The sequence below is a fragment of the Solea senegalensis genome, linkage group LG18 (assembly GCF_019176455.1).
Source record: "Solea senegalensis isolate Sse05_10M linkage group LG18, IFAPA_SoseM_1, whole genome shotgun sequence".
In the NCBI taxonomy this organism is placed as follows: Eukaryota; Metazoa; Chordata; class Actinopteri; order Pleuronectiformes; family Soleidae; genus Solea; species Solea senegalensis.
The window spans coordinates 8,473,301-8,538,041 of NC_058041.1; the positions used below are offsets into that span (position 1 = coordinate 8,473,301).

At 42.6% G+C, this 64,741-nt stretch overlaps 5 protein-coding genes and 1 non-coding gene across 9 annotated transcripts; 2 read left to right on the forward strand and 4 right to left on the reverse strand.

The window, feature by feature from the left end:
- Positions 1–5,587: 5,587 nt before the first annotated feature.
- On the reverse strand, positions 5,588–11,126 carry fbxw10 (F-box and WD repeat domain containing 10). The gene is made up of 12 exons (XM_044014372.1): positions 10,482–11,126; positions 9,854–10,015; positions 9,511–9,641; positions 9,297–9,404; positions 9,083–9,189; positions 8,770–8,973; positions 8,554–8,675; positions 7,878–8,032; positions 7,657–7,799; positions 7,295–7,453; positions 6,900–7,171; positions 5,588–6,386 (listed from the first exon to the last, which is right to left on the reverse strand). The coding sequence occupies exons 1-12, from the start codon at positions 11,014–11,016 to the stop codon at positions 5,896–5,898; spliced, it is 2,589 nt and encodes an 862-aa protein (XP_043870307.1). The 5' UTR covers positions 11,017–11,126; the 3' UTR covers positions 5,588–5,895.
- A 439-nt stretch (positions 11,127–11,565) lies between these two features.
- trnag-ccc lies at positions 11,566–11,636 on the reverse strand. Its single transcript has one exon. It is a non-coding gene; the product is annotated as a tRNA-Gly (tRNA).
- Positions 11,637–13,043: 1,407 nt separating this feature from the next.
- prdm9 (PR domain containing 9) lies at positions 13,044–17,995 on the forward strand. Its single transcript, XM_044013684.1, has 7 exons — positions 13,044–13,181; positions 13,529–13,636; positions 13,734–13,817; positions 14,549–14,826; positions 14,946–15,013; positions 15,331–15,521; positions 15,653–17,995. The coding sequence occupies exons 2-7, from the start codon at positions 13,540–13,542 to the stop codon at positions 17,749–17,751; spliced, it is 2,817 nt and encodes a 938-aa protein (XP_043869619.1). The 5' UTR covers positions 13,044–13,181; positions 13,529–13,539; the 3' UTR covers positions 17,752–17,995.
- Positions 17,985–35,969, reverse strand: ppp1r9bb (protein phosphatase 1, regulatory subunit 9Bb). 2 transcript variants are annotated; one of them, XM_044013687.1, is made up of 11 exons: positions 35,871–35,969; positions 34,073–35,629; positions 25,477–25,609; positions 23,866–23,986; positions 23,632–23,736; positions 21,913–22,045; positions 20,759–20,911; positions 20,603–20,656; positions 20,280–20,509; positions 20,099–20,195; positions 17,985–19,457 (listed from the first exon to the last, which is right to left on the reverse strand). In XM_044013687.1, exons 2-11 carry the CDS (start codon positions 35,522–35,524, stop codon positions 19,407–19,409), a joined length of 2,529 nt encoding a protein of 842 aa, XP_043869622.1. In that variant the 5' UTR covers positions 35,525–35,629; positions 35,871–35,969; the 3' UTR covers positions 17,985–19,406. The 2 variants fall into 2 exon arrangements, with proteins under 2 accessions (XP_043869622.1, XP_043869621.1); XM_044013686.1 differs by having other exon boundaries at positions 20,090–20,195.
- sgca (sarcoglycan, alpha) lies at positions 25,556–42,344 on the forward strand. 3 transcript variants are annotated; one of them, XM_044013690.1, is made up of 12 exons: positions 25,556–25,634; positions 32,681–32,824; positions 38,442–38,570; positions 38,672–38,823; positions 39,405–39,471; positions 39,568–39,766; positions 39,849–40,017; positions 40,503–40,711; positions 40,860–40,886; positions 41,469–41,648; positions 41,777–41,803; positions 41,937–42,344. In XM_044013690.1, exons 2-12 carry the CDS (start codon positions 32,818–32,820, stop codon positions 41,941–41,943), a joined length of 1,173 nt encoding a protein of 390 aa, XP_043869625.1. In that variant the 5' UTR covers positions 25,556–25,634; positions 32,681–32,817; the 3' UTR covers positions 41,944–42,344. The 3 variants fall into 3 exon arrangements, with proteins under 3 accessions (XP_043869625.1, XP_043869624.1, XP_043869623.1); XM_044013689.1 differs by lacking the exon at positions 25,556–25,634 and adding an exon at positions 31,626–31,842; XM_044013688.1 differs by lacking the exons at positions 25,556–25,634; positions 32,681–32,824 and adding an exon at positions 37,766–38,197.
- Positions 42,345–43,719: 1,375 nt separating this feature from the next.
- Positions 43,720–59,397, reverse strand: col1a1b (collagen, type I, alpha 1b). The gene is made up of 51 exons (XM_044013683.1): positions 59,171–59,397; positions 57,650–57,844; positions 57,096–57,124; positions 56,831–56,866; positions 56,046–56,138; positions 55,567–55,635; positions 55,407–55,451; positions 55,204–55,257; positions 54,879–54,932; positions 54,616–54,669; positions 54,421–54,474; positions 54,255–54,308; positions 54,093–54,137; positions 53,915–53,968; positions 53,758–53,802; positions 53,611–53,664; positions 52,821–52,919; positions 52,656–52,700; positions 52,469–52,567; positions 52,306–52,359; positions 52,092–52,199; positions 51,790–51,843; positions 51,497–51,595; positions 51,333–51,386; positions 51,150–51,248; positions 50,895–50,948; positions 50,748–50,801; positions 50,581–50,634; positions 50,413–50,466; positions 50,163–50,207; positions 49,962–50,060; positions 48,946–49,053; positions 48,704–48,811; positions 48,314–48,367; positions 48,153–48,206; positions 47,769–47,876; positions 47,437–47,490; positions 47,274–47,327; positions 47,009–47,170; positions 46,789–46,896; positions 46,528–46,635; positions 46,367–46,420; positions 46,154–46,261; positions 45,998–46,051; positions 45,764–45,871; positions 45,629–45,682; positions 45,372–45,479; positions 45,006–45,288; positions 44,725–44,909; positions 44,392–44,634; positions 43,720–44,278 (listed from the first exon to the last, which is right to left on the reverse strand). Exons 1-51 carry the CDS (start codon positions 59,250–59,252, stop codon positions 44,132–44,134), a joined length of 4,350 nt encoding a protein of 1,449 aa, XP_043869618.1. The 5' UTR covers positions 59,253–59,397; the 3' UTR covers positions 43,720–44,131.
- Positions 59,398–64,741: the final 5,344 nt, after the last annotated feature.

Consider the following 64,741-nt stretch of genomic DNA (forward strand, 5'->3'; position numbering starts at 1 on the left):
ACAAATCAATCAATTTCTGACTTTATGAAGTGCATATCAAACCTTTGAGCCAGGACCAAACAGATTTATCACAGTGAAATTGCAATATTTTCCGAAATGTGAAACATGGCAGATCCAAGTCTGACTGTCATTCACAAATAAATAGTACTTTTGCTTTTGTCAGGCTTTATTTGTTTTATTGCACTAAACTGACTGGTAATCACCTGATAATAAGGCAGCTCTTCAGGCAAGGATCTGTCTAAATGTCAGAAGGCACAAAGGAATGTCAGTAGTCAGAAAATACTTGCCGTTTGTACCGCAACCATTTTCAATTCTTGACTCATCCAGCTCGGCACATTAAAGTAACAGCCTGCACACTGAAACAATTATGGGAATCATAAGGGGTGTTTTAACAGCTGCCGACGAGGGGAAGGGCAGGGTGAGAAGCTCGCAGGACCCGATGTATTGTGTAACGACAGGAGAGGAGACACCTATCACAATAGTTACCACCATCCAAGTCACCAATGACAAGGAAAATAACGGAGTCCGCAATGAAAAACCCGCCGGATTCGGAGACAAGAGGAGGCTTCAGTGTGACGTGTTCAGCTGTGGTGTTTGATTCAGACACTGACACATATTTGGCACAGTGGTCTTGAGATACAGTACACAGTGAACATAGCAGGTTCAACAACAAGCTAAAGTACTGTGCAGACGAACAATGAGTATTTATGACTTAAACAGCAAAAACCTACGAAGCAAGCTGTTTTTACACAATTAACACCATTCTTAATCAAAGCATTAATGTTTGTTGTTCCACTATTGAGATTACAATGCTTTTCAGACACAGATTTCATAGTAAAGGAATATTTTTTTTTTTACTTTTCCACCTCCAGGTTGTCGTAACTGGTCCAGATGTTTAAAGTACCTATACTTTTCCCTCAGCCGTTAACTTCTCTCACCACATGATCCCCTGGGAAAGGCAGCGGAGACGCTCCACTCCATGACCTACAACGTCTGCTGCTAATATGGGTCAGTTTTATCCCCAGATTCCCCCCACCCCCGCCCAAAAAAGAAATCTGTACATGATGACTAAATGAAAAACACAAAAGGCATGAATCAACCAAGCTGTGTGTGATTTCCCAGCACTTGTGTCAACATGCCTGGGAGCCTGCTGAGCTGTGAAATATCTAAGCTAGGACACCCGTTGGTCCTCATCGACTCCAAAAAAAAAGGCTCTTCTTGGGCCAGGGTCAAGCAAGGAGAGAGTATGAACCCCACAGAGTATTTACTGTTCAAATAGCCTTCGAGTTAGCGTGTCTGGAAAGTGGTATTTGTTGTGACTGTAGTTTATAGATGGTGAGTTCAGCGGCAGCAAAAAAAAACAACAAAAAAAACCAAAATGCACATTCACTCACTGTCTGAGTTCCCTGGAATATTCTATCCGAAATCTTAAGAAATGAGGTGAGGCAGGAAGTTTTTGCATTAAATGGTGGCTTCCCACCTGAGGGGAAACTGAGGATGTCCATCAGAATTTCCACTCACTCTGGTTAAAGGTCTGGTCAGTAATTTGGTAAACAAGTTAGTCTGACTAAAATCGAGCTAGTCTTATTTAGACTAACATACCTGGATAATGTGATTCATAGTCCGATTACTCCTGCATGTATATGCTTATTCGCACTGGAGTCAGTCTTGGCGATTGGAGTACGCCCCTATGGGTGGAGTCAAATGTACATGGCCATTTCAGTTTACTCAGAGTCGGCAAGTTGTCCAGTTGCCGGTCTTAGTCAGACTATGACCTTAGCTCAATTAAACTGTGTGTGTAAATGTACTGACTGTCATACAGAGGCAGCAGCAATTCATCTCATTCAATAACTACATTTTTAACAGGAAAATGCAACATCACCCATTTCAGAATCCCAGTCCAGAGATAAAGCCCACTTCACCTAAAAGTGAAATGCGCGTCAACTGTGTTTATGTGTTTTGACTGCAAACTGTGCGCACCCTTGCTTATCACGTACCGTGACCTCGCCGAGCAGTGAGAGCTCTGCTGATATCACGATTCAGAGGAGCACAAACATCTGTGCCTGACATGAGCGAGAGGATTGTTTGTCAGGCAGTGATTAAGTGCATGAGTCAAACTATGAGCACAGCTCTGATAAAGACATCCATTAGCTGTCCCCGAACTGTCCTACTCTGTGTCAGTGATTTGTGCTGACTTTTTTGCTTTATATAGAAGCACTTGTGTGTGTGTGTGTGTGTGTGTGTGTGTGTGTGTGTGTGTGTGTGTGTGACAGAGGCTGCTGTTAAAGCAACATTTCTGTAACTTCTGTGGACTTTCAACTATATTGAACTTTAGTGAGTGACAGTCACTCACTGTCATTAAGTTGCAAACTTTTGGGTGTTCCAACCTGCTCACCAGAGTTACATCATAGACAGAAGTTCAGGGAGCGAGTGGGAATGAAAGAGGCGCCTTTCTTCCTAGTCATTAGCTCATCGAAATGATTGTGAAGTTGCTATACAGGGTTTCTTAGCAGATAGGAAGCCGCCTGTAACCTTAGAATAAACCTTCGATTAGTGCTTCAGACAAGGGCCTTACTGTACAGAGGCTGCCATCTTTCTATGGCAGCTCAAATGGACAAACCAGCCAGGGCGTGCATTTTGCATTTCGAAACAGAAGCAAACAGAGACAAGTGGAAACCTCTCTGACATGTGAAGGTCGCTGTAGTTCCTTGAGATGTTTGGTAAAGAGTCCTTCGTTGGTTACAGTCCGCACTCTCACCATTAATTGTCACTAAGTCTCGCATATTGAACCTTTAATAGACCTAATATGGTAGTGCCAACGTTCTCAAACGATGACTCCTCAGCTTTTGTTCTTCTGCGGTGCTGCCTGAAGACCTTTGGAGTCAGTCGTTCCAATATATTTTCTGCTCATTTTGTGGCAGGAAGTCGGGTCACGTGGCGTTTTTGCGGGCTAACTTTTCCTTTGTGAATTGCCTTCTTGTTTAAAAAGCACCGCTCTCCCCCCCCTGCCCTCAGATGCTATGAGCCCACTGACCTTCCCTTAAATAGGGAAGTTTTATGCCGTTGACCTCTGACTTTTTACGTCTCCGTATTTATGTCTGAGAAAATAGTGAAATTATGACACTTAACGCTGTCGCCTGCATGCGTCTGGAGTTGCTCTGTGAAGACTGGGGGCCATTGAGAGCCCAGGGCAACACATGACACCCTCCTCCCCTGTTTAATAGTGATACATTGAGAGCACACTCACACTGCTGCACCATGAAAACCTAACCTTAAATGGACTGTAAAGCCTAGTATTAAAGTAGTTTCACATTGCTTATAAATTCTCCTCTTGTTTCTTTTATGAGCATTTCATTGCAATAATATAAAGGACAGTTAAGTGTAATCTTAAGGCATGCTCTTAACAAAAACCCAGAGGGATGTCAGACAAAAATCACACAGGGATGAAACTCAAAAGTGGTTGAAACTTTCAGGACAATAAGCAGTTAAAGTGCGCCCCCCAGAGGACTAAGAGTAAAACTCAGTGCTGCCTAGGAAAAATGACAATGACATGCCACAGCCTCTGGTGTTGAAACATCCCTGTTTTTAATTTTCTATTTGTTTCTTTTTTTTGTATTGTTTTCAGACATAATTCGATGTCTTCATCATTATCAGAAGACATTCCAGATGTCATGCTGTAAAAACAGATGGTGTCGCTGTAGAATCAGATCATTCTTAAGTGAAAAAAGTTTAATGGTAGCAAAAGAAAAAAACACAAACAAAATTGACGCAAATGCAGAGGAAAAGTCTTGATAACTTTTCATCGACCTCAGCTGATTTCGGTGGCACCCCTCAGTGCTTTCCTGACATGTGTTTGCTGAGTCGTGTGAGGAACAGTTTTCCTCAGTCATCTGTTGGGGGTTAGTCTTATACTTGAAGAGCCAAAGACCAGCATCAGTCTCTCTGATCAACCTCCCAATCTGTGGTCACAGTGGTTTGACTCCACTTTTTTTGGCTTAATCAAGGCCCTTGAGCACAACAAAGGTCCAACTCCAGAAAACAAGAAGCTGCCTTCTACAGAGCCCCGATCAATGAGCAATCACGATCAACGATTCCCTCTTATCTATTTGGCCTGGTTGGACATGGGTGTTAATCAGTCCCATATCTCAGTAATGGTGTTTCTGTTAATTGCCTCCCTTCAATGTGGCTGTGTTCCCTGGCGCTTCTGATCTCTATCTGCATATGAGGTCAGAAATTCACATGAACCTTTGAGCTGAACGCTAACGGAGGAAAGCGTGTGCTGACTGTGTGGTGTCTGGAGTTTAAAGCCACGTGTCGGTCAATTCTTGAAGTTTGATCATGAGCACGAGTTCTCCACAAAGTGGCCGTCCTGAGTGAGTTTTTTTTCCTGAGACTTTGTCACTGCTCTTATCGTGACTCATGGTTACCCCTTGAGAATGGAGGGATTTGCATATTCACTAAGCCTTTGCATCTGATGGCCATCTCGTTAGACCTGGTAATGGTGCGATATGTGCACAGCTTCAGGGCGAGTCGGCCGCACCGTCTGAGTGGCATGCAAATAGAAAAAAAAAAAAGAGAACGCAGATTGAGATTTGGTTAATCACATTCTGCACCATGACTGGCCTGGTGTTGTGAAGGCCAAGTTGAGAGTTCAAGCCGGCTGATGACATAGCATGACAAAAATTGAAAAATGAATTTGACAAATGAACTATGATGCAAATGCACACCTTTGAAGAGAAGGAGATCCATGTATAGATCGAGGGTCAGCCGGGTCACACTGAAAATGCCCTATTGTCACTCTCTCTCCCCAACCTTTCACTGTGAGGCGGGTTAACCGTCCTTTCTTTCAAGCTTCTCCTCATGCAGAAATAAACCTGTCACCTCCTCCTTGACTGACCCATGGGCTTGGTCCAGGGACGCGAAGGTCTAAGAGTAATTCTCCAGGAGGACATTCCCTTTTCTAACTTAGCTTCATGTCTATGCTCATTATCCTCCTGCAGTTCATTCAGCCTGTCCTGGACGAGACTCTGCAGCCTGATGAATCTACGCTTTGGGGTGGCAGCATTGTGTCACTACGTCACACTGCCACAAGAAGAAGAAAAGTGGGGGAGACACCATTATCCCCTTTTTTCCTACAGACCAAATCGAATTAGCAGCAGAGCAACCCTGAACGCAAACGATCTCCAAAATGGGACGTCTTGCTCAGTCACTTCTCCTCATAATCTTTTGTTATTCAGAGTTGCCCAGCTGTTGTATCGACACTGCCGTCTTTCCTGCCTCGAAATTCAACCTCCTTGCCCCTAATGATGCCCTGAGGGCTCTGGGGCTAGAGGGCAGGTGGCAGAGGTTGCTCAGAACAGGACTCCCTCTGATCGTTTCCCTAATCTTTTTTTGAAGTATGGCACAACTAAAATAACAAAAAATAAAAAAAATACAGAGATTTGATGTTGCTGGTGAAGAATAAGCTATCAAATGCAATTATAATATGCTGTTCCACTGGCATATGTAATTTGTTCTGGAATTATTTATTTGTGTGTGTTGTTAAATTTGTGTTTAAATTTAATAAACATTTGAATTAGAAAAAAAAAAGGGATAATCAAACTTTTTATTACCCATTCAAATGAACTGAATAGACAGTTTAAATGGAAATTCATGGGACTTAAGAGAAATACACAAAAAGATACTCAAAGATGTAATAAAACTACCTTAAATTCAAATTTAAAGCAAAACAAAACAAATTGCATACTGCTTAACTGCTATAACAAAAGCTCAAGTCTCTGCCACAGCCATGACATTGTTCATACAACACTGACCTCTGGTGGGGATTTATTGAAACACCACATTCAAAACTTCACTTGCATTATTCTCCTATCTAAGTGTCAACCTCCTGAGTGTTCACGCAGAAGGTTTTGGCTGCTTTTTGGCACTTCCTGTGAAGGCACCAACTCTCCCCTTTGGCTTCTGCACATCAGCACTGGGAGGTTGTACTTTTCCAGAAAATACACCGCGGTGTTGTCTCCTCGTGGCGACGTCTGCGTCTGACACATTTGGACTGGCACCTCTCTCCAGACGTTGGACGCGGCTCTTTGTCTTCCTCGACTGACCGCCGCACGTGTTCTGCAGTGAAGAAGCGCGAGACTGCTTGCTCGTTGGCAGAGCCTGGGAGTCGGAGGGCAGGGAATCCTGTGGCGTGTAACTAGCCCAGGAATCTGTGTTGTTGCTGTCGTCGAGGCACTCGGTGCTGTCATTAGCTTCGACGTCGTACGCGCCCTGCCGTGCATTCTGACTGGTGTTGCCTCTGAGTGGCCTCTTTTTTGTTTGCTCACATGTTTTTACCTTTTTACTCCGACTCACAGATTGTGGAGCGGTCTTACAGCGTTCTCGGACTGTGAATGGAAAAACAAAAAAAATCACAAGAACGGACTATCATAGAATATTCCCTCTAGTAATTGTCTACTTTCCACTTTTTGGTAATTTTCGGTCTCAATCATGGGTTTCAAGTCTTCTTCAATAGCACATGTATAGCAATTTTGTAAAGTATGTTCCAGTTTAGAGAAAATAGATGTGGCCCATGTGAGTAGAAAACAGTGTGATTGACAGCTGGTATTGTCCAATGGACGCCTGGTTGCAGGTGACACCTCTGAAACTCCGATAACAAAATGTCAACATAGCGCTTACTTCACCGGGGAGTCACCAGGGGCGACTGCATCACAACTCACGTTAGATGACACATAAGAGTGGACACCAGTGTGATTGACAGCTGGTATCGTCCAATAGGTGCATAGTTGCAGGTGAAATTGTCATGGATCATGAATCTCGAGGCTTCAAAGGTGAATATGGCTGCATCCATCTTTATATACTGTATATTATGGATGTGAGACACACATCTGCGTGCATACCTTGAGTCTGACATTTAGAGGGAGTCACCGGGACGTGCGTGTGTTGAAGCAGCTCAGCTATCTCTGGCTTCTTGTAGTCACTGGTGTGTATCCTTGGGCTGGGTGGGGTCTCCTGTGCCGTGCCATCGTTGAAGGTAACCTTTCTGAGGGATGCTGGAGATTCCTCCTGAGTCAGCACCACACTCTGGCTCTCTTCTGCTGAGTCGGGGTAATCCCAGAACACTTTGGCAAAGTGGTAAACTTTCACACAGGATATCGTGTTTATCAATATGCTGATTGGAGGTAGAGAGCGGAGAAAGGAGAACAAGAGAGATACATATATGAACGTGCATTGATATATTATCTGAACACCTCAGTAATCAATTAAATAGAAATAAACAGTGCATGTGATTCACCTGCTGTCAAGGAAGTGCAGGGACAGGATACAACCTGCCTTAGGCTCCACTGTGATGGCTCTCAAGCAATCACCGGTGAGGAAATTAAAAATACGAATCTTTCCGTCCACACAGCCAGTGACAACACGCAGGTAGATGAGTGCCAGCGATTTGACCTCTCTGCAGAAAAGTCAAGAATAAGGATTTGAAAATTCGCTCTGGAATACTGCAATGGCAGGCAAAGACATTTTAAATATAGTTTCTGGGATGTTTTTTATTCATATATATATACATATATATATATATATATATATATATATATATATATATATATATATATATATATATAAACATATATATATCTGCTCCAATGACTTGCTTACTTTGGGTGGCTGAAGGTCATGAGACACTCTTTAACCTGACAGTTGGTGCTCCACACCATGACTTGACCATTAACGTCCCCAGATAGAAGATGCCATTCATCAAAGAATAAGCACCTGACTGGGCTCCTGTGGGCGTCAATCACCTGAAGGAATGGGTGTATGACATGTAAACATAAGCCAGACAGACAGACAGACAGACAGACAGGTGGACATATTCTCACCCTAAGTACTGATGCCTTCTCCAAGTTCCATATCTTGACGAGGCCTCGGGCACAGCTGCTGAACACTTTGGTTGTGTTGATCTTCACACATTGGATGGAGTTCGGGTGTTTGAAATTTAAACCCTGAAGATGCTTCCCTGTTTCCAGATTCCACACTGTTGGAAGAATTGGCATTATGCAGTAAGTGATTGCAGAGACACGTGCTCTCACAGCGCTTTCTGTGGTGGTCTTTGTAAACAGAAACAATGAAACAATCAGATGTGAATAAGGATATGTTTGTGTGTATACAGTAGCAGCACAGGGGCTGGCGTGCACAAGAAAGACCATGTCAACTATACTTTGTACTAGATTTATAACATCAGTACACATTTTCCTGAGGAGTAAATGGTCTCAATTGCTAGATACAGGTCTTCTCCAGTAGCACATGATGTCAGTATTGTAAATGATGTTCTTATTTAGAGGAAAACAGACAATAAAGTACTGCACATAGTGTGACTGACAGCTGGCATCATCCAATCGGAGCCTGGTTTGCTTCCAAAATGGGAATTTACTTTATGATCGGTTGCCAATTGGTTGGAATATCCTTAAACTCAGATACCAAATATTGTTACTCTGACACTATATTCTGTATTCATTCATCTGAAACTTCATAGGCATCATATTAAAGCCTGTTTACCTTTCACGGTGCAGTCTTTCGACCCTGAGACAAGTCTATCAGCATGGACATCCAGACAGTTGACGGTGCCGGTGTGACCATACAGCACAATCTCACACAAGTCTGTCTTCAAATTCCAGCACCTTAAGGCATGATCAAACACCAGTCAAGCAGTGGAACTACCAAAAGGAGGAGGAATGCATCGTCATTGTGTACACTCCTTCATCTCCTCCTCACCTGATACTGGCGTCACAGCTCGCAGTTATCACCAGGTTTCTGTCCTCACAGAGCAGCACCGCCCGGATGGTGCCAACGTGGCCCTTCATCACCGACACCATCTTTGCTTCTGATGAAACGTAATACAGATGCGCGGCGCAGTCCTTGGAGGCGGTGGCCATATACGCTCTGCCTCTGTAGTCCAACACTCGATGGGGGTCTTCTCTGTCAAATCCAGCCACACCGTATTTGTCAGTTCTCTCAAATCACGTGCAAGTGCAGGGTTAAGATACGCACAATGAACCTAACCATGGATTGCATACTGTAAACTTACTTCATCAGCACGACTTTGGCAAAATGTGCACCACAATACACATTCCGCTCCTCCATTTGGACAAACTTGGTTTTGATTTTGGCATAAGCAGCTTCAAATGGCTGTAACTGTGAAATCAATCCAACCAGAAAAAAAGAAAAATAATCAGTATACTGAGAACAGATTTGTTATTCTCAAACTGAGATGAATGTGGGTTAAGTTTTAATTTGTTAACCCTCTGGTAACTTGAGTGAATATCTGCTTCTTCTTCCTCATGTGTGGGCACGTGGACTTCAACAATGTTTGCGTAAGTGGGACTGACCAGATCCATGCCTTTGTACTTCTGGAACAGGAAAAAAAACAATGTTTGTTTTAGTTAAACATGCATCAGTAAAATCAAACAAACATATTTTGTCCTCTGAAGACATTAAAATAAACACATGTCCTACATTCATAGTTGCCTGAGTTTGGTCCTGGAACTGTCTTCTGAACTTCTTGTCCTCCATGGTTTCTTTTACGAGGGGCTGCCAGCGACGACAAACCTTCTGGCAGCTTTTTAAAGATGCTTCTTCTAACAGACCTGTTGGGAGACATGAATCTAAAGTCGGGCCTACTAGCACCAGCGGTCAGAGAGCAACTTTGTTTTTTCAAAAATAAGGTTAATTAACCATATGATTCTAAGCACAGAACGGCGAAATAACATGAGACTGCATGTTATTTAATCAAAAATCATACTAAGGATATTGAGCTGTGTTCCTCAAGGTGGCAAAAGGTAGTGAGCAAATTATTTACCTAGTATCCTCTTCGACAAATTAACAGGCAGGCAGCCTACAAAGTCTCGGTATCGGCTCACTCCAGACATGGATCTGGAGGAACCAGGATCCACCATGACAGCAGGATCCTCCAAGTCTTCGTCTTTGCACTGTTCAGACACACTGGTGTTGCAGCCACTCACTGGAAATGGTATATATCGATTGGATTATATGATGAGTGAAAAAAATTGCAAAGCTCATTATGTCACAGAACCAACATCTCTTTTTTTATTATTATTATTTAATTAATTCATGCATTCAGTAGACTAAATGAAAAGTCATGTAGGAACGGCTTCTCTGGTCAAACTGATGCTACAGTAAATAGCACTCCCCTGTTGTGAAATTATTATTATTATTATTGTTATTATTAGAAGAAGCTAGTTTTATAGTGGCAGTCAGAGGAGACAGCCAAATCAAACCAGCCATTTAGTAAGGGAGTGCTGTTTGGCCCTTCACTTACACCATGTTTTAAATTGGGGTCCCTTTTGTGATTGAGTTTCAAAGGCAATCATTTGTGTGCAAGTACACAAATGTGTGGCATATTCAATTTCTGCCAAAATGCCTGCCTAAATCTCACACACTGGACCTTTAACAGCCCCTCAACTCACGTTTGCGTTGCTTCACCGCTCTCAGTGTTGCCAAAAGGACGTTGGTTAGGTTGGCAAACACGCGCAAAAGTTCCGAGTCACAGAGTAAAAAAAGACGACAAAGATAAAGTGATTTAATCCAGTCTGGACTGCTGCTGAACCAGTCCCAGATCTCCTCCATATCCACGTCCGGTGGCTCCTCCAGGAACGCCGGGTTTGTGATGTGGTCGGTAAAAGGTCGAGATGGGACTCTCGCCCGACCATAGATGAACAAAGTCCACGATGTTACACTCAGCATATTCTGGATGCTTTCGAGCAGTAGGGTGCTTTTGCAGCGTAGAAGCAGCTCCACCACGAACCTCCTCCTGTGTCCATCCGTCACCTTCCACAGGCACTGAGTACGCCCCGCAGGTTTGGGGGCAAAAGCGCACGCGGGACACAAGCCGCACATCTTTGCGCATCCCACCTTGGATTTATAGTCAAACTTAACGCACTTCATCTTCTTTGGTGCTTCACGATTGTTCACATCCACGTTGTCCATGTTGCCTTCGCGCATTCATTATTTTCCTTTCCTTACTTAACGCCGAAAAGGCCACTTTTTGGCGTGAGTGATTAAAAAATGAAGATAAAAGGAACGGATGACGGTTTGTGTCCGCGTACACCAGCGCCAGGCTCTGTCGTTGCCTAGGCAACGGCTGCACGCACACAGTTTACGGGGCATTGTCTGTTGCCCGGTGAACTTTTGAGGGAACGTAACCAAGTAACCCATTTTAAAAAGGATAAAAAGAAACCTTAAGTCATATCACTTTCTATTAGAAATGATCTCAAATAGACCATTTTGATATTGAGCTCATTTATGATACATTAAATTACTCCATACGAATCATTTGTTATATTATTATTTTCTTTGATGCGTGCAGAAAACCATAAATGAATAATAATCTTTCACATCATCGGCTCAACAACAAATCATTGGGCTCTTTGAAGAATTTTAATTAAAAGAGTTTAAAAAACTGTTGTCATAAATAGGTATCTTGATTACGTCGACTACATGCCATTTAAATGTATGATAATCTTAAAGTCATATCAAACTATTAAAGAATCGTGCGCCGCCCGGGAATCGAACCCGGGTCGCAAGAATGGGAATCTTGCATGATACCACTACACCAGCGGCGCCGTTGATGTAGCTGGTGCCGACACTCACCATAAAGCATGTGGAAGGTGATGATGGGTTCGTGGGGTGTTTGTGGTGAATAATGTTTGTGATTTCACTCACTGTCTGGATGTTGGCTGTTCGTTGTAAAATTATTATCGTATGTGCAGCCCAGATTATTCTAATGTCACCACTTTAATTTGAAGGACGACAGGAAATGTAACCTTTATGCTGAAAGGGAATTGTATTTACTTCCGGGGGAACTATTGCGTACGCCAACAGCATGTTGATATGGTCCTTAGATGTGTGGCTATCTGGCCCCTTAGACTGGGGGTCTGATAGAGAAACAGTGATGAAGATCTACAGAGCAATGATAAGATCATCTATCGATTATGGTTGTATGGTTTATGGATCAGCAGCTGCATCAGTGATCAGTAAACTTGACATAGTCCAAGCAAAGGCCCTAAGACTGTGTTGTGGAGCATTCAGGACAACTCCAATATCAGCCTTATTAATAGAAATGGGGGAGATGCCGTTAGAATTCAGGAGATACAAACTTGGCTTGAGATATTTAATGAAGCTTAAAGGACAAAAAGAAATGTTACCAACAAAAAACCTTCTGACCCAACATTGGGAGTTTATGGGAATGTCAAAAAAGACTCAAATTCATTTAGCAGAAAAATTCAAATCTGTGGTGCAGGAAATTGGAATTATGGATATTAGTGTTTGTCCGCCATTATGCCAACCAGTTGTTCCATCATGGTTGATTCCAGATCCCGTTGTTGACCTAAAGTTCTTGACTGAAAGTAAATCAAGGCTGTCAGAGTGTATAGTAAAGGAGGTAAAAGTCTGGCTGCAACTAAATTAGGGATATTACCTACAAATTTATACAGATGGGTCAAAGGATTATGAGTGGGAAAGTGGCAGTTGGTATTAGCATTCCTGAAATCGGATACAAAAAGGAATCAGAATTTCAGATCATATGTCAGTCTTCACAGCAGAAATGGTGGCAGTTCTGTGGGCGTTAAGATGGGTTGAGGACAATAAACAAGGAAATTCAATCATTTGCAGTGACTCAGCAGCAGCTTTAACTACAATAAAAGAAGCTAAATCCAAGTCCAGACCTGATTTAGTAGTAGTAATTTAACAGACCTTGTTCAGAATACACAACGAAGGGTATGAGGTGGGGTTTCTTTGGGCTCCAGCGCATATGGGTGTGGAAGGGAATGAGGAGGCAGATGAGATGGCAAAGAAGGCGGTAAAGGAGGAAAGAGTGCACATTAATTTGCAATATGGGGTACCAGAGTATTCAGAAAGTATAATCAGATATCTAAAAGAAAAGTTGCAAGAATCTTTTGTACAAAAGGATTTAATGTAGGTCTCAATAACAACCAGTAGGGGCAGCAATACGCCATAGCTGCGTCTAGCCTGCCATACTAAAGAAGAAGAAGAAGAGAACGCCAACAATTTCTTGTGACGACATAAGACCATCATGTGAACGAGTAAATCATCGGTCTTTTTGCTTGTTGGCAACAACTATCCCGAGACACAAAGCCGCGGTGACTAAAGTAGGTCCTGTTTTATTTGTAGGAATGTAGAAAATGTCAGTAGGTGTAGAACAATGATAGTTAATGTTGCTAATGCGTAGCAGTAGCCACATAGCATCCACGAACCAACTATAGCATATCAAAGCTAAAGTTGCGCTATTATTAACCAAATAGATTCACGACAGGGGATTTTTCACAAGACTATGGTCCTTTATGGTCTGTATTGTTAGCCAGCTACACTACTTTTTGGGTTGGGTTAACGTGCTATCGTTAGCTGGTAGGTGTTTTGTCGATGTGGGTGTATTTGAATGTGACAACTGTACATATTGCTCTAATAGTTAAATAGTTAATAGTAAAGTACTGCACAGGGTCTGCACTCATGTCGGCCGGGAGTGACGTGGTGGCGTGGGTTGAGACAACCGAAGAGGTTGTCGTAACAGAGGAGTCACCACCATCTGATGACAACGCTCCTCCAGGTACAATATCCATGTTGGGGTGTAGTTTATTATGTCTAGAGAGTTGATTTTAGTCAATATATATGTTTCTAAAAGAGTGTTTGTGTTGTGAATTAAGTTTTAGAGCCAGCAGAAGCAACCGTTCAGAAGTTACTAGATACTTTGGGGAAGGGAGAAAACCCAGAGGCTAACGATGGCTTTCGTAAGCATGTTTATTTACTCCTCGAACACACAGACGGGTTTATATACCACCATAATCTGATATTGTTTTCCTTGGACCATAACCTACACCTGAAAATGTCATGAGAATGTTTACTTTTTGAGATATGCTGCTCACAAACAGACTGACCTAACCTCCTTAGCTGAGGTGGTAGTACAATAAAAGCAAATTACCTTCTCAAATGATCAGACAGTTCAATTAATACATATACTACAGCTTCAATACGAGCTGAGCTTTATAACTTTTAGGAAAATGTGGTTGCTGTGTTTAAATTACACATCTGAGAGATAAGTCCCTGGTCTGGTTTTATGGTCCTACTCTGGTACAGTGTTCATTCCATCTACATTTGATTGGATGTGGAGCAAAATATAATAATTTGAAACTGAAACTGAACTGTGAGAATGAATTAGGGACCTGGATTTTTCAACTGATGGAAATACAATGTAATCTTGACAAAATTATTTTTGGGATTAAATTATTAAATTTCAGTTTTTAGGGGCACAGAATTCTTTCCAATGTCATTTTTCTACCAATGACATTGCCTAGTATACGATGGTATATTGAACCAGCGATTTAAAAAGAAGCTATTGTTTGTGTATTATGCTTAAATGTGTCAATGGTATAACACCATGGTTATTATTGTAGTACTATATGGATAATGATAAAAAATATTTACTGTATTCCTCCGCTTTCCTCCTCTTTATATTTCCCAGATTGTGAGGAGTGTCTGACTCTCTTCCAGGAGCACAGTGATCCTACCAACATTAATGGCCCATCTTTTGTCCTTGACTTTCCAATGAGCACTGGTGTCCCGCAGCGAGCTCTTCTCACTCTCCCCTATGGACTGATGATAGGCAGATCTAGCATTCCCAGAGCAGGTATTGGGGTCATAAATCATGGTCCAACTGTGTGTCCGGGAATGCATTTTGGACCGTATGAGGGGGAAGTGACAACAAGAGAAAATGCCATGTCAAGTGACTTCTCCTGGGAGGTGAGTGAAAATTAAGTGACAATGAATTTTCGACTTGCAGACTCGTTCTTACAACTTAACAACATATCGTTGTCATATTGGTATGAGTGTCTTAATAGAAATATCAAAATTTTCTGCAGATTAATAAAGGAGAGCCTGATTATGAATACATTGATGCTGCCAGAGAATCACACTCAAACTGGATGAGGTAAATTATTTTTTATGATTTTTATGTTGCCTGAAATAAAAGGTGTCCTTGTCGTGCTGATTTTGGTCACAAAAGTTCACAAAAAGGAGAATTATTGTAAATCACTGCATTTGGGTGCCTTAAAATTAGAAGGTAAACAAGCACACGAGATTGTTTCACAAGGTTGAGCACTCAATAAGACAGACCATTAGTGAAAGCAGTTAAAGTAGCCTTTTACCGATGTGTACATGTAGAGAACAGCTGCATAAATCGGTCTTTGTTCGTATTGAAACTCCGTTCTTCCACGTAACATTTCTAATGTCTTCGCTCATTCACAGGTATGTCAACTGTGCTCGTAATAAAGACGAGTCAAATCTGCTGGCAGTCCAGTTCAAAGGCAGCATCCTCTTTCACTGCTGTCGCACCATACATCCTGGAGATGAGCTCATGGTGTGGCCCAGTGACAAACTCCTTGCCAATTTCAGTGAATCTTGGAGCCAGCTGTGGTTTATGAAGTTGAAATCTGAAGGTACTTACCGAACTACATACTACTGTAATTTAACTGCATAATGCCCTTGACACCAGAGGATTCTTGCAGTTCAATATTCCTATATTATGTCAAATGAAGTGAGACAGTAATGTTTTCCCTCTTTATTGCAGAGAGTAATGCAACAGTAGCATCTCAGGTCTTCTTGTGCTCCCAGTGTCAGCTTTCCTTCACTACAGAGGCTTTTCTCCAGCGACATATCGAACACTTCCACACGCAGCCCACAGGGGACTGTGCAACACCTGATGCTCAGGGAGCGGAACTTGAAAATCCCACCCCAAGTGAGGACTCGGGAACTGTAGAATCACTGGTGGTGTTATCACCCGTTGACCCTTTTGACTCCAAAACATGTGGAGATTGCGGGAAAACTTTCAAGCAAATGCCACACCTCAGAAGGCACAAACTTTGTGTCCACTCAAACAGGCGCCCCTACTGCTGCCCAAAGTGCAGGCGAACTTTTAGCCAGGCATGTGGTCTAATCAGACACCAGCTTGTTCACCGGAAGCACACTGTGCCGAAGGTTGCCAATCAAAGCAAAAATGTCAGTGAAAACACAGAAATCTCCACACAAAGCTCAGAACTTTTTGTAGCTGCTGATTCAGGCATAATTGATGAAGCAAAAGAAACGGACGTAAATGAGAATCAACAAGAGGCGATGGATGTAACTGAAACGCAGAATGCATCTACAGGAGAAGCAGAAACATCTCAATTTAACTGTTCAGACTGCGTGAAGAGCTTCATAAATGAGGCCTCCCTTAAAAAGCACAGGGTGATTGTCCATGAGAAGTTACGCCCCTATGTCTGCACTGTGTGTCAGAGATGCTTTGGTCAGTACAATGACCTGACCAGGCACCTGCAGGTTCACAGAAAAGAAAAGAAAGGTAAAGAACAACTAAATGAGGCTCCGGAGGAACCAAACGCCTTGTCTTTTAGCTGTGCCGACTGTTCACTGGCTTTTCCTTCAGAGGATACCCTTCAGCAACACACCAATGAGCATAACTCAGGGGATACCACAGTGAAGGAGGGTCATCCATTGCCTGTCAACAGTGATCAAATTAATGATCCTGATTTCGTTCCACAAACCTCTGTGGCTGGAACGGATGTATCGGTCCAAAACGCTTCCTCTCAGCGGCCTCGGAGACTTGGTGCTAGATCTCGAATTTCGGCCATTACCAAGCTCATAGCTCCAAAACAAAGAAGAGGCGTCTGCAAGAAACTAGCCAGCTCCACTCCGACTGATCTGAGCTGCACTCAACCAGTAGCCTCTACTGTCAGAAATGTCAAGTTCACAAAATACAAATGGTTTAGTTGTGAGAGATGTAAACGGACATATGGAAACCCGAGTGAGCTCAAATCCCACAAATGTGCTTGGAAACAGCACAAGTGTGGTCAGTGTGGGGCGTCTTTCAGTAAGTCTGGGTTTCTGAAGAGACACGAGCAGCGGGTACACACAAATGCAAAGTCCTACAGATGTGACCACTGTGATAAAGTCTTCACCACCGCTTGTAACCTGAAACAGCATCAGAAGAGCAACACTTGTATGAAGTATCACTGCACGTCTGAGCTTTTCTCATGCTCCTTCTGTCAGTTTTCCTTCACCATGAAGAGCTACCTTATCAAACACATCAAGAGGCACCACCCCGTGGAGTATCTATCGATCTGTGAATCCGATAGCCTGATGGATCAGCTGCAGGAAGAGCAGACGGAGAAGGAGCGTGTGTGCCCGCATTGTGGGAAAAGCTGTGCAAGTGCCAAAGCTTTCAAAAGTCACACTTGCTTCCAGCAGGTGAAGGTTCTGTACTTGTGCACAGACTGTGGAAAGGGCTTCACAAACCACTATGGTCTGAAGCAGCATCAGCGCATTCACACGGGGGAGAAGCCACACCGCTGCCCTCACTGCAGTAAAAGCTTCTCGTACACAGGCCAGCTCAACGTGCACCTCCGAACTCACACTGGTGAGAAGCCGTACCTGTGCACCCACTGTGGAGAGAGCTTTCGGCAGTCGGGAGACCTGAAGCGGCACGAGAGGAAGCACACAGGGGTGAAGCCCTACACCTGCCCCGAGTGCTGTAAAAGCTTTAGTCGTCCACACAGTCTCAAAGCTCACCAGATGCTTCACATGGGACAGAAAATGTTCAATTGCAACCAGTGTGGAAAGAGCTTTTCAAGAAACTACCATCTCAGGAGGCACCATCAGAAGATGCACTTGTAGTCTCAGTACATAATGTGAGTAGTTTTGTTTTTTTTTGTCATCGTTCTGTACATAGCAGTATTTAAACCCACGCTTAATTTTGTTGAGAGATGTATCATTTCTTATCCTAAAAAGTAGGAACTTTCTTTTTTTATTTCTTTTCTGCTATGTAAGAGGTATCTCTGAATAAAAACATGTTAATTTTCTGCAAAAGAAAAGGTTCACATTCATGTAAACAAGAAAATAAAACACCATTTTGACCATTGTTACTGTTGACCATTTATTCCACAAAACATACAATGCAAAGCATGTGCACTGTACAAGCCTTAATATTATGAAAATACTCATAACCATGCCTTTTTTTCAATTCATTAATCTTTGTTTTTGTAGTCACTCTGATCTACTACTTTTTTTTTTTTTCAACATGACACAGTATAATGTCTATGATCACTTCTTGCATTGCTTTTGTCAGATTTGTCCTTGTTAGCTCTCAGTTTTCCACCTCGACTATGTTATAAATATTACATAAAATATTTTAGTCTCACCTGAACTATACAAACATACTGGTATATAGACAGTTGACACAATTAGACTAAATTTAATTTTTAAACTGTGCGTTAAGTTGAAACAGGTAGAAACCTGGCAGTGTTTTCATGTGTGCTACACAGCGGTGTCAAGAGCAGCTGCTGGTTAGAGAAGGGCTCTTAAAATCTGTCACTTTGCTGCTGGTTACTGCTTCTTAAACATCCAAGTCCTGCAATCTTTCTTACATCAGTAGTCCTAACTAATACCGGTTACACAAAGTCCTTGACAACATCCACTTTGACAGGGTAAGAAAAGGTCCATTTTCATTTGTGGCACAGCAGTTTTGGAGACTTGTCTCCGTCTTCCTTCTTAAAGAACAACGGGTTGAAACTGGAGGTTTGGTAGCTCGTGAGTTGAGTCTTAATGTGTAAAAAAATACACAAACACTTCTGAAAGGTAGGCAGCAGGTGGTTTTCAAGGTTGAGTGACAACACCCCGAAGAAGGTTGGGTTATTGTTTGTACAACTTCTCACCTCCGTTTAGTCCTCCACTCCAGTGAAGCACCTTGCGTAATGTCTTCTTCAGTGCAATCTTAGTCCAATTTACACAACTTCAGCACGTAAAATATACAACAACCCTCAATCTCATTTTGTTTTTATATTATGTTAAATGTTATACACATCATAAAAATTTTTACAAACCAAATTGATTGTTAAACCACACAGTATCACATCTGTACACACTCAAAGAAAAAGGTCACAAAACTAGGCAAAAGAAAGAGAGGAGATTTTTTTGGCAATTAAAAGTAACAGCTTGGTCTTGCACAAAACCACAAATTATGGGATTAAATACTGAATTTTGAAAATAAAAAATAAAAAAAGGAACAGTACATCTAGAGCTCCAGTCTATATTTGTGATGATAAAAAATGTTCTCCATGTTCCCATAAATGTTCAACAGAAAAACGTTGTCTGAAGGGGGGTTAGGTGGTTGAAATACAAAGCCTGGGGACACACATACAGTACGTGACCAGAGACCAAGCTCAGGTTGGAGACGAGAAATACCCTGCAGTTTATCGCAAGTACAACAACACTATCATCTCTTCCATCTGGTGAGGCTCTGCTTTCAGAGACACGTGATGGAGAAAGGGTTCTTATAAAGGTTCAGATTTCAGCTCCTCGACCCTGCACTCCAGGTCAGCCACCTAGGAGAGAAGAAAAGGCAGACGGTCCATAATGGGCCCGTAGCACGGCAGCCATTTTGACGATTCACAGTAGAAACATCACACATGTAAATAATCAAATTAATGACGGCTGTGTTCCATTTTGCAGGAAGAAATGTCCTACCAATCAATTATTTTAAAATTCCACTTCAGTCTCTATGTTTTTATTTGATAGTAGTCCAGACATATAGTAGCAAACTTCAGTTCGGGTGTTCGGGAACCACTCGGGTTTTTTTGCTTAACTTTTTAACGTGTAAACAAAACATTTCTGCTGAACAAAGCCAATGCTAATGTGCTAAATCGTGTAGAGTGGCTGCAGTGCGAAGAGCCCATTGGGTTACAGTTGATTATGACGTCAAATCTAAAGCTACGACATATTTACAGTGACACAGATGTAAATTTTGTTCAACTGATGAAAACCTTCATCATTACTCTTGCAAAGACATTTGACATCTAATATGCTGCTAATGCTCAAACTAAAAACACCAAATGAACTCTAAGACCTATGTTTTCTGGGAGGTTTACAGTGTTAGGTCACGTGAATTACTCACAGTGCTGTCCACTGGTTAAATGTGAGTGTAAAGCACTAGTGAAGTAGCCTTAATCTCAGTTACCTCCTGTACCTGTTCTTGGAGCTGTCCAGACTCCTCCTCCAGAAGGGAGGCCTCGGCCCCGACTTGTGCACAACGCTGCGTCTCCTTCTTCAGGTACTCAATCTCCCTGTGGAAGAGAGCAGACCACAGTGTCAGATGATCACACACCACACGCGTCTTTTCACACATATCTGTGCAGTCTGTGTCTTACTTCTGCTGATACTCCTTGATCAGGCGTTTGGCTTTGCTGTACTTGCGCTCCAGTGCTTGATACTGGGACTGTGTCTCCTTCAGGTGCTCGTCCACCGCCTGGCACAAGCTCTGAGCCTCCATCCAGTAGCCCTCCAGCTTCTCCATACGCTCCTTGTTCTCCTGCAGGGTATGCTCCAGCTGAGCCTTATCCATACGCCAGCGCTGCTTGTCCTGCTCAGCATGGTGCAGCTGAAAACACGGTAAACAGAAATGTTAATCTTTATAATAATGATATACTTATTATTCCTATTCTTATTACCTTTTATTATCTTGAAGCCTTACCTTTCTTTTCAGCTGTTGGATCTCAGCCTGGGTCACAGCATGCTTTATTTGAAGCTTCACAGCAGAGAGAGACAGATGACAGTTTTAAATACACGTGTTAAAATTAGATACATCAGAGGAGGATACACTGTGATCACACGTGAGACGATTGCTCACCTCTTTGTATTTGTGGGCCAGTTTCTCAGGGTCAGTCTCCAAAGGTGACATGTCCTCATTCTCCGCCAAGTCGAACACCTCAATGGCACTGGGATACGACGGACTGACCTCCTCATCCTCGTCCTCTTCTTCATCCGTGCCATATTCAGCACCCTGCGTTGATAAGGTAACAGAGACGATTGTTAATCTAAATGCAGTGGGAACATCATGTGTGAAATCTGTTTTTACACACTACTGGTTTCTAGGTTCCATTGTTTATTTCCCAGAAAACATGAGAAGAAAAGGGAAACGGGCATTATTGACAGCACTGATTTCTGTTCTCTGACGCTACACTAAAACTCAACACTAGAGGGCGCCAATCTCAAAAGCTTCAACCAACTGCTTTTCAAGAACCACCCACCACCGTCACCCTTTCAAGAATGGGGAAACTTCCCTTGTTTTATTGTAATGAAACTCTGGGCAGTGCCCGCACTCAGAACTCTAAAACGTTCAGATTATCAAAGCAAACGACATCCTGCGTCACAAAATGTGAGTCATCCCCATTTGTCCCCATTTTGGAGCTTAGCTTTATCGTTTAATCAGAGTGATGCGACAAGCTGGACAGACAACAGCGTGGCTTTGTGCCAGAAGCACACAAAACACAGCCACAGCAGAGAGAGTGGCTTCTGTCGATATTGGTCTGAGACAACCTTCTTGACCCTGAAACTACGGACATATATCATTAAAGGATGATTGCAAAAAAACAGCCTTGGAAAGGTTTTATAAATGCTAAAGCTCTGTTGTCTTTGTTCTATTGTCAAGAAGATTAGTGTAAGAGTGTTTTTCAGCTCCCTTTTTTTATTATTTTTTGTCAGATAACTGGATTAGAACGACTGGAAATGATTAAGGATAACTTAGCTGTAAAAATCGCATCACCTTTTTTTTAACATTTAGGTTAGAAATCTAGAAATGACAATTGAATTGTGGGAAATCAGTTTTTCTTATCGCAGTGAAATGTGCCTGTGCATGCAAGTGGTGGGGGAGGGGGCAGAGGAAAATGGATTAGCGAGCAGTGCACACTCACTTCTGCAGCATGCGTGTGCAGACTCTATGAGAGAGAAAACCCCCCCCTAGTCTTCCAAGTCTTTTAATCAGCCCTAACTGTCAACACTGACCTCTTGTTCATCCATGTACTGGTTGTAGCGCTGCTCCATCATCTCCCTCTGCCAGCGTTCCTGCTCCAGCGTCTGCTGGATGAGCTGGGCCACTTCACTCTGTTCACCAGGTTTCTCTCGCCCGATCACAAACCTGGATTTTGACAATCCACAGACCAGTTAAAAACAAGCCAGTTGAACACAGTTGTGCTTTACATGCCAAGCTGAACTTAAACAGTCCATCTGATGTGGTATAATATTATATATGCATGCTAAATAATGCACGATGGCCCTTTCCCCCTCCCCTGACCACTGAGGAGCATTTGCATATAGAGTGTAATACAGTGTGGTATAGCTTAATGTATTGACGCGGTACCGAATGTGCTACAGAAAACTGCTTCCTGTTTAGAGGTAAACAAAGGCCGTCACATGTTGTGATGAAAATCAAAACCCTCAGCTCAGTTGTGTTCACAGCGCAGTCCATCATAGAGACTATGTCCCCCCCCTCCCAGATTGTGGCTCACAAATCTTTGTCCAATTATAGACGTTAAACTGGGAGAAGTACAGTGAATCATGATGAAGCCACAGACGTTATTAAGCCAGCAGCGGCAGCCTTTCAACTTCTGCAGCGCTAACGTGTAATTAAATGTGCACAAACACACTTCCTGCTCCAGTCTATTTGTCTCCCCGATGTTTTCTTTTTTTTTTTTTTATGAATAGGCCCGAGCTCAATAGTACCTTTAGCCGTCACTGCAGCAAATCCATAATGCATGAGCTATCTATGCAGGTCTCTGATCTTTACAAGTCACACAAAAGTAATAATTAACCCCAGCATCACTGACCACTAAAACCCTAAATTATGAATGAGCTTCTATGACAAAAAGAAGCACAAAGGGAGCAGCCAGTTACAAGGCTACAAATAAACCTCTGGCATTTCCAAACGATGCTTTTGATGTGAACCATATTTGTTCCCGATAACACAGATTTCCGGGGCTCCAGTGCATCTTAGGGCCGTCTTCAGAATGTCCCTCAAAGCAGCGTTTCACTGCAGGGTATAATCACGACCCTGTGAGACTTGAGATATAAATCTACAGTCTGGTTAGCGGAACGAGTAGGATGTGGTAGAAGTCAGCGTGTAAGAGTGGATAAAGAGGAAACTATCTCTCTAAGCAAGACTGACTCACTGTGCTCTGTTGCAAACCCAGTGACTTTCTCGTTGTAGCTCAGGGTTACGGAGAGCACACGAGACGATAATGTCCATGTACGAACAGCAACTTTTAAAAATGCCATGCTAATATGCCCATGTTTACAAAATAATATGATTTTTTTTTGTTTAGAAGGTAATATTTACTGTGTTTTAGCATTTGCTAAAACTGGGGCTAATATGAGTGCAATAAAGGCACAGTATGTACTTTCTACCACTAAGAATCGGTCTCTCACAATCAAAACAATAACAAAAAACCTAGTTTGATAGCAGTGACGAGCAGAGTGCGATCATGAGCTCACTTTCTATTATTCTTGTCATTTTTTTATGATTTTATTAGATATTTTAATGCAGAAATGTTACACATTATACATTCAAGAGGCTGCAAGCCATCCTCAACATCGATATCTGTACCAAACTCCATGGTAATCCATTTGTTGTAATGCTAGAATGTATCTAGAATCGATCTAAGTAAAAGCTATTGAAATATTCAGCATATAGTAAAATATCCCCTGGTGTGTATGCGTGACTCTTACTTGACAGTTCCTGAAGTGTTCCTGAGTACAGTGGCGGCAAAGGTCTGAGTGACTCCCACCAAACTGGTCCCGTCCACCTCCACGATCAGATCGTTCACCAGGATCCTGGAGCGGACATTAAAGGGAGGCGTTTCATATTGAAAGCAACAGATCAGGTGTGTAAAAACCAAACTCCAAGCCAAACTCCGGCTTGTGCATGTGACACGCCATGTAGCATGAGTAACCATAACCAACCTGCCGTCCCTTTGAGCTGCTCCTCCATCTGTGACTGTCTTGACAAAGATTCCCAGCTTCTCCAGACCCATGTCTGCTCCGGCACCCATCCCAATGATACTGATGCCCAGGCCATCGCTATCTGAAAGACAGTGAGGAGAACCAGACTAGCTGTTATCTCTGTGGTTATCCTGGTTTTGGTTGAGGTTTTCTTTGACTGTAATGTCCTTATGTGTGTGACATTCTTTCGGCCATAATGCCCCAAACGACCACTGACCAGTGGTTGAAAACCCGGCTTATCGATTGGCCAGGACTGAAAACGTTGTCTTGTTCACCACAAAAACAAACAAATTCATGCAGTTTTGGGGTTTCTGTTTGGTGATCTTTGGTGATCAAACGTAATTGTTTTTTCACCAGGCAACTTTCACTTTCAACCGAACAGAAAATCAAATTTTTAGGCAGACCAGAGTTCGCTTGTTTAGTCCTCATCAGAGTTCGGATGAGTTTTCACACCTGTCCAATCGAAGCAGACTATCCGAGGAAACAAACTCCGGTCCGTTTAAAGTGGACCAAACTGCTCTGGTGTGAAAGCACCCTGCAAGTTCACTCCCTGCACCATCACAATACATTAAGGAAACGATCAATCAGGACTTCCCCCATTTCTCCTCACCACAAATGAGGAATAGATTAGAGGTTATGGACCTTTTTAAATGTACTTGTAAACAAGCATGTTTTATTTAAATGAATTTCCCCTTAATAATACATGTGTCCTTGAGCCCTGACGGTGCACTGCTCCCCCATAAAACATTTACGAAGCCAGTTATTTTTTAACAAATTAATTTTCATTTTTATTGTATAATGCTAAATCTTAAAGCAAGCCTATGTTGGCACAGCTGGGGATCATGTTTTAAAAGCATAGAGGTCAGAAACTCCCCATTACACCACTTGATTCTATTGGTAACACAACATGCAATCTATTTAACGGATCTCATTGCATTGCTGTTCTCAGACCCAGTGGGAGAGTCTGTTTCTGGGTTTGGATCAGCTTCACAGCAGGTCTTATTCTGGTTTGTTTTGTTATGGTAAGGGCCAAAGAGGGTTGCAGATAAGACTGGGGTCTAGCTAGCAAGAATACGGAGCATGTTCCTGCAGCTTATTAACCACATATTCAGGGCTGCATCTATTAAAAATATATATATGTAAAATAGTAGCATGTTCTAAAAATAATCCAAAAAACTAAACTGAGACTATGTGAAGGGCTTGTCAGATTTAACAAAGGCAGTATTCAGTAAAAGCTGCATCTGAATTACAGTTGTATTAACTGCATGAATAAGAATCTATGCATCTTGAGTTAAAATATGTGACTTGAGCGATGGCTGGCATCAGCGATAACACCTGTATTTCCTGTCTGAGGTGTAACTGGTGTTTCCTCTCCTGACTAAATCGATGCAGCCAGAGTACTCAGCAGCAAATCACTGAAATGTAGATAAAACATGGTCATATAACTGCCCAGTACACAATTCTAAATATAGTCTCCTACACATATACTGTACGTATATATGCACCATGATGTTGAAGGGATGTTGGCAGTGTGGTTATTTGGTTAAAAAGAAAGTCTTGCTGTTCCCGTACCTTTCTCCAGCTCCACGGGGAACAGGTCCAGCCTCTCCACCCTCTTTTCCAGCTCGTACTCTGCAGATGCTGCCATGGGATCCACGTCTTCATTGCGCCGGTCGTAATCCTCATTGGAGTAGGTGGCAAACACCTGCAGGAAGACGGAGAGACACCAGGTCAGATTGACACTCATTGACGCTCCAATCTTCAAAAAGGAGGGTTCATTTGTGAGATCGTGCATATTTTCTAACGTGCTGAGAGAGTTTGATCGAAAGCTCAAAGATGCTTTTCTTTCTGTTTGTAATGTGATGTGTAACTTGAACCAGGAGACTGTTAAACACCTAAAGGTCGAACCCATTGTCAACTCCACAGTAAAATGTCTCCTAGACTTTCTGGAATATTGCATTTTGCGTTTCCCTCCTTTGCAGCCATGCTGGCTTTGTTCTACCACTTGCTTGTTCTTACAGTGATTCTAAATATAGCAACCGCTAGTGAAAACAGAAATCACATGACTTCCTGTTCAACGTGGGGAGGATGATTAACGATGAATCACTTATCTAAAGGTGACAAAAGGAGCAGGAGATGTATTTAAACGTATTGTCACTTATCTACAGTTTTAGGAACATTTATTTACACAGTTATGAACTCTAACTCAATCATACATAAAAAAGAATACGATAACAAGAGACGTATAGCTGTGTATTGTCTTATTTGGAAATGCACTCCTTTCAAAGCTACAAAAGTAGTCCCAGCTCATGCCAAATGCTCAGGACTGTGGACTCAAGCTGATTTGACACCAATGTTCATGCAGACATGATCCAATTCATCAGCCACGTCTTTGCGAGACAGCCGCAGAGTTTCTTTAAAGGGCCTCTGAGCTGCACTGTTTCACAGTGGTAATAGTGTATCTGACACACAGGGTAAAAAAAATCCATCACAACCACTGAAGTTGCCCCAATGAAAAGAAAAGCCTCAGTTTCCAGGGACCGATTTCCCACATTCACTCTGGTCTGCATGACAGTTTACATAACCACCTCCTGCATGCTAATGGAGACTCTCGGCAGCTGCTGTTCACGGGCTACACACACATACACATCCACGGAAAGAGAGAAAGCTGAATCTTTAAAAGCCTCACTTCTTCCGAGGTGATTATGTATGCACCACGTTGCATGGTCCGCTAGCCAAACTAATTCAGTGCTGGACCTTCTCCTTTCACAAATCCAAATGCATTTATTTCATTAAATCTGTTCCTTTTTCCTCCTCAAAATCCTGGACTCTTTTTTTTTTTGCTTCTTTCTTCGCCGTTTATTTTTGTTCATCTGTGCTACAAAGTAGCATCTCGTAGCTTCGGTGCCCCGCCATTCCTCCAGTCATATATGGGCCTCGTCTCCTAGGCAACCCCCACAGTAAAGAGCGCTGACAGTTGTGACGGCGCCTTTGAAAGGGAACCAGCCAATCCTCGCCAGTGTTCATTCAGTAAGGATGTACTTCCTCGCATCACTGAACACTGTTGCAAGTTTCCGCTTCAGCTTTTTTATGAATTTCATTCAAATATTTTCAACTTCGTCCAAATCTCTCTCTCGCCATTGTCTGTTGACAACTCTTGTCTCTCAAACTCCAGGACAAAATATTCCATTTCTATTTTTATAAACTTATAAATATGTGGTGCTGTTGCAAGAAAGCCCGGAGTTAGATAATCAGTCGATTTGATGACACATATTTGCCAAATGTAAGGAGGTCCTGTCATTACAATCTGAATATAGGCTTTGACTCTGTTAAGAGCAATCTGAAGATGACCATTTAAAAGGAGAAAGAATTAATGTAAAAGGAAAGCGATACATTTATCTGAAACAAAAATATGAACGACTGATATTCTTTAAATTACAGTTCCTGTCATCCTAACCGCTGCAAATCAAAGATACTGTAGTATGGGGGATTTAGGTTACCTTTGCATTTAGAGGGATTATCCGAATGTGGATTACAGGCACACAAAACACACTGTTTGCATCCCAAGTAAGAGCACAAAACAACAACAACAGTGCACACCAATCCCACATCCTCACTGTGCTGCTCTCCTGTAGAATTGGCTCACACCTTGAGTTTAAAGATCAAGAGACCACAGCTGGTAGCTGGCGCTGGCCTCATTTACACAGCTGCGATGCTGCAGAGAATCAAAACGAGGAGGTGAGGCAGCACTTAACGTCGCACTCAAACACGAAAACACTGGATGTGTGTCGCACCCTTACGGCCTTGCACGAGTTCACGACCAGTGTCATGCTTGCAAACCAGGCTACATTGACTCTGACTTCACTTCCTGAGGGAGGACTTCCACCCTCCCGGTGGATAAAGATCCCACACAGGGGCGACAGACCGATGATGCAACACTTCACCCTGGTTTCACATAATAAGCATGTAAGTTAGAAGATGGACTCCTCATACAGTGAGGTGGCTATCTTTGGAAGATAAACACTGGGATTAAAGGCAGGGTGGTGTGTGTGTGTGTGTGGGGGCAGGCTGGAGAAGGACTCTGTTCCAGTTGTGGCAGATAGTAGGTCAGAGGAGCTAACAGATGGTCAGGAAACACCCTTCCTCCCTCCCTCTGTTACCAGCCGCCTGGGATGTCCTACAAAAGCTCTGTGGGCAGCTATAGCTGTGGTGGCCACTCACCAACTAGCAGATTGTGTTTGTGTCTATAAAGAGCACCCACTTGGGACAGTTAAGTGTATTATAAGCAGCCAATATGTGACAACTCACACTTTACAATGTAGTTGCCGTGACAGAGCGATGGCTGAATAACAGAGACACTCTGGAGCCTGCTGATAGAGTGTTTCCATCTCAATGGCCCTCCGACGAGTGTGATGTAACGATGCATTGGTTTAACCAGCAAGTCGGTGTCCCCCCCTCCCCCCCCAAACACAAACCTCCTTGCCACAACAGCCTGTCAAATACTACATGTCTTTCCCTCTGCTCTCTCCAAAAAAACAGGTCTAATTTTGGATTTGGCCAATAGGAAGTGTGGAGGTGGTGCCACTGTTTTTTTTAAAAAAAGAAGCCGCATTTCCACTCAGTCTCTCCACATTCTCCGTCACGTATGTTCCTCACACTATTCTTCCAAAATCTTAAATACTCATGTGATCAATGACGTTTCTATGGCAATAATCTAGTTTTCTACAGGTCAGAATGCTTGAGTGATGCCTAATCAAGTTGTCAGTAAGACATACAAAAACAAAATTTCCCCAGTGCTGGGCAAATAAAGGACTATCTTATCTTATCTTAAAACCTGTTAACAGTTTAATGACACCACCATTAATTGCTTTCCCAACTACCGTAGCACAAACATGTCCACAATTGGCATTCTAAATCCTCCTAAAACTGGGGGGTTAATCCAGATCCAAGATGTGCAACAAGCAGACAGAAAATAAGGATGTAGGGCCAGCAAAATGAATATAGTGGGTTTGTCATGGTAACGGTTGCATGGCACCCAGGTCCATTCATTCTGGCAGGCCAGCCTTTGGTCAGCAAGCATGTTTAAGCTTAGCATTGACTCTGGGGAGAGACACGACAGAACCAGGTCAGCAGCAAAGAAAACTCAGTGATATGTGGACGGCACTACTATTAATTATTACACTGTTATTGCCTATTTATCGTTGTGTCTGATATAAAATGAATTGGTTCATGCTTTAATATAATGCATTTGATGGCATTTTCAATATTTCAGTGTATATCCTACATTACATTATTATTGAACCTCTCTCTATCTCTCTTTGCAGCATGAAGACCAGGGTTTGTGACCTAATTGGAACAAGAGCCTTTGTAATGGAGTTTGCATGTTCTCCCCGTGTTCTCCCCCGTCCAAAAACATGCAAATTTGGGGATTAGGTAAATTGGACACTCTAAATTGACTGTAGGTGTGAATTTGAGAGTGAATGGTGTACCACCAGCAACTGCCTCGTCCCTCATGACTCAAAGAGAGTCAGATTCATTCATTTACTTATTATAAACTTGTAAAGTTTATAATAAAAAAAAGAAGAAAGAAAGGTGTGCAACTTAACATTACAGTCCAATAGCATTATAGTAATAGTACAGCAATAATTGTATTGACAAACATTTCCATGTGAAGCTATTACACGATAAGATAGTATGACCATAATGTTACAAAATGATTACCATACTATTACCATGCTGAAAGAGCAGGAGCAGCCTCATATACCTGTGAGGCTGAAACCAGCATTTCTACAAGATGATGGCAGGTTTGACAAGATGAAAAAGCACTCAGACATTATTAGCGAGGCGTTGCATAACACAGCTTGTCGCACTAACCCGAGAGAGTGGGCGCATCGCGATAAATGCTTGCAACCCGACCACCACCTCTGCAGGACTGAGAAGTGGGGCAGAGTGACCTTGCTGATAATCTGTCTGCACTCCCACCCCTCCTGGCTGTGAGTAATGCACTGTATGAAATACCACAGAGTCTAAGTAATAGGCAGTTTGAGGATACCTTGACATATGGTGATGTATTATCGCTCCCCAAGCACTCACTCACTCACCGAGCTGACCGGAGCAGAGAACCAAACAAGCAGAGGTTGCAATTTAGGTAATCCCGAGTGTACACTGTGATAGCAACCGTAACAAAAATGCACTTCTCAAGTGTTTGTAACAATTTCACCAACTTATTATGAGCCGAGTTTGTTTGTGCTAATCACACAGTGTGAAAGAAAATCATAGGTGCAGACTGACAGGACTGCTGCTCAGAGGTGCGTAGGCAGCCGGACCCAGAGAGACAGAGAATGTGTGTGTGTGTTGTGGTGTTGACTGGCAGAAGGAGTACGCACATAGACTATCCATAAGGAAATATAATAGTAACGTAGAGGAGATTATCTTCTTTAAACTATCTTTACAATCTTGACTTTCTGTAAAAATCTCTCCCACAACAATACAACAGGATGAATATTTTGAAAATTCACCGCTACACGATAAACTGCAGTACAATAACGAGAGCAAAACAAGCATGCTAAGCACGTAAACAAGACATGAGAGGGCAGCTTCCTGTGTTCGACGAGGAGGCAGCCCTGAGCAGCAAGGCAAGCCTGTGACCATAACAATGCTGCTATTTTTACTAACAGTAGGAGACTGGTGACAAAGAGCGAAAAAGGAGACAAGAACGAGTGAGTGAGAAAGAGAGTGTGTGTGTGTGTGTGTGTGTCAGCAGCAAACAAGAGCTCTGGTGTGAACTCTACCCGGCAGCAGATATGCTGTTTTTGCCAGTTTTTGAGGACAGACAGACAGACAGACAGAGAGGAGAGTTCACTGTAAAACAGGGACAAAGAAAGACGTGTGCACAGACACTCAACCACCAGCGCCACCACAACAACACTTAATTGTGGCCAAAAGCTGAGTCGTTACACAGAGGGGGAAATGTGCACCAAAATGGGCACTTCCTGTTTGGACGAGCAGAAACCAACTGACAGTGTGACTTAAGAGCAGGCAGTTCACTGTCGCATGACATTTGAGCTGCATAATAACGTCCCTCCCATTTGACCTCACCCCCTCTCTTTACTCTCCTCCACCCTTGCATCCATCTCCATAACAAAGGCCACAATCATAGTGTGAAAGGACCCAGTGGGAGGTTATTCTCCAGTGACGGCTGTGCGGTCACAAACTAATTCTACTTTTTATGAAATCCTTTTTATCGTTTTGACTTCTACATCAGAGCTTACATAACGGTTCCTCCTCCTACTACCCATCCTTGACCTCTTGAGGATAAAATAATGTAACATTGTACTGACACGATGGATACGCCGAGCTCAAGCATAATTTATAAGGGATATAAAAATGGACATTCTTCCCGTCAGGAAGTACCAAGGAGTTACTACAGTTGAAGGGGAAGACTGAGTGAGCCTACTTCTTACTTTATAAAAATCTGTGACCATTTTCCTGAGGAGTTAATGGACCCAATCGCTAGTTTTAGGTCTTCTTCAGTAGACCAAGATGTCCATTTTCTAAATTATGTTTCCATTTAGAGGACAATAGACTCCAAAGTATGACACATATTAGTGGACACCAGGTGCGACTGGTATTGTCCAGTGGGAGCATGGATGAAGGTGATGCATCTGAACAGGAGTTCAGATTCTTCTATTTCCTTTTACAGCCACTGTTTCTACTATATGTACATCCATATTTAAATGTCTCCTTCTTTTGCTGGTCAATTGCAACGTTTCTTCTGACATTATGACCAAAAACTTGTCCACATGTTTTATTTTCCATGACATTTCATACTGTATTTCCTGTTACAGGCACTGTCAAAGTTACAATGCCTTATTTTGAATCAGATACTACACTCCTCTCTCTGGTTTTCCTCTGGGCAACTTCTTTCTTGGAAAAAAGGTAATGTGACTTAGAACAATACAAGAATTAGTTGTAGCATTTCATTGAGCAACGTCTGGTGCTGGTCGAAATTTTACTGAGCCCATAAAAGCTGTCAGAGAACCCTGCCGTGCCACTTTAGTACAACATAGCTACGAAATGTACCTGCCCACATTGACGCCAACGGGCAGCAAGCACTCTGTGTTCCTCCATATTTCTCTTTGGGTCAGCTAGCTCACTTGTTAGATGCCGTTGCCTTGGCGATGTGCATCACTGCATTTGTGGGACAGAGCTTTTAAAGAAGCACTGAAGGGTGGAGTGTGTTTGTTTGGTCTCTTCAAATATGGACAACATTTCTCTCTCTTTTAATTGTACATGTAAAAAGTATATTTAGATTTTTCTTTTTTTAACTCTCCTACTTATCAGCATCCATTCAGCCTTGAAAAGCCAGACAGAAAAAGAGGAGAGTGCCTTCCTCTAAAGCTAAATCTCACCCACAACTTTGCTGTGTCACAACATTAAGTGGACTCACAAATATGACATTTTCTGTTGTTAATAATGGCACATACAATAAAAGGGGGCGCAAATTATTGTGCGCATGCATGCCACTAGAGACGGGCCGTCACATCCACATGACAGTCAGATGCAAGTCTCTTGTAGTTATGAATGTGAACGGTCAAATCTGACCTGTGATTAATCAGGTCAAACTCAATCTCACATTCTATTCTAGTAGGGTGGATTTCTCGCCAGGGGTTCGCCCTCTTTTTGATATGTCCTTGTATTCTTTGAGTGCTGAAATGTCAGTGTGTCTCAAGCTCCAGTTTTTAAAGTTACCGTCTTCTTCATTGTCTCTTTTCAGTGCGCAACGTTAACGCATGCAGTGTGTGGACAGAAACTGGAGGTTTGCTTGTGTTCGCCCCGAACACGGACCACTGCGGAAACGGGCGGATGGGCGAAATTTACGTCGCGCAAACCCTAGCAGACCTCTGAGGACACATGGAAAGTAAGACCCGGGCTTGAGACACTGCTGGCTGATGTGTATAAGGAGCAACTTTCAACTTGATTGGTCTTGATGTCACTGAAATGGCTTTTCTGTGTGAGGGAAAGTGTGTGTGATGTACAGTGTCAGGGCCCACTTTTGCTGACATAGTCTCTGTGTGCCTCAGACGTCGAGGCAGAGCAGAGCAGCGAGTCTGAGCTGCAGAGGATCCGATACTCTTCTCCGGGTCATTACACCAACCACAGACACCAAGAGACACTTTAAATCAAATCTCCCTCCTCCTCCTTCTCTCTCCTCTTCTCCTATCATACTGGTCCAATAGGAGATCACGCTTCTTCTTTATTTTTTATTCTCTTGCTAACACAAACAAAAAACACTCCATTAGTTGTTCAGCTCCTCATAAGCTGCCACCAACCTTTCACTTTCACTGGCCACAGCAGAGTACCCACTTCTCTAAAAACGGGGCTAATTATCCGGGCCTTTTTTTTTTTTCTTCCTCCTACTCCCAACAGACAATTATTTACAGAAGCAGTTCCTTCTACATTTTCAGACAAGTATCTCTGTTGCAGATCTTTAGATGCCCACGTCGGCTGCACAGTAGGAATGCAGGACTATCTGTGAAGCTGCGGCGGCAGGGTATTAGCTTTGTGTTCAAAACGGGGTCAAATCAAAACGTCAGCATCATTGCTACACCAGCAGAGGTTGAGTGAGTTCATTGAAACAGCTGACAGCGTCACTGGCTGTGACTGTATCATCAAGCTAAAGATCAAGTTCAACCAGCCAAAGAAACTGGATGAAACACAATCTACCCACGCCAGAATACCAGACAATTCTACAAACCAGAAATCAATGGCTCAGCCTTATTAATACAAATTATGAAGGCAAAGAGTCACTGCTTTTGTCTTCATACAGTATATGCATTATGATAACATTACATGTTCTCCAGTTTCCGACCATAGTCCAAAAACATGCAGAGTTTAATTGGACACTGTGATTGTTTATCTATTTTTGCCCTGTGATGGACTGCTGACCTGTCCATGATGTACGCCGCCTTTCGCCCATTGTCAGCTGGGATTGACACCCCCATGACCCTCATGGTGATGATAAAGCAATAAGCAATAAAAAATACATAGTCAACATAAAATGATATATAATAACCCAGTTAATAACTCATTTTTGAGCCTGGTTATTTGTTGTACTGTCGGTAACAGACAAGAAAAAGGGGGGATGAGTCATTTTTAAAACCCTCACCTTGATTGGCTCTATGCTGAAGCAAATCTTCCTGGAGGTGGGTGGACTCTCCTCCTCAGGCAGCCCAGTGATCTCCACACAGCTGGACTCGGGCTCATAGTGGTCGTCAGCCTCCGCTTCCTCCTCATCCACCTGGCTTCCTCCAAAGTCCTCACCGACTGCGCTGTAGGCACTGATATCCACAGAGTCACGGCCCGACTGCTCCTCCCTGAGAGTCCTGTTGTCGTCGTCCTCGGGTTCTCTGGCCGTCTCACCATCCTGCACAAGCACCTTGCCATGCTGCTCTGCAGCAGCTTCCCCATTCTCCATAGAGGTGTGGATGTCACTTTGCAGTGATGTTCTGGTTGGCTCCTGTTCCCCAGGGTGTTCCTCAGTTTTAATCTCAGGTTTTGCCTCAACACCTGCATCTGAAACAGTTTTTTTAGTATGTTCTCCTACACCACTGGAAAATTCAGTAGTTGGGCCACTTTGTCCCCCATTAATGTTTTCAGATGGGAGAGTCACCCTCCCCCTTGGGGCCCTTGGAGGCCCCTCTTGGTCCCTCTGATTGCTTGAGTCGTCCTCCTGGTTGCCTGCTGCAAAGGCACAAGCTCTCTTTGTGATTATTTTGGAGTTCAACACACCTACCTTGGCGCTGACCCCTCTTGAGGGAAGCGGCGGGGTGGAGGAGAGGCGGTGGAGGTTGTTCCGGAGCTCGGCTGCCCTTTCAAACACGGCACTGAGCTGGCTTACTGTGGGGGACACCGCCTCACTGGTGTCCAGACTGTCCAGGGACTCTGTGCTGCCATTGAAACGAGACACGTCCAACCTGCCTTCCTGGAAGCCAGAGGCCTTGTCTGTCTTCAGCAGGACTCTGGTGGTGGCCAGCTTCTCGTGCTTCTCCAGCTTCTCTAACTTCTCCTCCTTCTCCTGCCTCTCCTCCTTCTCCTGCATCTCCTGCATCTCCTCCTTCTCCTGCATCTCCTCCTTCTCCTGCCTCTCTTGCTTCTCCAGCTGCTGCTGCTCAAAGATGCGACGGGTCTCCTGCAGCTTGGAGTAGCTTGGCGACGAGGCCCGCTGGTTGCCATTTTCAGGTTTGGTGTCGAACTTGCTGACGCGCTCGGACACGGTGGAGCCGAGCTTCAGCAGCGCGCTGTGGTCCACGTTCTCGTTCAGACTCCCGGCTCTGGGGAGGGACAGACGCACTGCCTTGTCTGCGCTCTTGGCTCCCTCCTCTCCCTCTGCATCCGCCGGGGATGTGGTCTGCATCTGTTGGAACATGTTTTTGATACGGTGCACGTTGGAGCCATACCTGCGCCCCCGGGGCCCGTCCTGCAAATCTCCGTTCGCAGCATTGTCTTTGACGGGCTTCAGGGCCTGCATCCCCGCCTCGTATGCGTTTCTGTGCGGGGATGGGCTCCTGAGCGTGGAGCCGGAGCCGGTGCTCTTGGATGTGGATTCGGTCTTCATCATGGTCGGTCAGTGGATGCTCAGCGACGGCATGTCTACGTTCTCAACTCCCGCTGGCAAATCCGTGTGATCCACCAAGCGGCCGACAGCAGCGAGGTGGCGCCCAGACTGAACACCGGCAGATGGGGAGAAACAAAAACAACAGATCGCGTTAAAGGCCTGCTCGCATCCGCTGCAATTCTCGTCCGATGCTGCGGAGAAAGTGTGCACGATGCATCTGTCATTAGCTCGCGTGCAGCTACACAATGAAACCCTCACGTTCACCACCGTTATTTGCACAAGTCAGACAGAAATATTTGCACAGAAGCAGTGCGCGCGGATTTGCCGCAGCGGACGACAGATTGCTTACGTTTAATCCCTTTTTACAGGCAGCATCATTTTGATCTCTTCATTCTATGAGCTGCAGATTTCTGGTCCTTCTCTGTGAGCAGCGGCCGACTGCTGCTGCTGCTGCTGCTGCATGGACGAGGGAACCTCTGGGTCCTAGTGCCCATCGCTTAGCATCTGCTCTGTGACAGTCCGCAGCATCACGTCCTAATTATTTATCCTTCATGCAAATTCATCAAAAACATTAAAAAAAACCTTGTATAAAATATCTAAAATGGATACTTGAGTAAAAGTACAAGTATCTTATCAGAAAATGACTTTGGTAGAGGTTATTACTTAAATATTACTTCAGTAAATGTCTTAAAGTATATGACATTTAATGTATCAAAAGTGGTACAGTTGTCTTTCAACTGGGAGGTTGTGGGTTCAATTCCTGTCTCTGCTAGTCTATATGTGTCCTTGAACAAGACACGTAACCCGATGTTGCATTGTGTGAATGGCACAACTATAATGTAAAGCAGCTCATCAAGACTAGAAAAGCTCTATATAAATACAGACCATTACCAGCCACTAACATGTAACAAATATATTTGGAGGACATGTAAAAGTAAAAGTTGCTAGAAATGTAAATAACAAAGTAAAGCACAGACACAATTTTGTACTCGAGTACAAAGTATTTGTACTTTCTGTTGTATTACAACACTGCATGCAAGGAGTGGGAAATAATTCAATACCGATATAATACATCAGGGTTTTATAAAGACGTTAACTGGGATACTTCACCTTTCACTCTGGAGCAAAACTCAAACTTTGTCTGACATTTATTGAGACAATTGTCAGCATCTGAACATTTTGTATTCTGATAAGGGTTTTGCCAATATTTTCTTAGCTGATATTGAATATTATCGATGCCTTTGTGGTGTTTTTTTTTAGTATAAGTTTACTTTCTTTTTCTCCCACTGGGTCCAGTTGTCCAGTCTGCCTTATATTCTTGTTCAGTTCATAATGTATTATAATAACAATATAATAATAAAGTTGTTATTCCAGTATACAAAATACTTAGACTGGTGTATATCACTGGTAAGATTCAGTAAATCAGTGATTCCCAATGAGGGGGCCAAAACCTGGGAACCTGCTGTTAGATGTTGTGAGTTAAGGCTCTGAGGGAAACCTGACGAAAAACGAAACCAAGCTTTTATTTATTTCAACAAGTTCTGCAGCAATACAAAGTGGGAGTTTGGGCACCGAGAGCTAAGGTGTACAAAGGGAAAACAAAGGCAGAGACAGTGAACTAACATTAACTTCCACAAAACACCAATTAAGAAGATGTTCTGGGACCACATTACACAATAAGTAATAATTAACACACACAAAAACAAATGTCTTTGATCACTCAGCAGTCTCACATCAAACATAACACTATGTTGCTTCCTGCGTTCCGTGTCTGTGCTGACAGATCCATGTCACATCATCCCTGACCGTAGACTAAGCATTTCCTTTTCTTTGTGGATGGGTTATGTGTGTGTTTACCCACAATGCCTTAGTTCCACCACAAGGCCAAAACATTCATGCAGCTGTTGTCACTCTCCAGGAAGAACCACTTGAGAGTCGTCGTTGTTTCAGACTCTTAATCTCAGAGTAGTCGAGATTACTCGAGGTTGAAGGACACAACCAGAGCCATGTTGGCTGAAAAAGACTGAAAGGATGCCCGTCACTTTTCATTTAGACAACAGCGCCATCTAGCTCCCTGATTGTGTTGTTTGACATGTAAACCTGACAACAGCGTGAATGAGGTTTGAACAGTACAGTGGTAAAATGAGAAACCATAATTATTTTATAAATCTTTGGGAAAGCTGTTTAAAACAAACGTTTTTATTGTTATTCATTTTATTCTGCTCAGGAATGCAAGTAAATTACTATAATTTAACCAATATATAATAACATGCTTTTAGTATTTTTTCAGGGTTTTGTTTGTAAAGCAGTAAATTGGAAAATACATCACGCACGCACTCATTCATCTGACATAGAGTGAAAGGTGGGATATTACATACTAAAACTAAGCAAATACGCCACTGAGCATCAATTCAATTCAAGCAATAATCATCTTAATAATGATAATAATTATTATTTTGTAATATATAATTTGCCGTGGAGTAAATCAAGAGATACTCCACATTCACAGACTCACAGACTCACAGACTCACCCCTCCCGGATGTTATTAGGTGTGTGAGGTAAAAATAGCCACTGACGTTTCCTTTGCTGTGAACAAGCCCCTTACCACTTGGTTCTGTCAATCAAAAGTCAAAACAAGATGGCAGGCTGCAGGAGCTGGTTTTTCTACTTTACAGGCAAGTTTACTCCAGAAAATGTACTGATCTTTATGTAGTATGGCAATTCCCCTGATATATTATCACATGAGTGTTTTTTAATGTCTAAACATTTGGTGCTAATGTCAGACATCAAGGACTGTCGGCCTGTTGCTGTAAAATAACATTAAAGGTTGTGTGTTGGCACACTAGTCAGTTTTTGTCCATTCAGAATCATCCATTCTTTGTTGTTTGTTTGTTTGTTTGTTTGTTTTGCTGTTTGCAGTTTGTGCTGTCGGTGTGTTTGGGGCCAATGCAGAGATCAAATTTACCATTCCTGTTGGGAGGTTATTTACATACGAGCTGATGAGAGAAACTTTCCAGAATGACTTTGAACCGTTGTCAAAACTCTACGGTAAGAACCCAAATTCACCCCTTTTATCATTTAAAAAAACAAAAAAAACAACTTTGTATAAATATGTGTTGTCTCTGGTCTTCTGTGTGTGTGTGTCAAAGCCGGTCGCTTGTATGATGATGCCATGACATTTAAGTGCAACAGGCAGAATTACCCAGACCTCCCAGAGTGGCTGCGCTTCACCCAAAGGCACTCGTATGATAACGGCTTCCTGTACGGCACGCCAACATCTCCAGGGAAAAGTATAATTGAGGTATGAAGATGTCATTTGCACCAAAAGTGGCACAATCTTGAAATATATATGCCTCTGTCAGAATACCTTTTCTGTGCCAATAATAGATGGTCTGAAAAAATAAGCAGCCGTCTAAGACACTAGAGGAAAATATCAGGTTGTGTTGTCACATCCTCACAAAGAGCAATGCTTTGGTTTTCTCTCCCGAGTACAACAGACATTAAAGACACAGGAAGAAACCTGTGAATCTCTTGAAGTAGAAGAGAGACACTGTACTTTGTCTCAGTCAAACAGACTGTACTACAGCTTAACATATGGATGTGACCACATTTATTTCAAATAGTTTATTAGACACAGGACCAAAGTCAGTCTACCTCACGGTTATACATGTAATAGGTTTGGATTTTTCATTAGTTTCATCATTTCCTTGGGTTCCCCCTCTTGATTCAAAGTGATATGTCATATTAATTTTTCTTGAATTGAGGGCATTCTGACAAATGTAAGGAATTACACAACGGACAAAATATCTGTATTTTGAAAGCTGCAAGCGTCACAAGGCAATAGTGAAATAATATCCATGGATTGTGAAACTCTTCTTCCAGGTCTATGCTGTCAACAAGCGCAGCTACGAAACAGCCAGGCAAATCCTCGTCATCAAAATAGTTCCAGGTGTGTGAGGTTTACATTATACCACGAATGCACACCAATGGTCGCCATAACCATAACCATAACCAGTCGCTCTTACATCACTGCTGTCACTCACAGAGAAGATGTTGCCATACCAAGCTGAATTCTTCATCAAGCTGAGGGAGGTTGAGAAGGTGCTGCCCTCTTCTGTCCAGGATGAGATAAAGCAGGATTTACAGAAGCTGTGGGACACTGAGGCTTTGGAAATTGTTAATGTTACCAACGCCCTTGACCGTGGCGGCCGAGTTCCCCTCCCCATTGCAGGACACTTTGAGGGGTAACAATGAGAGCTATTTCTGCAACTCTGTGGTTTGGATTCAACACTGTGCTGCGATTGTTAATAACGTCTTCTGCGTCAGTGTGTATGTGAAGGTGGGGTCTGAGCAGTACTTCTCAGACTGTCTCCTGAAAGTGCAGTCGCCAGGATACCAGAGGCAGTGCTCAGCAGAGGCCAAAGTCAAGATCCCCGGAGGCTGCAACTTCTGCAGCATTCCCAGCAACTGCATCACCTGGTGTAAGATCGAGCTGGTGAGGCCTGAACACACACACATACGGTCATATATGTGAATTTTGATCAGCATATACACAGTGTGATATGTATAAAGTAGCATTTAGTGTTAGTGAGTAACGTGTTAGAGTTGCAAAACGATTTGGGGTGAGTGCTGAAACGGGAATAAACCAGTAAATGAGAATAGTCACAAACCACCCATACCTTGTTTTCAATCCTTATTCTTTAGCTTTTAAAGCATGTATTTGTTTATCTAACGTGACAAAATGAGACAAAATAAGACATTTCTGTTTTACTGATTATTTGATCATGTTTTTCTTGAATCAGATACCTGAAAATAACGACCAAACTATTATTGTTCATATATATATACTCTGACCTAATCAATGAATCGATTAATCATTGTCGCTTTAAATGTTATAGGTGATTAATCACCTAAATTCTAGTTGATAAAAACAGAAAAAAAAAGATAAACTCTGGTGGCTCCACTCTTTTCTCCCTGCAGTTTGATTTAACAAAGCAGGAGCCGTCTCCACCCGCTCCCACAGTGGGCTCAGGGATACTGGAATCAGGAGGTGACTTCAACCCTCCGGAGTCGCCTCCGAGCAGAGATTACATCCCAGACTACATCGTGACAGTGATTGTGCCCCTGATCCTCGCCATCATCCTGTGTCTGCTGCTGGCCTACATCATGTATGGCCGACGGGAGGGAGTGTATGTACTCTGTTTTTCATCTTTTATTTAAATAAAGTAAACCAAATTGCTATCTTACTCAGTCATTGATGAAGACAAAAGATTACCTTTTTTTTGTTAAATCAATGTCCCTCACTGATCCCAGTGACATTTTCTTCTTTTTTTGTAGTGAAAAACGGAACGGAAAGACAAACGAGTAAGTACTCTTTTTACTCAGTTACATTTGGTTGACAGCAGTAGTAACTATTTACTTCGTAGATTGAGATTGTTTCCATAAATCAAATGAAAAAAAAAATGGCGAAAACTGTTCAATAATTGCTCCTAAAAGTGTAAATGTGTAAATGCGTGCTTTCTTATATTTGTGGCTTTGTGAGGACCAACAAGCATATAAACCATTCGGAGTGAGGACATTTTTGGAAAGGGAGGACATTTTGTCTTGTCCTTACATCTTTAAAGGGGTTTTTCAGAGTTAAGACCTGGTTAAGACCAGTTCAGGTTAGAATTGTCTTTAGGTAAGGGTTAGGGTTAGGCATTTAGTTGTGATGGTTAAGGTTAGGGTAAGGTAGGGTGTGTTATAATAATAATAATAATACCAAGTAACAATTGTCAGTTAAATGTAGTGAAGTACAAAGTTCAACATTGGAGTTGCAATGAATTAGATACACTATGAAAATTGGTTTGGTTAAATACCTCAGGTAAGTACACCTTAACACACATAACAGCATGAGACAAGTCAAAGTGTAAAAACCCATGAATGTGTGGTCCTGTTTGTTTGCAGAATCCAGCTGTACCACCATCACACCATTCTCGACAACACCGATGAGCTGAGGAACATGTCGGGAAACCGAGGTGTTTCTCCACCCCTGTCCACACTGCCCATGTTCAACAGCCGGACTGGAGAGAGGGCTCCACCGCTGCACTCTGACAGCCCCACCATCCCACTCATCATGGCACAGCAGTAAGAGCCTCATCCACACACATGCACTGTGCCATCATCAGCAGCATTCAACACCTTTGCCTCTCAATTTGAGAAGAGAAATCAAGTTATCGTTAACATGTCTCTTTTTTTGTCTCCTGTTTTTGTAGCGATCCCTACAGTGACACACTGCCCAGGTAAAATCACTTATGGGGCGTCTATCTTCAACTGTTTTTTTTGTTTATTGGGTTTTTTGTAATTTAATTTTTTGTTTCTAATTCATCAAAGATATTAAACAACAAAGACTCATTGCGTTGTTTCTTCTTGCAGAAAATAAGAGTGACGACGTGCCATTCATGCAGTTGTTTACTGCCAGTTTTACATTTGCAGTGGAAAGTTGTGTTTGTTTGTTTTGTTTTTTTTTGGTTCTATTAACATAATTTCAGTGCGCTTATTTACTCTTATCTAGCATTTGTGATTGTCTTTACTCCTTCACCTGTCACTACTACTACCACTACTGCTGATAATAAAAAATATCAAAAGCCACATTTATTTATTATTTATTTATTTATTCGTTGTACCTGTGAACAGAGCCTACAGAGTCCAGGGTTGCTCAGAGAGTAGATAAAGTTTATACTCACCATTTTTGAGAGGCTTGGTATCTTGAGCAGACAACAACGGCAGGATGTCTTTACTAAAGACAAAGGCTTAACCCACTGTCTTTACCGTCGACAGACATCAGAGCTGTGCAGTATGAGAAAGGATGAAGATATCTTCATCCTGTAGATATCTACAGCAACGTTTTTTACCCAGAGTTCCTTTGCTATTCCATCCTGGGTCATTTTCAACTCTTCAGGCAGCTTCAGTCTTTTTCTTCAGTCTTTATAGAGGCTGCCGTTGCACTGACAGTCCAGGAGGGGTCACTGTTGTACCTTCTTGTGTTTTGGGACTGTCTGGATTTGACACACATCTCCTCTACTCTCCAGCGATCATCCTTGTTATGCAAATGAATGTCCTTATTTCAAGAGTGTGGAAATGAAAACAGGAAAACATGTGATGGGGAAACATAGCTAATAAGTATAACTATTTTGTTAGTAATTCAGCAGCTACGAAAAGCTAGATTGGAGTCTTGGATACTGGCTTTGTTTTCACTGCTGCTTAATATAAACCTATTCCCTGCAACTGTTGTGGAACAGTTGGATTTTGAACCTTCTCTAACTGTATTTTACCACCAGAGCTGGAACATGTGTGGTCTCCTGAGGTCTCTGAGGGTGGGAAACACTGCATCCTTGTATCTCCCCAGTCCTATCTGACCTCGGTTTCACAACAGTTGCAAGACAGGACAGTGAAAACTCCGCCACTGAGTAGACCACTTCACATGCTTTATTTCAGCACCCAAAATAATTAAAAACATCTTGATTTATTATACATGTACAAAATAAGTACAGAATCTTTTCTTTTAAACCATGAAAGGGGTCTGCTTCAAATTATTTTTTAAGAAACCCTTCGACATCAACAAACAACATAAACAACATGGTGGGAGATGTGTGCTGTTTTTTTTTTCTTTTAGTGAAGAGGAGTTTTCCACAGGGGCAAACAGACAGAAAGGTCAATACTGCACAAACGGGCAGGGGAATGAGTACCAGAGTCACTTGCTTTTATCTACAAAGACATGATTGCATGCATTACATCTGCAGTGATTGCCTTTTCAAAGGACCTCTGTCATCAAACCAACACTTAAGAAGAAAACAATTGCACTGCATAGACAACAAGAGAATGAGTCAATTTTAGTAGCACCAAAGGTTCTGCAGACATTAGTGGCAATAATTACAGTATGACAGGGAACGTCTCACCATCAAACACCAATAACTGGACCTCTTTGAGTTGTAATAGCACCTTTGAATGGATTTAATTTGCCAAAATAGACTTGTTGTGTAAAATGTACCCTTGTCGTTTAAGAAAAAAAATAGGGGTGACTTCTTGATATGAGGTAGCCATCTACATATTGCAATGAAGGTTAGCTTTGTCGTCTTTGCTCATTTGACGGTCACATTTGTCTGAGCAACGTTCAGGTGTTTTGTTGTTCATGAATTTAGAACAAGAAGACACTTCACACTTTTTACAATTTATTTAACACCAGAAAAATGGTACATATCACTTGTTGTTTTCAATGTCCTTCTGCAGTGGTAGAAATTGGCAAAAGTCACCTGTGTTTTCGTCGCATGTGGATTTTTTTTTTCTCAATCTCCAGGGGAAAATTTTACACAAGTATATATTATATTCTTGTTGCCAGTGGAAACAAAAGATTCTTTTTAAAGTGTCCTTGTGGCTGGTTTCAGTTGAAGTAGCAGTCCCAAAAAAACTTCTCATGAGTGGGAAAACACAAACACCGTCTTCAGTAGAGTGGTTTTAAGCATGTGGACCAATGGCAGCCGAATGAGTTTTGAATGCATAGAAAAAAGGATTTAGAGATGACTGCTAGAAAAAAAAACAACAAATGTCATGTCCATATTTCTTTCATTTTTTTACAAGAAGCAAACAGGGCCAACTTCAACGCCAAATTCCTGATCAGATGCACCAACATCCATAGGAGCAATGTCAATGATGGGCAGGCGGGATGTTTTTGATGTCTTGTAGTCGATGACTGTCTTGCCCCATGTGCCAGTGTGTGACTGTGGAGAAAAGGAAAGAAGGAAACTTTAGCTCGGAAAGGTTATTTATACACACATGCTGCAAAGGTTTTGAGGAATCCATGTAAATGTCCAAATGTCCATGGCAAACTCACCGTGCATCCATCCTCGCTGACGCTGTATGTGAAGCGGCTGTTGCCCTCGGCTCTGATCTCGACATCATTGGAGCCCTGGAGAAGCATGGCCTTCTTCAGGTTGCCAGTGGCGGCGTCCATGTAGGCAATGCTGTTCTTGCAGTGGTAAGTGATGTTCTGAGAGGCCTGGTTGGACATCAGGCGCATGAAGGTCATCTGGATGTTGACATCCTCGGGATCAGCTCCATCGGTGCCATACTGGAACTGCGTGGCGAAGAGAGGAGTTACAGAGATGTTATTGTCACTGACTTAATTGTACTGCGCACTGTCTGATCTTCCAATTAGTTTTCTCACCTGGAATCCACCGGTCATGGACTCGCTGAACCAGACGTGTTTCTTGATGTTCTTGCTGAGGTACCAGTTCTTCATGGGGATGTTGGACTCACTGGGGTAGATGCAGGTCTCGCCAGTCTCCATGTTGCAGTGGACCTTGATGGCATCCAGAGGAGATCCCTGGTTGGGATCAACCCAGAAAGAGCCTGTAATGAGAGACGGACAAAAAACAGTGTGAATCAGAGCTTATCCTCCTGTTATACTTGATCTAAAGGCTCCAGCAAGCTCTGAACTGCACTCACCGCTCTTCCACTCAGGGTGGCACATCCTCAGGTCACGGCACATGCGGGCAGGGCTCTTCTGGGTACCGTCGGGGCTGCGGATTTTCTCAACCCTCTGAGACAGGGTCTTCAGGGTGGTGTCAACCTCCATGTCGCGATCGCGCATCATGTTGGGGTCGTCAGCGCGGTAGTGGCCGCCACGGAAGTGATCGGGAGCCTTCTCCTGAGCTGGCTGGCTGATGAAGTCAAATCCACCACCGGGAGCTCCAGGGGGTCCAGCAGGTCCAGGGGGTCCAGGAGGACCCTGTTTGAAGATACCAAAGGCTTATAAGTTGTAGCCACATTTACACGTCTGCAGAAAGTAAAAGAGAAAGAAGCACAACTTACAGCAGGTCCCATCTCTCCATTGCGACCGCGAGGTCCAGGGGGTCCGATGGGTCCGGGCAGACCATTCATACCATCCTTACCAGGGGCACCATTGCTTCCAGAAGGTCCCTATCGAACAAAAGCCAATGAACATTCAGTGAGGGAAAATATCAATTCATATCAGTTCATGTGTAAGAGCTGTATTATGATGCACTGTATATTGTCCAGATTCTCACACACAGATTTTTCTCCTGGGTCAGTTAGAAGATCTTACTTACTCTTGGTCCAGCGGGTCCATTGACACCAGCGGGTCCTCTCTCTCCAGCAGTTCCCTACAGGCAGATGAGAATGTTGATATTAAACCTTTCATGTTGTGGGATGCAGGAATGAACACATTTGTGAGGTTTACTTACAGCAGGTCCGGGCAGACCCTGCATGCCACTGAATCCTCTGTGTCCCTTGTGGCCTCTCTCTCCAGCCTCACCAGCCTCTCCTCTATCTCCCTTGGCACCAGCGGGGCCCTGAACAAAGCGAGGGGTCAGATTTCCATCTCATGTTCACGCAATCATCAACACAGACAGTTTGCACTGATTTCAGAACAATGTGAATATGTGTCAGTGGTACATATTATGTAGTAATGAACTTACAGCAGAGCCACGGACACCAGCAGGGCCAGAAGGACCAGCGGGACCAGCAGGGCCCTAGTGGAGAAGGGAGAGCAGGGAAAACAGATTGCAGTGAAAAACTTAATCTGTCATCAGTTAAAAATTTCAGTAGTTTCAATGAGAAGGACATGGACTTACAGCCTCTCCACGTTCACCAGATTTGCCAGAGGGGCCAACATGTCCGGGAGCTCCAGGAGCACCAGGAGCTCCAGGGGGTCCAGCCATACCGCTCTCACCACGGTCTCCCTATAAGAGGAACAAATCTTGAGTGAGATAATTCTACGTAACAACAAATGTTTTGTATTTAAGTACAATTTGAAGCTGAAAATTACACAAGAGACAAAATGTTACCTTGGGGCCAGCGGCTCCATCGCGACCAGGGGCGCCATCGTGACCAGCAGAACCCTATAGTGAAGAAGCTTGATGGTTAGAAACCATTTGCTAGGCAGGTTTGTGAGTTTGTGTGAATGGCAGATGTCAGTATAATGACACTGCAGGTTCAGGCCACCTACCTCACGACCAGCCTCTCCGGGAGCACCAGAGAGTCCAGGAGGTCCAGCAGGTCCAGGGGGACCACGCTCACCAAAGGGACCACCAGGTCCCTGCTTTCCAGGCTCACCCTGAAAAACAACAGCAGAGATCAATAATCTGCAGTAGACAAGGTAGTGTTAGAAATGATGTGTGGAAGTTCTACTTTTATGTGCATGAAAAAATGTAGCCCACAGAGTATACAACATGCACTTTGACCATAATGTACTCAGGAAAATACTTACACCAGGTCCAGGCAGACCAGAGAAACCACGCTCTCCACGCTGTCCGGGGAGACCTACAATACCACGCTGTCCAGCAATACCTTGGGGTCCAGAGGTACCAGGGGCACCCTGCACAGAAGGACATGGTCAGTTATGTACATAAAAAGAGTTCACAGCACCATATTTTATGCTGTCAAAAACCTTGACAGAATGTGTTTTCACAGTTACGGCAGGCACTCACAGCAGGTCCATCGGAACCAGGAGATCCCTTGTCTCCACTAGGTCCAGGGGCTCCAGCAGCACCAGGCTCACCGGGACGACCGGCGGGGCCAGTCTCACCACGGCCTCCTCTTTGTCCATCTTTGCCAACAGGTCCAACGGGGCCAGGGGGTCCAGCAACTCCCTGGAAGCAAAAGAGGAGTCAAACCATTCAGTCAAAGCTCTACTGAAGGACGTGATGGTTATACAGAAAGAGCCTGGAGACACAATTGCATTTCACTACTTACAGAGGGGCCAGGGGGTCCAACTCTTCCACTAGGTCCAGGGAAACCAGTAGCACCCTACATGCACACAAACAAACAAATCACATATTACAATGAAAAATGCTTTGCTAATAGTGACAGTTTCATCTTTATTTCCAAATATAATACACCATGTTAAGATACTTACAGGAGATCCAGCACCACCACGAGAACCTTTGGGTCCAGGAGGGCCAGCATTTCCCTGTTAACAGAGACGTAATGACAAACATTGAACTCCCAACTTTTACTGTAGCACAACTAATCACAAAATAGTCAAAATCACAAGTCAAATCAAAAGATGTTTTAATTATTTGATACGGATAAACTGTGTGACAAAACAGTTTTATGAGGCGATTTGAACATACTTTTTTTGTGAAAATAACAGTTAACTAAAAAAAGATAATCAGCCATACCAAAAATAATCACAGCTGCTTGCAACTCTAGATGATATCCGTGTCTTCATCTCAAATGTGGACCTACCTGAGGACCAGCAGCTCCAACAACTCCAGCGGGTCCAGGAGCACCAGCGTCTCCCTTGGGTCCGGTGTCACCAGTCTCTCCCTTGGCACCAGGCTGTCCATCAAGACCCTGAATTTGGAGCGCAAGAGAAACGACACAAGTCAAGTCAGCTCAAATCCAAAGTGAGTGGTCATGATTTCACATGAAGTGAAAGAAAAAAAAGTCAACTTGGGGTCAAATTAAATTAAACTCAACATTAGATTAAATTTCTCTCTATTGATCCCACACTGGGAAATATAGATAATTGACAAATACAAAAAAGGAATCAGTAAATTAACATAGTAGTAAAAATACAAAAAAACATCTACTCTACATCAACATCTCAATCAATTATTGACTACTTACAGGAGGTCCAGCAAATCCAGCAGGTCCAGAGGGGCCACTCTCTCCACGCTCACCCTGTCCAACGAATAATGCAAGTCTGAAGTTAATACATTATTTATTGTGGAGCTCTATGTTATTTACTTTATGTGTTGAATTAGGTGCATTATTGAAAGTGAAATTACAGGGGAACCACGAGGTCCAGTGGGTCCAGAAACTCCGGGAGCACCACCCTCACCCTAAAACCAGAGAGAAAAGAGAGAGGGTGCTTATTGACTTTATTTCTATCACATACAGTGTACAAAATAGATGCATCTCAGTAACAGGAAAGATGCTTTCTACCAGATTTAGCTACTAGTTCATTAGTTGACAATGACATTGCTTAAAGGAGAGACAATGCTTCTAAAACCAGATGGCTGCATTCATTCATTCATCTATTTCTAGCAGTATATGTGAATAAAAATACTGTAATACTGAACTGTAAGTGGCAACAGACTTGATTTAACTTGAGACAATAAAATTATGAATCTGCATCGGTGTAATTTGTAAAAAGACTATGTTGTTTCTTGACTCACCTTCTCACCCTGAGGACCAGAGGGTCCAGGGACTCCAATGGGACCGGTCAGACCACGAGCGCCATCTTTGCCAGCAGCGCCATCGCCTCCCTTGGGACCAGCATCACCCTGAGAGAAGAACAAGGTTATGACGGCCACTTGGGATGAACAAAAGAAAACTTTACCCACTGGTTACAAGACTATGAAACTATGTTAACTGGACTTTATGAACCACACGCATAAACGTTTGGTTGAATACTCACTCTCTCTCCCTTGGCACCGGGCATACCACCAGCTCCGCGCTCACCAGGCATTCCCTGCATACCGGCAGGTCCAACACCACCGGGGGCGCCGTTGGCACCGGGCTCTCCCTGCACACAAACACAAAAGCATTAATAATCACATTAGCATTCACCCATGTTTCAATCAAATCAGCCACCAGTGAACAATCCAGTGTTTGTCTGCACTGGTTTTGTTGATGATGGTCAATGATTTATGATATACAAAAAAATAAAAAAGAAACAAAAATGATTTGGCATTGTTAATTATTGATTAGTTTACTGTAGTCTTGTGCCCAACCTGCACAACAGATTTTTGTTTTTACCTCCATCTGTAGTGGAGGGTGAAATAAAGCGTTGACATTATAGTTTATGTTCTTCCCCTCTACTTATGATGCCTCTGCCTAACTAGATTTAGTGAAAACCGTTAAGAAGTAGCCACAGATTATGCTGGTTGTTCAAAAACAAAGCAATCTAAGAGGTTATGCCATTTATTATTGCAAATGGGTTAGAAAGCAGTGAAGTGATTGAGCATTTAAGAATGAGGGAAAAAGATGATCTGTCATTTATTTATTACTAAATTATTATTATTCAAATCCCATAAATTATGTGAATATGAGAAATGTTGTTTCAAACTTTTGTTTCTTTCTTCTGTTCACCTCATGGATTTATTTGTTCCAGCCAACATAACATTCTTGGATATAGGAACATGTTACATAATCACTGATAAGGAGATTATATTCTACAAAATGATGAACCCCATAACAAGATAGTATTTTGATTTGCTCAGCTTTGTGTGCTGGAGTCAATAATAAAGTATTATATTCTAATAAAACACTGGTTAACCTATGTTGTATAGTGTCTTTTCTCAAGGAAACTGATGCTTAAAATAGATTAAAAAGGGGAGATTTATTTTTCAGTGAATGGCCATGTTGGCTGTAAAATTACTGTTTCTCCATCTTAAAAAGTACTTTTTTTAATCACAACTTTTGTTAACCCACCTTAGCTCCATCGCTACCAGCAGGGCCAGGGGAACCACGGGGTCCATTAGGGCCAGCGATACCAGGAGTACCACGCTCACCAGGGAAACCTCTCTCGCCCTAAAAGATAGAGAGGACATATCAGTCACAGCCATTTGGCCTGAAGACGAGAGGAACAGTGTTTACTACTCGTGATGACAATGCTGCGTTTCTGAGACTCACTCTAGGTCCAGATGGGCCATGGGGTCCAGCCTCACCGGGAGCACCCTGAGGGAGAAAAGGGAAGTGGAGAACGTTATTGTGACTTCTAATTAATGATGTCAATATGATGTGTGCTGAATCTCTCACAAGACTCGGAGAAATCACAGAATTTTGTTGACAAAATATTTAATCTTGAGCGATAACCCTCCTGAACTGTAACAATATGTGTATTTGTGTATGTGGTTCATAACATTAGGTGTGTGGCTCTTACCTGCTCACCAGGCTTGCCAGTCTCACCAGTAGCACCTTGGGGTCCAGGAAGACCCTGCACAAATAATTACGATGTTTAACATTAACATGATTAACATGCATATATAGTCAAAGTGTAGAATTTTATCAAAGCTCAGAAATACATAGCAGTGAAGGTAAAGAAACCTACCTGGAATCCAGCAGAACCAGCAGGTCCCTGCTCTCCCTTCTCTCCAGCAGGTCCCTGAACAGAGAGAATTAAACTTAATGAACCTTTGAACATACAAAATAATGGGGGGAAAAAGTGAAATAATAAGTCACAATATGTGTCTCAGGCAAAGCAGATAAAATACGTACAGCGGGGCCAGAAGGTCCAGGAGCACCAACATCACCATCTTTGCCAGGGGCACCCTGTGAACAAATACATTAGCAAAACCAATTAGCCTTTTAGCTTTTCCATGGGAGTTTAAATGCTATTGTTTGGAAATACACTGAAGTACTTACAACAGCGCCAGTACCACCAGTGGGTCCTCTCTCACCAGCTTTACCCGCCTCACCCTGTCAAAAACAACAAGGTCCAATTATTACCAATTATCAAAAACTACAGTTTTTACTGATCAGTTTCAATATAAACCTACTTTTAATGTACATAAATAAAATTAATTTTTCATGCCCATAGCTATGTAAATGGTGACCTTCTAGAGTCATATTTGTACATTTGAAAAGGAAATTGAACGTGTGGATATTCTGTTGACTTACAGAGACTCCCTTGGGTCCAGGGAATCCCATAACTCCAGGCTGACCTCTTGGTCCAGCGGGGCCAGGTGGTCCAGGGCGGCCATCTTGTCCAGCGGCACCCTAATGATCATTAAGAAAATGATTGATTGCAGCTCCTACACGAGGAAGTCACTAGTATCTGATGCTACTGGAGACTGTACTTACAGAAGGTCCAGCTTTGCCATCAGCGCCAGTGCTGCCAGGGCTACCAGTCATACCCTAAATAAAAAAAGAGAAAGAGTTTTTTTAAGTGAGATTAAATGCACAATGACAGAAAACCTATTGGTGTTTAATCAGCTCAGATTAAAGAAATATGCAGTTGCACTCACCTTGGATCCAGGTGCGCCAGGAGCACCGGGGCTTCCAGACTCACCAGTGGCTCCTTGAGCTCCCAGAGGACCGGGGGAACCGCGCTCACCAGGGGCTCCCTGTCACACAAGAGAAAAAGAGTCAACACTAACCTCCACAGCATTAATGCATCTAAATGATCCATATTTAAATCTATGCTAATAGCTATTTTGGGAGGTTTGAATATATTGGGAATAAGGACGTCACTTCCCAGTTTGACAGATGAATTACTGACCTGCCTAAAGATCAACTGAAAAAAGTGGAAAAAGCTCACCTTGCCACCAGCAGGTCCATCAGTACCAGGGAAACCACGAGCACCAGGGGAACCCTAATGAAAAAAAAACACACCATGTCACAAACTGTGATATAAAAGCTCAAGTTTAGGGCTGAATCCCCCTGGGAATATAGCAGAGTTTTTACATTATCAGATTGTTGCATCACTAAATAAAAATAAACGGCGACCCACAATTTATGTGTTTGTTTTTAATCTCCCCCTCAAATTAGTGGTAACTACAGTGGAAGTTTCTTTTCTTTCTTTTTTTTAGTGTTTGACAACAAAAGAGGTATATAGCTTACGCGCTCTCCAGGGGGTCCACGGGCTCCAGCACCACCGGGCTCTCCGCGAGCTCCTCTCTTTCCCTCCTCACCAGAAGGACCAGGAAGTCCCTGAACTCCAGCGGGACCCTGGGATTGAAAAAAGTGAACAGCATTCAAAATATCTCCATCTCAAGTCATTTGCTAAAATCTTTCAGACGTTTGATTAATTCAGTCATGTGTTTCTGAAACTTACAGGCTCTCCCTTGGTACCAGGCTCTCCCTTAGATCCAGGGGCACCAGGGTCTCCCTGTTGACAGAAACACACAGGTTATTAATGTTATCTTGTCTTTATAATACTGGATAATGATGTATGGTCACACCAAAACTCCAAATTCACAAATGAATTGTTGACTCACATTGTTACCCTTGGGACCAGGAGCACCAAGACCTCCCTGAGCTCCAGCAGGACCACGAGAGCCGGGGAAACCAGGAGCACCAGCAATACCAGCAGCACCCTGTTTGGATTGAGTATTAAATTGTCAGAATACTTCCAACTGGAGAACTTATTTGCAATAAATATGATCAAAATGTGTTCATACTTACAGGAGAACCCTTGTTACCAGGGGCACCATCAGATCCTGGGTTTCCCTGATGAAGGAGGAAACACATTTAAACAGTTTAAGATGAGCAATTGTTGTTGTTTTTTAGTTTATGATGTTAATCTGACAGTGTGTAGACAAGTTTCTAAACAGTGGAGTGTCCACTCACAGCAGGTCCAGCAGGGCCAGCGGGTCCTGGGTTACCAGGCTCACCACGGGCTCCCTGGGGTCCCTCGGATCCACGAGATCCTGGACCACCAGTCTCTCCCTGTGGAAGGAAGCAACATGATCTCAGAACGCTGCACTGACATTGTGAGTAAACCCTTCCTGGTAAACACTGCTTATTTCATTTCATGTCCAAACTGCATGTAAATTACATTAAGTTATATGTCATCCTGTTGTATTGACATTCATGTCCAAAATTATTTTTAATTTTGTTTTTATTTACAGCTGCTAATAAGATATTTGAGTGTCAATATAATTCTGGTGTTGAAAGAGACACCATGTATCCACACTATTACTGTAATATTCAAATGTCTCCTTCTTCTCCTGGTTCTTAAAACAGCTCAGTTGTTCATGACTTAATAATAATAATTGAGCATTACAGGAATTTAAAATGGTTTGATACCAACAGGGAGGCGGACAACATTAGAAGTCCAATGATGCCATCTGGTGGCTACAGTGTTCACTTGTAGCGTTGCCTCGGAGACATTTTGAAGAGTGTAACTGCTTTGTGAAATCAGTTTTGTATTGTTTCAGCAGGGATTCTTCTACAAATGCTCAAACTCTACAGCCTAAGCAGGGTGACGTGGCTAGTTCACGGCCCAGGTTTCCAGCTCATGAGCAACAACAGTGAGGTGATGGGAGCAAATGTGGTAACCTAATCTAAGCATTATCAACTTAGCATGACAATTAAAGTGTCTCTTTTGATTTAATGATGGCAGTATTGCGACACTTACCTTAGCACCAGCACCACCGGGGAAGCCAGGGGCACCAGCGGGTCCAGTAGGTCCCTGAAAAATAAAGAGAAGTAATGTCAGGCAACAGTTTCGACCCATAAAGAAAGAAAGTTAACAATATTGCCTAGTTTCTAGCATATTACTCACAGGAGGTCCAGCGGGACCAGAGTTTCCATCATTACCACGAGCACCCTGCAGAGGAAGAGATCAATGTCACATGCAATTTTGCAACTAATTATCATAAATTTGCTCCAGTTTCTGTATTTTGAATTTTCACGAGCAAATCATGGATGAGATTACTTACAGAGGGGCCAGGAGCTCCGGGGCGACCTCTCTCACCAGGAAGACCACGAGCACCCTGAAAAAGGCAAACAAAAAGTCCTGTTGACAGTGCTGTAACATTTTTATACCGGCTTTCTTTTATTAATTAATAGAATTAGACCCAAAGGGTTGCAGTTTTAGGGTTAAGATGAAACACGTACCATTATTCCGGGGAGACCATTCTCTCCAGAGTTACCGGGCTCTCCCTATTGACAGAAGAAGGCCAAAAAAGATTAGCATTAGAGGTTGTGGTTGAGAAGTGAAATAATGGTGCTATCTATGTTCCTGCTTTGGTGAGGAGAAAGCGCATCCTGCTGCCTCACCTTAGGGCCAGCGGGTCCTGTGTCTCCCTTGGCTCCATCCAGACCACTGAAACCCTGTGGGAAAATAATAAAAAATAAGCATCATAATGCTAATTATAATAATTACCTACTCATAACGACAAAAACAATGCATTTAATATTCAGTGTTCTTCTCATTTGCACTCACTCTGTGTCCCTTGATGCCGGGGAGTCCAGGAGTTCCGGGGAATCCACGAGCACCCTGCACAGACGAGGAAAACCAGATCAATAGCTGATCTTCAAAAACAAGCCTCACTTCCTACTGTTCTAATGAGTCAGTCTTGGATCATTATGAAAATTGACCAGCTCTTCATCTTCTTTTGCTTAAAAAGATCTCACTCACCTGAGGACCGGCGGCTCCACGCTCACCGGGGCGTCCAGCTTTGCCGGGCTCACCCTGTTGAGAACACACAGAGAGGAGGTTAGTGCGAGTTCAATTCTATCAATATAAATCTATTTGGTGTTAAAATGACAACTTTTTTTTTAGCCATGTCTTTCTGTACATTAGGCATGAACATAACTGTTTAACATCCCTACAACATGCCTCAGAAATAAGGACAACAATCAAAAAAGGACGGGAAGGAAAATGATCAAAAAGTCACGTACATCATCTCCGTTCTTTCCAGGGGGGCCAGCGGGACCACGTGAACCCATGGGACCCTAAAGACAACAACAAATGACTGGATTAGCACCAAACTAAAGCTGATCATTCATTATTTTGTTGTGGGTAATGAGCAGAGGCTGCATCAGGCACCAACACATCCATCGTCAGCGATTATGACAGGAAGTGGAACACATAGCACAGGACGTAGCTTGAGAAGTGCTACAGTCAAGTATACTTAACAACTAATTAATAAGAAGCAGTCGATTCATGTAGGGTGTGTGTGATCGATGTGTTGCACTTGTTTAGGAAAACATTTTATATACTCACAGAAGCACCAGGCTCACCGGGCTCACCAGGGGGTCCAGTGAAACCCTGAGCACCCTGAAAGACGACAAGAAAAATAGATCAATATGATGTGAGCACACTTCTCTTTTTCTATATATATATATATATATATATATACATAATTATGCATTTATCAGCATCAGTGACAGGAATTATAAATGTTGTAATTGAAGTGATGTACTTACACTGGAGCCAGAGGGTCCAGGAGGACCACGAGGACCCATAGGACCCTGGTGAAAAGGACACACACAAAAAAAACCTTTAAAATATCTTTATATCTATTTTTATATCTAACATTTAATATTGAATATTTAGCAGCTGATTTTAAAAGAAAGGGTTACATACCATTGGGCCAGGTTGAGCTGGACCGCTAGATTTGGAGTGGTCAACATAGCCCATTTGAGGAGAGAAGTTCTGTGAGAAGAGACAGAGAATTAGAGCTTTGACACTTATGACTAGTGAGTTACTGTAGCACACAAACACAACATGTTTTTTCTCCTTCCACAGTGTTTGATTAATAGTTTTGACTCACATGTGTAAGTGTAAGACTTCTATTGAGGGAGATGAGGGAATAAACTCATGCTGGCATTGTTTGACTATGTGATGAATGCCAGGTATTTAATATCTTCACGACACCTGATTCTCAGGTGAGCTATCCACACTCACAGCCCACAAATAAACAAGATGGTATTAATAAGGGACAGCCTTAGAGTTTGGAGTTAGATTATGATGGATTAAAGTTCATTTAATCTGCCATGAGTTATAAAGATGTACTTTATCTGGCTTCAATCACTTTATGGGTTTTCTGGCTTAGTGATACTTACTCCGCCAAGGCCGGGTGGGCCAGGGGGGCCGGGTGGGCCAGGCAGGCCAGGCTGTCCGTCGAGTCCATCGTTGCCAGGAGGACCAACTGAACCCTGTGGAGCAAAATAGTCTTTTTGTCAATTTGGTGATAAAATAGTTCATAGCAAGTCATGATTTAAACTCACGTGATCTATATTCTTTGTAGAGGTGAGTCGTAACCAAAAAAAAGTTGATATTTCTTTTTAATTCTTATTTTTAAGCTCATCTTCCTATTGTTATGTGTTCATTAAATGGGTGTCATCGTTTTTAAGCACATACGTGGCATGTGGCCTTTGAACTTTCAATGACCTGTTGACCTTGTGACATAACTATCCAAGGTTGTACGCAAAACAGTTATGTCAGAATCAGTGCATCACAAAGCAAGTACGTGTACAATTTGAGTAATAATTACAAATACAAGTACAATTTGTAATTGTTACAATTAGTAACAAGTACAAATCCCAGGATATCCCATTATACTATGTTGCAGTACGCATATATGCATATATACACACATATATATGTATATAACATATTGTGATCATATCATTAAACCTACACAATGAAAACTACAAAATGCAAACACTGATGTGTCATTTTTGAAGTCCTCTAATTTGTTTATAAACACAAGTTTGCTTGAACCTTGTTCTTTTTCCACACATATACATATTACAGTCGTCATTTAAAACATATTTGCATCTAGAGACAGAAAATGTATCTTAAAAAGTGTTGATGATGTGGAGTGTTCAAGTGAACCGGAACATACCCTGTCCCCCTTGGGGCCAGTGGTTCCTTTGCTTGTCTATGGAGAAACAGAAAAGAAATTGACCGTTAGACCGTGTTGCCATGTTTTCAGCTACACTGTGAATACAAATGAGTAATCCTAAATTAAAAACATGGTGTAATAACAAACTAAACTGGGCCATGTCTGCATCTCCAAAGAGATTTATGGATTATGGAGACTAGAGCTCAGGCCCAGTCTAGACATGCATCATTTTCAGTATTTAGAATTTAAAAAAAGGGCAAAATACCTCCTCAACGATAGGTCCATCAATCATTCCTACAGAACCAATAGAGGAAGAGAAAATGTCAACACCTTTGCTCATTTATGAGTGACACAATGATACATTATTTACGAAAATAATGTGAAAGTGAGTGTGTTTGGATTAAGCTATTTACAGCAGCAATCACTATGTGCAGTTTGACTAAGAATCAAGAGCCTGCTCATTTGTCCCTAAATCGTCTGCCACTGAAACTGTGGAAGTATAAAGGTTTATAGATATATGTAACACGTGTAGGTCATGTTGCTGCCTGCACAAGCAGGCATGACGAGAATTTAACAAAAAATCACCAAAAGACCAGGTGTAATCCACGGTTAAAAAAATGTATACTGACATTTAAATTAACAAAAGGTAAATCCAAAGCGACTGAGAATCCTCTGGCAAACAGGCAGCTTTAGGGGCCAAAGAGTCCAAAGAGCCATGGATGGTCAGATGCAGGCGAGGTAAGGGCACTAGGTGGCGCCAAAAATCTAATTAACCACATGTGATGCAGCGGGAGGGGAGATCAAATCAAGGTGTTGTACCCTCAGAGTCGGGGCAGATAGGGCAGCACTCTCCGTCTGGAATGATGGGATCAGCGCAGTCGGATGAATCCTCACAGATCACATCGTCGCACAAGACGGTTCCACTGTCACAGACGCAGATCTGGCAGGGCTCTGGTTTCCAGACGTCCTTGTCATTGTAATTCTGTCCGTCTAACGTGCAGCTGTTGAATGCACCTGGCAGAAGAAAACAAAGGTACGTTTGGTTAACATTTGACAGAGTTTAATGTGCGGAGGTTACAGTTTATTTGGCGTAAACTAAACGCAGTCAACTGTCACTGATTGATTGAAGTGTTTCTTGGGGCCAAATCAAAGCAAATGTAACATATGTTCCCCTGTGGCAACTCTTGACCTTTCTGTTATTTAAATCATTGTCATAGAAAGCACACAACCAGTCTTCTGACTGTATCTGGATGTGCCACAGTCATGAAAACAGGCTGATAAGGAAAAGCATCAATGGAAAGCATGCGTTTGTTGAATGGTTTGAGAGCAGAAGCGGAGCTGCAGTCATCAGGGAGTGAAACTAAAAATGTTGTGGGAAGTGTTGGCCCGCGCAAGGTCACAATACATGACATGACATGGTGTGCAGTGGAACTCAGTGCTCACTGCTCCAGTGCACGGTCAGATTTTTCACTCGGGGCCTAATTGCATTTCGCTGCTGGATGAGTGAGTGGTGGGGGGCCTTAAAGGTGGGGACATAGTAGTACCAGGCTTTGCCACAGAGAGGCGCTGCACGCCTGCAAAAGCGGCCCTTCCGCACCCTTCTCTCTCTGTGTGATGATTAATTAGTGTCTAGACCCTTTTTCACTTTTGACGTCAGGCTTTAGCGATTTTTCCAGTGCTCCCCCATCCCCTCCTCCAGGCAACAAAGTTGCAGGAAAAAATGAGATTTAATGCACTGTGATGTTCATCAAAAGCTTTATTCATTTAACCACATAAAAGTAAGAAAACTTTTACACGGTCAAGTGTTATTCCTCATCAAATTTGTTTTCACACTTTTATGGTAAAGATGGAAGAATCTACAGATCTCAGCTCATAGTGCAACTTTTTTTCTAAAACTGACTCCAAATATGACAGGATTTAGATGGCGTCGAATGCATGTGCATATTTCTTTTACTATAAATTATTTCAGTGCTTGTGCGCTCCTTCAACTCTCATTGAACTCAATGGATCCTGTCACTGCGCGTCTGCTTCCCTCAGGTTGTCGCGCTCCTGCAGGAGGACGCACATTGAGCATGTATCTGCACGCCAGTGAGGGCATCAGTCAGTAAAGAAAATCCAGGCTATACATTCCTATTCGCCTCCGGGTGTCCGTTTAAAAAGACACTAAAAACGCCTCACTGAGTAACAACTTTCCCCCATCACTGCCCACTGGAGTCAGGGATCCCACAGAGGCAGACACATCCCAGTAAACTGCTCAGCATCCTTGCGGGCTATCCACATCCTGAGGGTGCCACAGTCCCAAAAACAACCCAAAAATCAATGTTTGAAAGTGATACTTACTATCATCCTCGCCTTGACCTCTCACCAAAAGCACTGATGCGCTGAGCAAAAGCGCTAGCCGAATATCCACAAAGCTGAACATGTCTAAATATTAGACATGTAGATTCTCTGCGGTAATGGGGAATCCTCTGTTTCTCCTCAGACACCACTCATACAGGGTAGGGTCCGGTCTGTGCGTAACTCCAATCCAGACCCTAGCAGAAACTCCCTACTGCTTAAACAAATGACTTAGCTTGGCTTTTATATGCCAGAAGTTTTGGGGAGGTCCCGTGCGCAACACATATCTTGTACATGTTCAGATGGCAGAGTCCCACCTTCACCAGAAAGAGGGGCCGTCTTAAAACATCTGAAACAAGTTCACGTTTTAGCTCTAACGTGGACGATGAGCGCACCAGTCATTTACGCACCGACTCTTCGCTGTTTCAGACGTGTTGTCTCATCCTCCTTTGCGCGATGGATTTTATAATTGAGACTTTTGTTGTTTGGCGTTTTGTGCCGCTGAACTGGTTTTTAATCGTTTGGACTTTGGATTGGTTGATTTTCTTTTATCTCATTTAGACTCTTGTTTGATAAGATTGATTAGGATTTCGGTTCTACAGGGAGTTCATGTTTTACACTTTATTTTGTCACTTTCTTTTCTTTTCTTTTACAAAGAATGGCTCAGAGTAATATCTGACAATGCACTCATCTGTTAGTGTGCGCATTTTACGCGTTTTACGCACAGAGGCCAAACCAAAGTACAAAGTGACCAGCGCCAATGTTTTAAGATTTCATGATTTTCTGGAATAAATAAAGGAAATTCCTCTAATGTTCATGTAATTTTCCAACCTCTGAAATTCATTTCTTTTTTTATTTCTGGGCCCAATCAGATTATATAAAGCACCAGCTGCAGTTTCATGTCAGCATTGCCATTCAGACAGTTATTAGTGTTTAACCCTAACCCAGCTAAAGTCTCAAGTTTCCCTCACATAAATACCAGCACCTTTCTTTTAACCATCTTCCTATCACTGTGTGTCATTATACATACATAAAACTCAATTCCCTGTAACCTAAGCGTAACCTAAAAGCATGCAAGATTTTGAAAACCTGTGCTAAAATCCACCTTTCCAAAAGAGACATGGCCATCCCATGATGTTAGAGATGGAGGAGAGAAGGAAAAACTGGCAGATCCACAAAGCATTCTGGTTACACTGTGGACACGTTGCAGCTTCTACAGCTACAGAACAGGCCATTTCGAACTCTGAGTTGCACTCTGCTGTTGACTCCTCCTGACATGCAAACCCAGTTTAGCTTTCCTGCCATCACAAGCTGGAATCCATGAAGTATATGAACAAGTAGACATTGAGGACACAGACAAGAAACATTGCATTTATTGCACACTTCTAGATCAGATCAAGTAAAAAACAAACAACATACCTCTACAGTGGCACATCTTGTATTTCCTTACATAATTCAATAAATAATGAATTCAATACATTTTGTGGACAGATTTTTATGGAGTCTTTGTATTTTGGCCATACTGATCACAAACTCGAGCATCTACCGATACCGATATTAGTCCGATGCAGTCATTTTAGACCATCATTTCTGAACTACGAAGCTGTTAACAACACACACTGTAATTCTCCAACTGCGTAACAAAATATTGTTCCCCCCAAAAAAGAAGAAATAAACAGCCCAAACATGACTCAGCTAAAATGTTTTTGCTGATTTTTGCTGTGCATATTTATCTGTCCGATATCTGATCCAGTGATTATGACCAGTATCAGACCTATACCGATATTTATATATATACGTATGTATGTATACTGTATATACATACATATGTATATGTATATATATTATACATACATATACATATGTAAACTTTAAAAACTAAGGATAATGCAACTGATTTGAACTAATGCATGTGCACGGGAAGTCTGGTCACGTCATTTGAGTGACTTGTTTTGAACAAAAAATGCAGCAGATGAGAGGGGAACTGTTAAAGTCACGGAAAAGCAGAAAAGAGTTTCAGGGTGTTTTAAATGAAGTGTAAATAGGGAAGTCCTGTCGTTGTTCAGAGAGGAAAACCAGTTGATAAGACCTGTGCTTGTGTGGTGTCTATTTTCCTCAGAAACACTGACTCCACCACTAGCTTAGTTCTCCTGCTTTCTGTGATTTTGTCAATGTGTGAAACACATTTAAAAGTCTTGATTGATTGAGACAAATAAATGGCATCAGTCTTAGAGGCAGTAAACTCCACATTCACGGTGACTTTCCATGAGTGAAATGGATCAGAAGCTCATAGGACTGTGTTTAAATAGAACCGGTCATTTTCTCGTGTTTGCCTTGGACTCATGTTGCTGCAATCTCTACTATATTTTTGTGGCGAGCCTCTCAGAGTTCAGACTGGCAGTTTGGGTGGAAGTGCTCAGAATTAGTTTGTTACAGTTTAGCTGCATTCAAATACGTTTTCGGAAACAATCTACACCGTTTGTTTTTGCCAGGACAGGTATTCAGCACAAATCCAGCTCCGTCAGTTACAAGTTTGTGTAAGGAGAACAGAACTAACTGAATTAGAGCCATGAAAACTGTGCTGAGTCCAGGGAGGAAATTCCATGTTTGTCACTGGCAGGTTCTGGAGGTGCACGAGCCCAAAATGTAGCAGATTGTGAGGAAAAGGCTGCAACTTTTTCACCACTTCCTTTTTGTTAGCGAGAAAACTGCCTCGTCTGCTTTCCACAATTAATTAGAACACACCTAGACTGGAGAAGCATTTGTGGATGGAGGCTGTAGCTGCACGATGGTGGATAAAAAGGGTGCAGCCCCTCAGGTGGAGTCAACTTGTGCATCCCATCGTTACCGAAACTCTAGAGGCCTCACATTTTGGTCAGAAGAGCTATGTTTTGGGGGTATTATCGTGCAGCAGCGCCTACAAAGTCACTGGAAAGGTCTAAATTGTACATTCCCTCAGCAAGAGTCTGAGCTGTAGCCAGCAACACGTAGCATCTGCCTGGCGGTGTCCACGTGTTTCTACTTGTAAGACTTTGAGCTTTGGCTGCTTTGAAAGTCTCCCTCTCTCTCTTTCCTAGTTTCACCATCTTGCTCCACCCTCTTTCAGGTGTCATGGGGCACTTATACGTTCATCGCTTTCTTAATGAACTGTAATGTCTCACCGTCTGACTGAGAATGTTGCAATAAGGCCTCCATTACAGTACTCGCAGTTTAACTTTTGTTCCAGGCCTTTATGATGTTTTTTTTATTTTTAATTGTTTTCAATTACGGGTTTCATATCATGCTTTGTTTAGGTAGGAGCCCATTGTAGACCCACCTGCCTGCAGACAAATTACAGGGTGCGATGAGGAAAATTGTACACTATCCTGAATAAAATCAGTCACTGTACGGTGTATCTTTAGAGTTTAAATGGCTGTTATGTGTGCTACCTAACTGCAATACTCTTTATCTGGAAAGTTTTCCAAAATTATATGGACTCCTTTAGTAAATAATCATGATAAAAAAAAGCAACTTCCAGGCACATAGTGTGTCAAGGTCCGGTGCGTAAAGACCTTAGTTTGTGATGTCTGCCATCTTGCGCCGCCATGTTTCCATACAGCATTTTGTTGCGAAGCGAAGAATGACAGCCTTTCTGGTATGTGAAGATGTCACTAATTCTTATACACAAGACTTTAAATAATCAAAATATGCATTGTTAGTGAAGATTATAAAACTCACTCACATCTTGATGACCGATTTTAATTATACTGAGTTCTCGTACTAACAGAAATCAAACTTCGTGCCGTCGCTGACCTCATTTGAAATCATTCAATATTCATTTGTGGCACAGCGAAAATAAATCTTCCCCCTCTTTTAAAATGAACCTTAACGTGAGGTAATGATTGTGTCTTTGCTTGCAGATTTGAATACATTACAAAACACTAGACCAGGGGTGTACTCATTTTTGTTCAGGGGCCACATACAGCACAATTTGATCTCAAGTGGGCCGGACCAGTTAAAATAGTAAAATAATAGCATAATAACCTATGAACAACAAGAACGCCTTGCTTTTTTTCTCCTTTGTTTTACATTTAATGAAGGATATTTTTACAAAACATGAAATTTCTTGAGAAATATAAGTGCAATTTCAACAATATCGTGCCTAAATGTACTATTACACATCGCACTGGATCTAAAAAGGCACAAACATTTAGTCACAGGTATCTGGAAGAGATTTAGATTGTAATCGTAGTGTGAAATTTTAACAAATTCATCCTGTGGGCCGGATTGGACCCTCTGGCGAGCTGGTTCTGGCCCCCGGGCCGTATGTTTGACACCCCTGCACTAGACTATACTACAGTAGTGCATAATATGAAGCAGTCAGATGGAGTGAAAAAGAGCATAACTACAAGTCATTATGTTTAAACCGAGTTTCAGAGTCGATCATGTACTACGTCAGCTTCACGTCTTCTGCTGCAGATCCTCCTTCACTACCATGGCCACTAGAGTCGGCCGAGGACGTGTGCAGACGACAGACAGACTCGGCAAGTTCATTCACAGCAGTCGCATCAAGCGAGTGAAAAAAAAAGAGGGACTTCTACGCGGCATTATGGGTAAATGCTCAATTACAGGGTAAACGTTTGAGCCTGCTTCTGACTGTTAGCCCTGTGTGAACTGCAATCATCCCATGAAGGCCTGACTTTTGTCTTTTTTTGATTTCAGGCTGGGGTTAGCGCTGGCTGGCTGAGCACCAGTCTCACCGCTGCAGTAGTTATTTACTGTGAAGACAGTCATTTTGTACACGAGCAGGAAAATGGAGAGCTGGGACACAACTGAATGATACCGAATAGATCATAGAACAGCCCAGATGGCATCATCCAAACACACAAAGCTATTTTATTACTATTATAACAATTATGGTTATTATTGGGGTGGAGTGGCTCAGTGGTTAAGACCCTACCTTGTGTACCAAAGACATCATGGTCGCAAGTTCGATTCCACCCCTGGCTAATTGTACTTGATTCCATTGTAAGTCGCTTTGGATAAAAGAGTCTGCTAAATGACATGTAATGTAATGTAATATTACACTTATTATTTGCACACACTGGTACAAACATTATATATCGTTGTCTGTTCTCGTGCAATATGGTAATCAATAAGAGGGATTATGGCGGAGAAAGCTACGTTAAGAGATGTCCAATACATAGACTTTATGCACTTTGTTCTCTTTGTTGTGAATAAATAAACAAATCCTGCGCTTTTAACTTAACACGGACGTTTTCTTTTCTTTGGTAGACAGATTTCGTGATGTATCGCTATATGATTGCCTTGCCATATATCGATTATCACAGAATCATTGTATTGGGATATTATTGGTATCGTGGACCATGTATCGCGTATTCTACCATAACATATCGTGAGGTACCCTGTGATTCCCAACCCTCGTGAGGGAGTTTAGATGGTAAATGGACGCCAGTATATTCATTGAGTCAAGAGCTCAGCTGGCTAGCAGACCCAGTCTCTCAAGAACTCCACCCATCATGACACCTCACCTCCCTTTCGGGGCGTGAGAGCTTCCAGATCCCTGACAATGTC

Coding starts and splice junctions, on each gene's coding strand:
- fbxw10 (XM_044014372.1), bottom strand. CDS start 11,016: ATGCGCGAAGGCAACATGGACAACGTGGATGTGAACAATCGTGAAGCA. Junction 9,190..9,296: donor TTCACTCAAGTTACCAGAGG/GTTAACAAATTA, acceptor TTGATTTCACAG/TTACAGCCATTTGAAGCTGC. Junction 8,676..8,769: donor AGCTGTGACGCCAGTATCAG/GTGAGGAGGAGA, acceptor TCATGCCTTAAG/GTGCTGGAATTTGAAGACAG.
- prdm9 (XM_044013684.1), top strand. CDS start 13,540: ATGTCGGCCGGGAGTGACGTGGTGGCGTGGGTTGAGACAACCGAAGAG. Junction 14,827..14,945: donor CAAGTGACTTCTCCTGGGAG/GTGAGTGAAAAT, acceptor AATTTTCTGCAG/ATTAATAAAGGAGAGCCTGA. Junction 15,522..15,652: donor TATGAAGTTGAAATCTGAAG/GTACTTACCGAA, acceptor TCTTTATTGCAG/AGAGTAATGCAACAGTAGCA.
- ppp1r9bb (XM_044013686.1), bottom strand. CDS start 35,524: ATGATGAAGACCGAATCCACATCCAAGAGCACCGGCTCCGGCTCCACG. Junction 23,737..23,865: donor GCAGCTCAAAGGGACGGCAG/GTTGGTTATGGT, acceptor TGTCCGCTCCAG/GATCCTGGTGAACGATCTGA. Junction 19,458..20,089: donor TCCAAGAACAGGTACAGGAG/GTAACTGAGATT, acceptor CTTCTCTCCTAG/GTGGCTGACCTGGAGTGCAG.
- sgca (XM_044013688.1), top strand. CDS start 38,161: ATGGCAGGCTGCAGGAGCTGGTTTTTCTACTTTACAG. Junction 38,198..38,441: donor CTGGTTTTTCTACTTTACAG/GCAAGTTTACTC, acceptor TGCTGTTTGCAG/TTTGTGCTGTCGGTGTGTTT. Junction 40,712..40,859: donor TATGGCCGACGGGAGGGAGT/GTATGTACTCTG, acceptor CTTTTTTTGTAG/TGAAAAACGGAACGGAAAGA.
- col1a1b (XM_044013683.1), bottom strand. CDS start 59,252: ATGTTCAGCTTTGTGGATATTCGGCTAGCGCTTTTGCTCAGCGCATCA. Junction 55,636..56,045: donor GCCCACCCGGCCTTGGCGGA/GTAAGTATCACT, acceptor CTCTTCTCACAG/AACTTCTCTCCTCAAATGGG. Junction 44,910..45,005: donor CCACCCTGAGTGGAAGAGCG/GTGAGTGCAGTT, acceptor CTCTCATTACAG/GCTCTTTCTGGGTTGATCCC.